This window comes from Chionomys nivalis, chromosome 6, assembly GCF_950005125.1.
Source record: "Chionomys nivalis chromosome 6, mChiNiv1.1, whole genome shotgun sequence".
In the NCBI taxonomy this organism is placed as follows: domain Eukaryota; kingdom Metazoa; phylum Chordata; class Mammalia; order Rodentia; family Cricetidae; genus Chionomys; species Chionomys nivalis.
This window is the reverse complement of record NC_080091.1, coordinates 57,552,472-57,624,560: the sequence shown is the minus strand read 5'-3', so window position 1 is coordinate 57,624,560 and position 72,089 is coordinate 57,552,472. Positions and strand designations below refer to the sequence as shown.

The following is a 72,089-nucleotide window of genomic DNA, read 5'->3' as shown; positions in this document are numbered from 1 at the left end:
TCAGGCCAGTGAGATGAATCACAGATATGTGTAACCACCATATTTTTTTTAGCATTGTCCAGCCCACCTTGCCCTGCCTGAGAAACCTAAGAGCTGGGTACCATCTCAGAAGGTATGAGATGCCAGTCTTGGATCACTGCTCTGGATGCATGAAAGAGAGCTGGGTACCATTATATCATCTTAGAAGATATGAGTTGCCAGTCTTGGGTCACTGCTCTGGGCTTGGATGCATGAAAGAGAAGTGAATTCCACTCTGCACTTTACTTCTATACTTTAGGGACACTTTGTTACAGTCATCTGACTGATAGCATATTATATCCTTCCCTGAGACAGTCACAGCACTCTGTAAACACATTAAAGTTTCTGAGGTATCATTTAAAAAAAACAAAACAAAACAAAAAAAAACAACGGTTCAAATTTACCCACTAAGGGAACCCACCGTGTGTGTGACACTTTGTGTTTGTGACATTCCTTACAGATGCACCTCTAACATACCTTTTCCCTTTAGGAGGTTCTAGAATAGGCATCCTGATACCTGGAGAAGCTGTGGAGTCACTTATTAAGGGGTGTGACACTATTCATCCACGCCCCAACTCAGCTCCTACTGTTTTCTTCTTGAAAAAAACTTCTGGAAAGTAGAAAAAAACGGGAGCTTGGAAACAAGACTTGTAGACTTGAATCAAGATTCCTGTGACCTCTGACCTCACCCTTAGTCCCACCGGTCCCCTGTATCCCCATTTGTAAAGTGAGAACAAACATTGATTTCTTTTGTTTGTATTTTGTATAAGAAAGTTACTAAAAGGATAAGAACGTACCTGTAGACTACAACCTGAAGAATGGACCAGATAGCTACAACCTGAAGAATGGACCAGATAACTACAACCAGAAGAATGGGCCAGATAACTACAGCCTGAAGAATGGACCAGATAGCTACAGCCTGAAGAATGGACCAGATGACTACAACCTGAAGAATGAACCAGATAGCTACAACCTGAAGAATGGATCAGATAGCTACAACCTGAAGAATGGACCAGATAACTACAACCCGAAGAATGGGCCAGATAACTACAGCCTGAAGAATGGACCAGATAGCTACAGCCTGAAGAATGGACCAGATGACTACAACCTGAAGAATGAACCAGATAGCTACAACCTGAAGAATGGATCAGATAGCTACAACCTGAAGAATGGATCAGATAGCTACAACCCGAAGAATGGACCAGATAACTACAACCTTAAGAATGGACCAGATGACTACAGCCTGAAGAATGGACCAGATAGCTACAACCTGAAGAATGGACCAGATAGCTACAACCTGAAGAACGGACCAGATAGCTACAACCCGAAGAATGGACCAGAAAACTGCAACCTGAAGAATGGACCAGATGACTACAACCTGAAGAATGGACCAGATGACTACAACCTGAAGAATGAGCCCAAGAGAAACAGGCAGATGAGCCACTCAACTGTGCCCAGCTCAAACGGTTGGCTCACAGAATCACAGGCCAGCACAATGGTTGTTTCAAACCAGTTTGGGGTTGCAGAGACGGCTATGTGGTTAAGAACACTTGGTTCATTGTCCTCTTCTTCCTGCTCCCCTCTTTTTTCTTTGCATTGTTTCTCCTGAGGGCTCCTCTAAACTGGTTCTTCCTTAGCAGAAGCAAAAACAGTTTGGAAAATGCTTTTCCTTCCATCACCTGTCTTCCAAAAGTGATTAAACTTTAAAAGAGACAGAGACACCAAGTCCTAATCGTCATCAGGAAGAGCTTGGGGAGGGTTCAGTGAGTGAGGCACTTGCCACACATGTGTGAAGACCTGAGCTTGAGTCTCAAGAATGCATGTGAAGCCTGGCATAGTAGCACACCTCTGTAATCCCAGAATTCCTATGGCGAGGTGGAAGATGGAGTCAGGAGAATCCCTGGAAGCTTGTGAACCCGGCAGAAGAAGCAGCAATCACAAAAAAGACAGACTCGGGCTAGTGAGACAACTCAGCCGATAAAAGAGCTTACTTCACAAGTCCCATTCCTGGAACTCATGTATGAGTAGAAAGAAAAAACCAACTCTACAGAGTTGTCCTCTGACTTCCATACATGTACCATGACATGAGCACATCTGCATCCAAATACACTCATACAGGCACACATCACACACACAGACACACACACACATGCATGCATGCACACACGCATGCATATACTCTCATTACATATGCACATACACAAAACAGTCACAAAGAAAACCACTTATTCACCCTTCTTTGTGCTCTGGGATATCGGGGAAAGTGACTTTCACTTCCTCATTCTTTTAAGCATCTGGATAGCTTTAGGCCAGTGGTGAAGAATGGGACCTGCTTACTGGTTTTTCCTAGCAGATGACACACGGCTTTAGAATGCAAGCTAACAAGGAATAATTCAAAGTCTACTGTGTTGGCAGAACTCTCTCTAGTTGCTGAGTCTGTGGATCAAGGGGAAAATTGAGTGGAAAGTTGAGCTGGTAGGATTCCTGCTCGGGACATCCCATGACGGTAAGGCTTCCTCCTCCCTTCCTCCTCTGCAAAACAATCATGGTGCTCTGGACACGGAAAGTTAAACCACTTACTGACCCTTTTCACCTCATCTAGAGCATTCAAAGCTCTTTGAAGGTGATGTTTGCTAACCAAGAATGGGGGATGGGGTTCAAGTGACAGATACCAACTCCAGCTAGCACAAGGATGAATCGAATTTGCCTAAAGGATACCAGGGAAGCTCCTGGATCAGAGGGCTAGTAGAAAAGCCAGGCCTTGAGAAGACCTTGGAGAGTACTGAGACCGGGGTCCACAGGCTATCCACTTGGAGCATTGAGTGGCTTTGGTCCAGGCTTATATTCACTTTTATTAGCCCAGGAGTCCTTATAAAACCACCTGATCTTATGTATCATTCATCTTTTGTGCAGAACAAACCACCTCAACACTTGTTTTAAACAACCACTATGCTTACTCATGACTCTGGCTCCAAAATGCGGGCCGGGCTTAACTGAATGGTTTGTTTTCTAGTTTCTCTTGGGATCATTGTTCAGCCACTAGCTCTCTGGTCTGTTCTTATTCCACGTTGCTTCTTCAAGTAAGCTTTCTTACGTGATGATCTCAAGGAAGCAAGAAAAGGAAGGCTTAGGGGTCCTTCTCTTTCTTTACATTTGCTATTGTCCTGTTGAAAGTGAATTGTGCTATCAAGTCTAAGTCAGGAGCTGAGAAACGGGTTCAATGGGAGGAGAGGCAAACAACATGCACAAATTCAAGGCCACGTTTTTAAAATAGGCTGCCTTATATTGGCGTCTATTTTCCTAAGGTATAATCTTATTTTAAAGTATTCTCGTTATTCTTGAATAACAATATATTACTAATAAGTTATTACTGATAAATTATCTAAATAAATAACAATAAATGCCACCCATGTGAAAACCTAGGTTTAATTAGAAATTCTAGTTCTATTTTTCTGAAGAAATCTGGGACACAGGAATGATGGAAAAAACTGGACAGGTTCTTAAACTCATGACCAAGACTCTAATTAACTCTAATTAAAAAATTTAGATTTATGTTATATACATGAAGTCATACCACATGAGTGCCTGGGAGTTACAGATGATTGTGAACCACCGTGTGTGTGTTGACAGTTGAATTAAGGTCCTCTACATAAGCAACAAGTACTTTTAGCTGCTGGGTCATCTCTCCAGTGCTTTATCCAGTTGTTGTTGATATTTTTTCCTCTTTCTTTCTTCTTTATTCAACATAGCCTTTGAACTGATAATCCTCCTGCCTCAGCGTCTAAGGTGAGGCTATAGATCACACATAGATCACACACTACCACACCCCGCAAAACATGACTCTTGCCCAGCTGATATTCACAGTGTCTGATGCCAGACTGACCTTAGTTCAGTTTAAATCAGCTATCCATCATGTTAACAGATGTCTGAGATAAGTGACTTCCACAGAGAAGTTGATCAGGGTTCAGAGTTTTATATGCATCTGTCCCGGAAGATAGGACCCATCGCGTCAGTCTGTGATAAGGCCCTTTGATATGGCAGCAATACTGAATAGAATAAACTGCTCACCTTGTGACTGAGAAGTGAATCAGCAGCAGAAGGAATCATGGTCCCAGCAGTCCCAGTCAAGGGCACATTCATCTATTCTTGTGCAGTAAAAGTTCTCCGCCTACAGGAGCATCTCCACCTTCCAGTTGCATCATGCTGGAGAGCGTATGGACTTCAGTGGCAGGTCAGAGGGGCACTTGGCATTCAGACTGTAGCAGATTCCATTAGAGGCAGCAATTGTCATTGGATGACTACTTTCTCCATAGAAGAATGTTTTTGAGCTGCATTCCTAATTCTTGCAGGACTGTCAAGCAGGTCTGATTCCTCCCATTTTGTAGGTCAGGAACTGCAGCCCACAGTTTAAGCTTCCTACCTCTATTGTTATAGAATGGATATGGTCCCCAAAGGTCCATTAAATGTTAAGTGGATTGGAGTGCTAGAGATTTGATTTAGATGATGATGCTTCTCATGCAAGAGTGAGAGCCTGATTTGAAAATAAACAAACAAGCTAGGCATAGTGGCACATGACTTTAATCCCAGTACTCAGGAGGCAAAGTTGTATGGATCTCTGTGAGTTCAAGGCCAGCCTGGTCTACACGGTGAGTTCCAGGACACCCAAGCTATTGTGAGATCCTGTCTCGGAAACAAACTAACAAACAAGAAGGAAAGAAGGAAAAAAGAAAGAGAGAAAAAGAGAGAGAGGGAAAGAGAGAGAAAGAAAGAAAGGAAGGAATGAAGGAAGGAAGAAAGGAAGGAAGGAAGGAAAAAATGAAGGAAGAAGGAAGGAAGAAGAAGAAAGGAAGAGAGGAAGAAAGAAAGAAGAAAGAGGAGACAAACAGAAGAGAAGCAGGGCATGATGTATACATTTATAAACTCAGGACTGGGAAGACAGAGACAGACAGATCTTGGGGCTCATATACACCCTTGCCTACCTGGTAGAACACCTGAGGTTGACGTGGGCATCCACACTTAGGTACACACACGTACACACACACAAAGAGAGAGAGAGAGAGAGAGAGAGAGAGAGAGAGAGAGAGAGAGAGAGAGACTGGATTGGGATGTGGTTCTGCTGACAGGTTAGGTAGAGCTTCAGGAAGAAAGACATAGGGGATTTTTAGACTATTGGCCATGAGCCCTAGAGAGGAATTAGGGGATCTTGGACCTGTCTTCTTTTCCTCCTGGCCATGAGTTGTGTAAGCATCCTAGAAGATGGTCACTCACATGCACACTAGAGTAGTGTTTGGGGCGGTTTGCATTTTCTTCTGCAAAGATATTACATCAGTTTTCCAAAGCTGAACTGTAATGCAGCTTTCTAAACTCTTAACATTCTTCAAATGTAGCCCCGTTCTCCAACGTCACAATCTATTTCCAAGTTGTATCCCAGGGAGAAGACCTGTTTTCAGGTTGAAGTCATCAGAAAACAATCTGTTCAGGAGGTCAACAGTTCCTTTGGATCAGGAGTGGAAGGATATGGTGGGTAGGCACCAAGGGCAGGACAGGTGTGACAGACGCGCACACGACAGTTCCTGGTAGGTTCTGAGATCACTAACACTCATCAGGTGCCTGTAGAGTGTTAGACCATACACACAACTTGGGTGATCACATTTCCCCTCCATAAAGAATTGAACGAGTCATCAAAATTATCTCTTACCAATATGGAGAGAGAAGCAACTTGCCCAAGGCGCCAAATCTAGTCAATACCAAGCACGACCCTGAGCTCAGATCTAATGCATTCCAGAGAACCTTTTTCTTTCTTTCTTTCTTTCTTTCTTTCTTTCTTTCTTTCTTTCTTTCTTTCTTTCTTTCTTTCTCTCTCTCTCTCTCTCTCTCTCTCTCTCTCTCTCTCTCTCTTTCTTCTTTCTTTCTCCCTTTATTCCTTCCTTCTTCTTCCTTCCTTCCCTCTTTCCTCTCTCTCTCTCTCTCTCTCTCTCTCTCTTTCTTCTTTCTTTCTCCCTTTATTCCTTCCTTCCCTCTTTCCTCTTTCTTTCTTTCTTTCTTTCTTTCTTTCTTTCTTTCTTTCTTTCTTTCTGTCTTTCTCTTTTACTCATTTATATTTTTGTGCATGTCTATGTAGAGATGTGTATGTGTGTGTATGTGAGAGAGAGAGGGTCTTTCATTTTCACTTAGAACTTGCTTATTAGGCTAGTCTGACTGGCAAGAGAGCCCCAGGGATCATCTGCCTTTCTCCTGTCTCTCCCTGCCCCCAACACAAATGCATGCTACCATGGTCGTTTCCTCCCTCCCTGTTTATCTGAGTTCACTCTCTCTCGAAAGGTTTTTATTCTAAAGATTCTATCCTCTCTTGTCCCTGTGTTCCTGTAGGTACCACCCACATTGTATCTCCCTATGTCCTGTAGGTACTGCCCACATTGTATCTCCCTGTGCTCCTGTAGGCACCAAGCACATTATATCTCCCTATGTCCTGTAGACACTACCCACATTATGACTCCCTATGTTCCTGTAGGTACCACCCACATTGTATCTGCCTATGCTCCTGTAGGTACTGCCCACATTGTATCTCCCTGTGCTCCTGTTGGTACCGCCCACATTGTGTCTCCAGCTGTGCAGTGACATGAGAGACTGGAACTATGTGTCAACAGCTTTGCAGAGCTCCCTGTTGAGGAAGGAGGTAAGCAGGGCTAAGAGAGCAATGGAAAAGTTCTGTCCCTTCCCACCTCTTTGGTCCACACACAAAGGGTCTGATATATGATTGGTCATCACTTGGGACAGATGACATCTTTCTTGTGACTTTCTAAGTATGAGCGTACCATCTGATGGGCTCCTCCTGGTTAGCAAACTCACTTTACCCCTTCAATTTCTCATCTCCATTAACTGAAGAAGGACACAGAATAGACTTAGTCATTAAGAGCTTAAACTAGTGGTAACAAGCCATCTGGTTAGGTTCATCTGCATCTTCCTTACCAGTTGTGTGAGCTGAAATGTTCTTCTTATGGTTTGACTATACCATCTAAAAGTTAATCTTCAAAATCATGTGTTAATGGGGGTTGGAGGTGAGGCATTTGGGAGGTAATTAGGATTAGAAGAGGATGTGAAGGTGGGGCCCCAACATGGCATTAGTGGGTTATAGGGAGAGGACTATAACATGCTTGCCCTGTTTGTACACGTGACACCCCGTACTAGGTTATGATGCAGGAAGAAGCCCTTACCCGGTACTAGGCACAGGGCAGTATGGTGCTCACAGACTTCCCTGTCTCTGGAACCCTAAGCCAAATAAACCTCTACTCTTTCCAGATGATCTGATTTCAGGTATTTTGTCCAAGCAACAGAAGACAGGCTATGGCGTCCCTTCATTCAAAATTTGGGTAAGAACTTTATATAAAAGTTACAGGCTCTCTGTGACAATGGAGATGATTCGTGCACAGCACTTGCGTAACCCGTGGCCTTGCGAGGTGTGTGTTAATGTTAGTGGGGAGCCATTCTGGCTCTACCAAAGACCAGCTCCACGATGTCCTCAGGCTTCCCTGTGAGACAAGGCTTGGTCGGATAGCTATAACAGCGATCTGAAAACAGTAGCTCGCACATCACACTCTCAGTCAGCTTGACTTTAGATCTCTGGGCTCCGGGCAGCCTGTCTTGGGAATGCTGCCAGTCTACAGTGGCAGACCACGAACTGGAGGGTATGTGTCAGCTCTGTCTACATTGCATCAGCCAACACCGTAGAACAGCCACTCTTGAGTTCAATAGTGCGGGATTCAACCGTGTTCCCGCAGGGTAGGGCAGTGGAAGCCAGTAAACGGTCATGTTTAATCACACGGTGGGTAGGCTCTTTATCCTGACTCCTGCCCTCTGTGAGGCTTGTGGCACATGGGCAGGGACTCTTGCGTGTTTATCCTCCTGAGTGTTCTGCTGTCCCCTCCGCTCCCAGTGTGGCTTTAAGAGTTGCTGGATCCAGGCGATCCTCTTGTGCCTTGTTTAGCTCAACATCTGGAGAGACTCAACCCTGCTACATATTTGTTCCTAAGTCACAGAACGGCTCACTGAGTTGGCTGCCAAGCCACCTTTTCCACACAGGCAAAGAGGAAAAACTGATTTACAAAGAAAAAGAGAGGGTTCTTCACGGCAGGGTCGAGGCCTCCTTTGGAGATGGGCCATTCCCCGAGAAGAGAGTGTTGGGCACCATGACATCAGGCAAGCAGGGCCTTAGATGATAAAAGATTGCCACTGGTTAGTGACATGATCTCAGATCATTCCTTCTCTCTGTGCCTCAACTTCTTCAACTGAAGAGGGCTTTGGGGACAGTGACTCTGCCCTACGTAACAGAAGTGAGAGTAAGATAGATCAATGCGTAGTTTTGTTTAACAGGACAGTCACATTCTCGTTGATAGCATTATGGAATATATCTGATCATAACATTAATATCAATTTAATCATATATATGAAAGGGATTGTTGAGTGTCCAAAATGGGGAACACTCATTGAGTCACTGGAGCTCCTCTGAGTCTCGTGAAGAAGAAAAGACTATGCTATTTTGCTGCTCAAATTGCTGGCGACCATTTGATATGATCATGTGCCATTAGTCATGGCTGAGTAAATTTTTTTTCTCTACTAGATGGAGTGAGTGTACACAGCAAGGTGTAGTGCAGCCCCAGGAAAAGGGAAAACCAAATATTGAGTCTTTGGTTAATTCTGGGAGATGAAAGCCAGGTGGGCTGCACTATTGACTGGCTTGGTGCTTCTTGGTATCATTTCCGTATTCTGTGTCGTATTGCTCAACTTGCACCGTCTCCATCATCAAAAAGTATTTTTAGTTGCTTTCATTTCAGGAAATGGTTGTCATTGTTCTTAGGGCTGATCAGAAGGGGGGAACACGAGTTGTCTGTCATTGGGATGCTGTAAGGAAGGGTTAGGAAACACATCTCGGCATCTCAAGGTTGCAGTGTGTACTTTCACCAAGCGTGGCAGGGCCCAGAGCAAAGGTGGGGTGAGTTTTTCTGACACTGTCAGCAAGACGTTACAGTCATCCACCAAGAGAATGGCCTTCTGAAACCTTTCATTCTCTAAGATGGGGCCATCATTGTCCCTGTCCTTGCCATTTCCTGTGCAAGCACTGATGTGTGTGGAGCTCGCTGTGTGCCTGGCATGGTTTTAGTGCTTTAATGTCTTAAGGCACATGGCATAATGTTAATCCTTGGAGAGATTTTGGTTTTGTTTTTCTTCAGCCTGGAAAACACAATGAGATTGAGTAGTTTCTCTAAGGTCATCCAATGTGGGCCTTGGCAAAAATAGGCTGTAAGAACAGTTATCGAGCTAAGTGAATGTTCACTAAGTAGAGAGAACCCTTTAGAACGAATGTAAAATGAGGTTAGTGACCCCTTAAGAACAAACTTAATAAAATGAAATGGCCTCCAATCTGGGTCTTTTCTCAGCTCTCCACGATTCACCGGATGTGAACTCTTCGACGTTGATAAATCCTTTCACTTCAACTCCATCCACTTCAAACCTTTCCCAACAGATCCTCTCACGGTGGGGTCAGTGAGGAGAGTGTGCCGTTCTCTTCATTTGTCTGTAGAGTTGGCCACATGGGATTCCCAGGAGAGAAAAAGAAAGGAAAATCACTTCTACGTCCTTTTATTTTCTGCCAGTGGGAGAAATAGCTTGCTTTTAGGGGAGGGTCTTCTGTGACAACACAGGTTGGCATTGCTTGGCTATAGAACAATTTCCTAACTGGAAGCAGAGAGCCTCCCTTCCCTGTATGCTCAGACTGTGACTCAGAACTCCAGCTCCTCTTGTGGGAGATGGGTTCTCTTGGGTCTCCAGGCAGGGGAAGGGATCCAGAAGGGCAGTGGGCCTTGGCACCTTCTACCATCCCCAGACTGTCAGGAGCAACACTGTCTTTATTTGCTTCTGAGCCCTCTGTTTGTTTCTTATTGGATCAGTGTGAACCTTTCCCTGGAAACACCTTTTCTTGTTTCTCTGACACCACAGACAAGCTGATAGCCACACTTGCTTGACCTCCCCAAGTTAGTCTTCTGGGCAGAGTTCAGCACACACTCTTAATGTCAAATCTCATTTTCATATTTTGCATAAGCCCTCCCCTACCAACATCACCAATTTTAAGTGCCATCTGAATACTGATGCCTCCTTATCTGTCTTCCCAGCACAAATCTCTCCTCCAAACCCCACACTCATCCTGCTGTACACTTGATTCTCACACTCCACCCTGTGCCTAACGAACTATGTATTTCCATAAAAGAATTCTCAAACCTTCGTTCCCCCAAATCAGCTCCTTTTAGTCTCTCCAACTTGGCAGAAGATACAAGAGTCTAATCAATAACTCAAGGAAAGATCTAGGTGTTCTCTTGATCCTGCTGTCTTCTTCAATTCCATGTCAAATCCATCAAGAAGGTCTGCAGAGAACGTCCAAGCGTCCTCACCTTCCCCTGCACTAGATGTTAGCATGCAACAAGACCTTGTAGGTGGCCTCTAGAGACAACTGCAAAGGCTGAGAAATGGCCCAGTCAGGAAAGTGCTTGTCACCCAAGCACAAGGTCCTGAGTGCCCATGTCAAATGTCTGGACCTGCGGTACATGCCTGGAATTCTAGTGCTCAAGAGACGGGAAGAAGAAACTTCCTGGTGCTTGCTGGCCAGTCAGCCTAGGAAAATCGGCGAGCTATAGGTTCAATGAGAAACCCTGTCTCACAAAATAAAGTGGAGAATGTCAACAGTAAGGGAACAGAGACAGGCCGCCATGCTGACTCCTTCAGCAGCCTGAGAAGTTTTTCTAGATTTTTAAGGGATCTGAACTTAGAGCTTCGTTGCTAAAAAGAATTTCAGGATTAGCCAGTTTATGAGAGAGAGATGGATGTTTTATTAAAGATATATAAGAAGATACATAAAATAGGCTTAAGCACAAGGGTTAAAAGAAGGAGAGGCACTCAGGAAGAAAGCAAGACAACTTAAGTGTGTGTTGGAGGTGGTATGTGGTTTTTAAGGGAGAACTGGAGAAAGCAAGATGTACTGCCTACGACAGGCACAGTAAGCAATTAATTGTCTAATCATTAACCACATAAACCGTTTTGGTTGCTCTCAAGTTACATCTAAGAGGTTGCTAAGAACCCACCCACCCCTTCCTTCAGTAAGTGAGATAAGTAAGGTGGCTCCGGAGATCCCTTGGGAAGAACCAGGATCTGATAAGGAAAAGCCAGGGTCCTTTGGCTAGCCCAAGGGGTTTAGTGAACCTGTCCTTATCATGTAAATGAGGTTTCTTGCGAGATTCCTAGAAAATTGCTGGTTTAAGGCTGGGAAGGGAGGAAGGCCTTAAGCAATGGTTGATTGTACTGGAATTCCTGGGGTTTCTGTGTTCAGAGGTTTCCATCCGGTGCCTGTGTGAGGATTCCTTTTCCTCCTCAGGTCCTCAAAGCTTTCCCTCTCTATCCTGCCTCAGAGAGCTATGGAAGACTACTAACATCCACCACTGGTCTACACACACAGACACAGACGGACAGGCAGACAGGCAGGCAGATACACAGACACACACATACACATGTGTGAACGCTTGTGCGTAAGTACACACACACACACACACACACACACACGTCACAATGACTGTGCCCCTCCTTCTTCAGGATTCAGAGACAAGTGAGTTCAGGCTGAGACCTGACATTTTTGCAGTTTTAGTATGGTTCCCAGAAGACCCACAAGCTGCTGGCCGCGGGCCCTGCCCTGAGAACTCTCCTATCTTGTAACATTGTCCAGGCCCATCAAGTCTTCTGTTGTGCCTCACTTGAATTACTGCCAGAGCCTAATTGAAATTTATATATCTTGAAAATATTTTTTGATATTTAAATGATATTTATAACGTATCATTTCCCCCTCCCTTTTCTCCCTCTGAGCCCTCCCAGTGCGCGGCCACTGGAACTTATATTTACGCTCACTCCATTCTGAGGGTTTTCCCCCTTCCCTTTCTGAATTTCTAGTTCTATATTGTAAAACTATCTTCCTTAAGTTTGGGAAATTCCACCTTTGATAGCCTTACTCCCGGAAGTTAAAAACCTAGAAAACCCAAGCTCCCAGTTTCCTTTGCAACTTGGGTTTCAGACGGTGGCCCAGGCTCTGCCACATGGGAGATGCCAGCGGGTGCTGAGAGAAACCTAAAGAGGGCTGCTTTGGCCAAAATCCTTTCTGAGGCAATTCAGGGAGGCTGGGGTAGATTCCACACACAAGTTTACCTCAGGGGCATTCAGATGCTTCTGTGGCTTAAGGAATTGGCTTAAGGAATTGGCTTTACCCTTGACCCTGAGTTGTGCTTTTGTTTTCTTTTCTTTTCTTTTTCTTCCCTTCCCTTTTCTTTTCTTTTCTTTTCCTTTCTTTCTTTCTTTCTTTCTTTCTTTCTTTCCTTTCTTTCTTTCTCTCCTTCCTTCCTTCCTTCCTTCCTTCCTTCCTTCCTTCCTTCCTTCCTTCCTTCCTTCCTTCCTTCCTTTCTTCAGAACCTTCAAAACATCTACAAGCTGTCCAACATTATTTGCTCATTCACTTGAACACACAAGCCTTTGCCTCTGCCTCTGTTTCTTCATGGTAAGTGTTCCCTTTGAATCCTCACATGACTGCTCTTCCTCTTGTTTCACGGAACTCAAGTTGTTCAATTTAAATGGCAACTTTATAGGAAACTTCTGACTATACAATCTAACAGGACTGACATCCCACAGAAGTCTAACTTTTTGCTGATCATTTACCATTATTTTATCTTACATATTTGCTTTCTGTATGCCTCTGGGCCATGATCCCTAAAGCAAGGAAGTGTCGTGAGAGCATGAGTTTGGTTCATAATTATTTCCTCCCAGGTTATTGCTTGTCTTTCCATTTCTCTTCGTGTTGTTTTGAGAATCACAATCACTTTTAGTGGGACAGGGAATGTGACAGTTGCAAACCCTTTGCACTTTAGATTCCTCCACCTGCTCTTCCCCAACCAGAAGCCTCCTTCTGGGCAGAAGTTTCTGGTGGGATTTCACACTGGGCAAAACCTTATCTTCAGGATCGTTTTTGAGACAATCCCTCCTTGGCCTTCACCAGCCGTTCCCAAGACCATCGCTCCCCACCAGCCTAAACTCTGGCTACGGGGCCACAGAGTGAGCTTCCTATGAATAGAGCCGCCTCTGGGCGCCTCCTCTGTCCTGGCACCACCATCCCAGGCTTTATTTGGTTCGTCTTTCCCTTTCTTCCCGCCGGGAGTCGGAGTGCTCCGCAGCTGTTCCAGAGTTGGCTGCCCCACGAGCAGAACAAAAGATACGATGTGTGACTCCCCACATCTGCACCGCTCCAGAGCCCAGAGAGCAGATGCCCTTAGCAACAGCGGGCGGGGGCTTTCAGACTCAGGACGGGGTAAATGTACCCTGAAGGGGAAAGTTTCCCTTCTAAGAGCTGACGGAGCCACTCAGCCACGGGGGCAAGGAACATCATGAAATGGGGCATTAAGCTTTGATGAACTGCAAAGCCTGGGAGGTTTAAAGTGTGAGTCAACAGAGACCTTCTAATCTATATAAACACCCTGCACGCAAGTTCCCACCCAGCTTGGGGCCTTATTTGGTTGGAGTTTCTGACTCTCTCACAGGAGACAGGGCTCTGAGGTGAGGCCGAATTGCAGTGTTTTTTTTGAGCTTTCTTCAGGCGTTCCCCATCGTCATGGGGGTGGGTCAGTTCCCAAACTCAGGTTTTGTGAACGGGGCGAGGGTCCTACTGAATCTTTTACTCCCAGCTTCTTCCCCCAGTCTTGAGGCACGGTCAGGGACTCCTGGAATAGCTCTGATGTGTCAGTTTGCTTCTTTCTTCTAAAGGCTTTCAGCCTGGAGGCCAGCGCTGGTTACACGGTTCTGGACACGAGAGACTGGTGCTGGAGTTTATTATTGCCAAGTGAAAGCTCGTGGTTTCTGCAGGCATTACACTTCCACTAAGTCTTGCCACACCCCGTGTGTGTGTGTGTGTGTGTGTTGTAGGAGAATATTGTTCTTATTTTATAGACAAGGCAACTGAAGCCTGGGGCAGCAAGCATGTCAACACTGCCTTGGGTCACCGGTGCTCATAACTGGAACAGAAAGAGGAGACATTAGCAGTGCCTAAATAGATACCTATTTAGAGGCATTAAGAATAAGGAAAATAGAACTTTCTATGTGCTAATCTTCCTTGAGTGTTTTCAGATATTACAAACTGGGGAGGTGGGGGCAGCGGTTAGCGCCTCAACTCCTGTTGAAGCATTCTCTTCACTGTGGCTCTGGCTCTCTTTTCTGATTTCAGGGGTAGCATTCAGTACACATTCAGCCAATCAGGATGCTGGTGACAATCATACAGCCCCGTCAGGCCAATCAGTAGAAATGGGACTGAGTCAGGCCCTTGAGAACTCCTGGAAAGGAAGCGATAGCTCCGGTGCTTGCTGGCATCTTGTGACCATGTGTGGTGTGCAAACCCTAGAATGGAATCGACGTATGAAAGAGAACCAAGTCCAGAGAGACAACACCAGATCCCGCGTTCACCCTGTGACCGTCAGAACCAGGCCACGCACGTTGAGTCATGTGTTCTTATTCAAAGTCACATTTTTGCTGGTGTCTGTTTGGGGCGAGCTTACTACTGCATGGAACTGAAAGGACATACTGTCCCTTTAGTAACCCTGTGGTCACTCTCAAATAGTAGATTAATGGGTGAGAATGTATAAAGCAGTGTCTGGCACAAAGGAACATAGTTCAAAAACAAAGTACAACAGTTGGCCTGGGGTAAGGCTTGGTGGTGGAGGGCAAGATGGGTTCCTGCACCACAGGAAAGAGAGAATGGGAGGGACTAACAAAAGAAGATTAAAGAGAAAAGAGTTGACAGGCTGTTGCTCATAATGAAGACAATGATCATGATGTGTCCAAGGGTCAGTTAGGACAATTTTCTAATGAAATCATCTAAATTTTACAGGCTTGGTCCCCGCTCGGATGGTGGCCATCAGGGAGGGCATAGCCTGCCTTGGGAGATCCAGCTGTGTCCTTCCATACACATTGGAATGTCACCATAGTCACCATTTCTGGGTCACCCAATGAGGATTTGTGCTCTGATTTCGTCACCATGGCCAGAGGCCTAGAGGCCAGGATGAGGGAGTCACAGGCAAGGGCTTACTAGGCAGGTGTGGACTGCATGCCAAGCCTGGAGGCGAAGATGGGTGTGGGTGGAGGTAAGAGGGATGCAGGGAGTCAGGCAATAGGAGGGAAGAGCATCCTTTGGTTCCCTGGCTTATGATGTGGGGCCCGAGTCTGAGCTTCTTCCCCAAGAAGGGTTGCAAAGAATGGCTCTGAATGGCTTTGATTTAACACATTTGGGCTTTACACCTCAGGTCCTGTGCTGGGCAGAGCCATCCCTATAAACAGCCTTCTTCTGGGAACTATGAAGGTCAGCATATAAGGACCCAACACTCAACAAGCAATGGGGGTTCCCTCCTAACACTTATATTCAGTTCCTGGTTCAAGGGCAGAGGGTGGAGCCTCAACAGGTCTGCAGAAGAATCCTGGGAAGGTATTTCTGGTGAGGAACAGCCATGGGAGACCAGGCTTCATCTGTCTACTGGCAGCATTTATGACTATGAATAGGTACTTGCCTAGTCCATTGGAACGTCACCTTCCTCAGCTGTATAGTATTTCTGTCTGTTTGGTGGGATGATCGTATTTGAGTCATGTGTCTACCATTTCCACTGAGAATAGGTCACAGGCAATGAAGCCACAGGTCAGCTTCACGTCTCTGAATGAGGACAAGAGTTGTGGTGAAGGTCTCGTGACACGATGATGCAGACAGCTCTCCACAAGGTTGGAAGGATTTGCCGACTCCATGACATGTGTATACCCATCCTTGTGAGACAAAGCTCATTTTTCTTCAGTAATTGGGGGAGATTTGAACATGAGTCTGAGTCTACCCAAAGGGCTCACTGAAGGCACAAGAGAAAAAGGAGGTAGAACCTCTGTACCTATCAATACCCTTTTAATGTTCTACTTTGGCCATCTTGATATTCTCCAAAGCTTTTAAACAAGGGATCCCTGAGAATGGGGCCCCGGGTTCTTGTCCTCTAACTAGGTGAAGATGTACAGAAAGAATAGATGCAGCCAGTTGTGAAATGAGTTTGTTGTCTTGGTGTGGCTGACTCCAGATCTCATGACTTTGAGATCCATAGGACTGAATTCAAAATAGTGAGGCTTAAGAATTCAGCCATCAATCTCTCCAGGACTGAAGAAGTCACAAAGTAGCAGGGAGATAGCCTCAGGGACTCACATTCTAGTCTGGGTTTGTAGGTTTTCACCTATGCTGTCTACCCATAGGAGGAAGTCTGCTGTATAGACTCATTCAATTTCAGGGGAGGAAGATTGTAAGCACTCAGGCTAACAGCCCTGTTGGAAAGGCAGACAATAGTATCTCTTTTCTCTGTCTTTTGTTTTAGCTTTACTGTGCAGAAAGCACAGGGCAAAGAGGTGCCCTGTGAGAGGGTGAATAGGGTATGGAGTCAGGAAATGGTCCAAAGGCTAGCTCTGCTAGTAGTGTGATGAGTCCTTTGAACTCCTGAGTGTTTTTTTTTAACCTATAAAATGAGATTATGCAAATACAAACAATTCCCAAGAAGGTGTCAGGGTCAGGTAAGCGGAGGGATATGACAGCGTGCAAAGGCCTAGAAACTTGGGTAATGTTCGCCGCTGTTATGGTTGGCTGCGAATGTGTAGGACATGGGTCTTTCCACAGAGGACAGCTGGGGAACGCAGAGACTTCGGCTCAGGGAAGCCACTGCAGTCAGACTCGAGGCAGAGTTGGCTCAGGTGTGACCTAAGCTGAGAAATATGTGGGAAGGATTGGGAGGCAACCAGGGGCTTGTTGCTCAAGCTGTGTCTGCTGTGAGAGAGGCATAACTACCACCAATAGCAACCCACCTAGGATGGCGCAGGGCAGAAAGGGCCCAATGCCGACAGGGATTTCAGGGAAGACAAGTGTGCTTTAGGTAAGAGCGCAAGTCCCAGAGGAAGGCATTGCTTCTATCTCAGAGGCAGTGTTCTTGCTTGGTTTGTTTTAAAAACTAGAAGCTTAAGAATAAAACAAAAACGAACAAACAAACAAATAAACCCAAGCAACCAGCATTGTTTCTAAGACCCCAGGATCAGAGTAACTCAGTGTTTTGAGTCTCTGGCCCACAGCAGGCTGGAAACTTGGAACTCACCGGAGCAGAAGTCTGCGAAGCAGAACGGAGAGCACAGGGTGAGGACAGGTGGCCAGGGTGGGTCCCAGCCTGCACAGCAGAGGGTGGGTTCCTCTGAAACCTTGTGTGGGTGGCAATACGGTGGTGAGAAGGTGCCAAGAACAACTGGGGGAGGGAGGACAGGTGGGTACAGCCCTTGAGAAGTGAGCCCACACAGTGGAGGCTTAAGGTGTAAGAGACAGGTTCCTTGGCATGCCCTAGAAGGAAAAGCTTTTAGCTGAGTGTCTCAAACCCGGGTTCTTCTGTGTCTATAAAGGGATCTGAGCAGTCCATAGATTCTCCATGAGAATATTAAACCTTAGGCTTGACAAGGTGGCGATGACCTAAAAAAGAGTTTGTCAAAGCATCTTCTAGGTTATCTGAGTCAGTGACCTTCTTTTGAGCAGTCACCCACAGCAGGAATCCACCCTACACCATGACCTTGTTTCCAGACACTGTTGCGCACGTTCAAACAGCACTGAAGGCTTGCCAGCCTAGACCAGGGCAGCTGAGCAGGTGGGAAAATACAGAAACAGTCCAAGGGAATTGTTGAATGACTGAGCAAGCTATCTGCCACCCCATTAGCTCTCTTCCGACAAAGTCCTAGTGCTTCCTCTGGGATGTCCCCCAACTACTCAAAAAAAAAAAAAAAAAAAACAACCAGTAAGGGGTGGGGGAGGTATTTGTTTCCTGTGGTACTATAACAAATTCCTGCAAACTTGGTGGTTTGAAGCAGCAGAAATACATTCTTTCAGTCCTGGAGGCCTTAAGCCTGAAATCGGTTTCACTTGGTCCAACCTAACTATTAACAGGCCACACTTCTGCCTGGCTCAGATTTCACTCACCTTTCTTTGACAAGAATGCAGCAGGACTGGGGAGAAGAGTCAGTTGGCAAAGCTCTTGCCCCATGACTGTGAGGACCTGGATCAGATCCTGCATACAACCCAGTCCCAGCACACAAGAGGCGGTGACAGGGAACACTAGGGCACTCTGGCTCGCAAGGCTAGTGAAACACTGAACAAATGACTGTGCCTCAGTGGTGTTCAGTGGGAAACAACTACAAAAGACATCTGATGTCAGCCTTAGGGCTTCACACCAGTGCACATGTGTACTGCACATACATACACATGTGCAAAAATAAAGAACACCTGAGATTGCATACCCCACCCCTGTAACCCAATATAACCAATCTCCATCTCATATAGTCCATTAACTACATGGGCAAAGGCCTTTTTCTTTTTCTTTATACAATAGCATTGACATGGCCTAATAACCAAAACCTGATGTCTTTAGAGGCCATTATTCCGCCTACCAGACTAGCTGTCTCCAGTCTTGCCCCAAAGCTGATACCAGCTTCTATCTGGATCAGTCATGCCTGTATATTTTGGAATACTCACACATGTGCACACACATGTCAACTCCACTGGGTTTAGAGTCACCTAGGAGATTGGCGAGACCCACTTCTAAATGTTTCTATTAGGATGATTTCAGGGAGAATTTAGCTGAGGCGGATAACTTTCCTTGAATGTGGTGTCACCATCCTAGGTAGCAAGAGTAAGAAGATAAAAGGTGGGGGGCAGCAGAGTGCCAGCCTCCTTCTGGCTCAGTTTTCAAGCCACCAAGAAGCAAAGCTTCCACCATACACCTCTGCAACCGTGATGCCCTGCCCCAGTGCATGGGGTCAGATGACCATGGATTCAACTCTCTGAAACCATGAGCCAAAGCCAACTTTCCCTTCCGTAAAGTTTGTCAGGTATTGGCCCCAGAGATGTAAAGTAATTACCGTACTATGGCACATTCCTGAATCAGTACTTACTCTGACACCATGGGATTCTTAACCTTGTCCTCTGTAACATTCTTTTATAAAGTGCTTAGTAGAGACCACTAAGTTGAGTTCCTAGTCCACCCCTGAGATGCTATCCAGTTTGAAAAACTCTGCGATATCTCATCATCCGGTGACCGGAGAGAGTCATAAGCTCCAACTGTCTGGGCTTCTTTATCATGTTGACGCTAAATCTAAATTGCTCGAGACAAACAGGAGGTCTTCACAGGCAAGCGAATGTTACAATCAGTTAGTGTTGACTGAATGACCTCTCCTCAGCTTCTATGTGGGTGGCACAAAGGGACAGGGGAATTGAGAGTCCACACAAAATACAAGGCAGTGACATCAACACTGATGGACTCTGCTCTGTGTGTCTCTCACCACAGTTGTATCCCGTGCAGACCCAGTGTTTGCAATACAAGTGGCCTTGTCTGCCACATCAAATGAAGAGGGTTTTGTCACGCTGGTTACAGTTCCATCACGAGTTTGCTAGGGCTGTGTCCTCATTCCTCACAGAAGACTTAACCCCCAGGATAAATGAAGGCTGAAAGTCACGCAACCTCGGGCCTCACAGGAAAACACAAGAAAGTAAAGGTGAATATATTTAGGTCGATGCAAAATGTAGGCCTTCTCTCGTTCTCTTTTTTTTTTTATTTTTATTTTTATTCTTTTTTAATTAAAATTTCCACCCCTTCTCTCGTTCTTTAGACAAATCCCTCTGCTTCGATGTGAAAGAAATCTAAAAGCCTACAAAGGTTCCCATTCCGGTTTCATTTTTGTCGCTGTGATGAAATATTCAGACCAAAAGCAACTTAGGTGAAGAAGAGAGAGAGTCACCTAGGAAGAGGGACCATCAGCTGAGGAAAGGCAAACACTGCATTGGTTTGGGGGAATGTCTTCACTGATTGACATACACGGAGCGCCCAGCCCACTGTAGGCAGTTCCATTCCCAGGCAAGTGGGCCTGAACTGTGTAAAGTGAGCAAGTCAGGGGTAGCAAGATGGTGAGCAGTGTTAGTCTATGGTCTCCACTTCAGTTCCCACCTAGAGCTCCTGCCCTGGTTTCCATCAGTGATGGGTTGATCTAGACGCGTAAGATAAAATAAACCCTTTAGACCCTTAGACCCCTTTCTTCCCTGAGTTGCTTTTGTCAACCTTTTTTTGAATCACAGTGACAGGCAAACTCGAGCAAGCCCCCTGGGAAGATCTTTAGTGTGCTTTCAGGAAACATATTCCAATTCACTACAGAGTAAAGTAGAAAGATGAACAGAGTAGGAATCGGGATGCCTACTTGAGTTGCCAAACTCAGCACTCACTCGGTCTTTAATTCCCTTACGTTCTCTGAGCCAGCATCTGTGCCCTTGTCTGTCAGGGAGGAATACATATCTGCATTGACTCTCTTCTATGACATGAAACTGAACTGAGACAACCTTGATGAAAGAACACTGTGTCAATTGTTGTAATACGAGCGGCGGGGCTGCGTCCCCGGCACCCGGCCGCCCGCATGGCTAGCTTATGCCCCGAAATAATTACACCGGAATTGTATTCTTTTAATCACTGCCTGACCCATTAGTTTCAGCCTCTTATTGGCTAGCTCTTACATATTGATCTAACCCATTTCTAATATTCTGTGTAGCACCATGAGCTGGCTTACCAGGGAAGATCTTAACCTGCGTCTGTCTGGAGTGGGAGAATCATGGCGACTCCCTGACTTGGCTTCTTTCTCCTAGCATTCTGTTCTGTTTACTCCACCCACCTAAGGGTTGGCCTATCAAATGGGCCTAGGCAGTTTCTTTATTAATTAACCAATGAAAGCAACAGATTAATACAAGACCCACCTCCATCAGTCAATAACTTGTAGGAGATAGAGTGTTTTAAATATCACCACATGCCGGCTTAAAACAGAGCCTGAGGAGAGGAGACTGCCTGAGCTACTTAACCTTTTCAGCAGGGCCTGTATTTTAGGGTCTTTGTAACGATGCCATGGTTTAATTCCTGAAAAGCCATTGCTTGGCACACTCTCAGTGCTCAATAAATGCCCCCCAGTTGTTAGCTTGCAAATCTGCTGATTTGTTTTTGTTGTTGTTGTATTATTTTGCTAGATGTTTTCTTTATTGTATTCACGCCATGGTTTAGAAGTCAGCGAACTTCCCCTCTGGGTTGTCAATGGAAACCTCGCATCCTTCTGGGAGTCCTTCCATGTTTGGTGCTGAGAGAGGACAAGCAGAACTCTGTTCAGGAGCCAAACTGTAACACACACCTGCAGCCTGCTTCCGAAGCCTGGCCTGACATCAGCAGGAGCCTCACCTGCACAAGAAGAGACCAGCCTTTTGTACCGACCTGGACGTTGCTGTCATCTGGAAGGCACTGGGGGGCCCCGGGCCGTGCCACCCCTGGTGGAGATCCTGGCAGAGCACAGGAGTCAAACAGGATCAGGCGGGGCCTGGCTTGGCCCAGAGGAATTGTGGGCACGGGCTCAAGGAAAGTGGGGACAGGGAGTGCCTCCGCTGACTAACCATGGCAGGGTTCCCTCTGGACAGCTGCCAAAGACGCCTCCCAGGCACCTGGGTAAGAGGCGAAGAGTCCACAGGGTGGCAGAAGGGCCGGGTACTTTGGGTTATCCCAGCTTCTTTCTCACCTCAGCCTCTGCACACATGGTTCCCGCAGCTCAATCACTGACTGTCTCACTGGTGGGTGCAGCCTTTCCCCGAGCTCATGCTTCAAGGCCTAATTTAAATCTATGAGAAACCTTCCCAGGTACTTCCAGGTAGACAAAGTTGCTTTCCAGAACACACATGCTGAAATATATATAATCTATATGTATAGTCTATCAAACATAGACATTTATACTCCACCTTACATACCTCTTCCCAGTGTATGCAATTTCTACCTGAATCATAAACCAGACATGCCATTTCAGATGTCCAGCGACAGGACGTAACCCTGTGACCCCTTGAGCACTGACCCTGTGAAGAAGCAGGTTTAAGAATCCGGCCCTTCCTTTATGATCTTGTTTTCTAAACACAGCCGAGTGGGTCTGGGGGACCAACCTCTGCATGGCTGCTGACCTATGAATTTGAGATTCCCCACATCATTCCAAAAAACAGATTTCTTTCCCTCATGGTGGCCAGAGTTGACTTCTGTGGTCAGCAACCAAACTCCTCAAATGCAGGACTGATAATTAGGTGTTTTTAAGTGTGAAGCCAAGAAACTTTCCTAGGCCATCTCAGATAGAGCGATAGAGGCCAAATCACACCAGCCTCCTCTCATCAATGATTTGGCCTCAGCAGTAAGGACTGAAATGAAAGGGTGGGTACCACAGAGAGACCTGACGGAGCAGGTGCTGCACTGTGCTGTCCACGCCTGCACCTTCTAGGAATGATGAATTCATTCTGCCACAAGCTAGGAGTGGGCCCTCAGTCTTCATCTTTGGGAGCTACCTTCATTCAGGAAACTTAGCTCAGGGAACATTGTAGGCCTTTCCCAGGAAGCCAGTGGCTGATGACTGGCTGGCAGAGTAGGGCCTGACTTGCACAATTGGCTGAAGCACTCATCAAGACTAGAGGAACTTTAGGGGACCACTGTCCCAGTTATCTTCAGATACATCCTTTAAGTCAGACCTACAGTTAAGTTCAGTCTGGGAAGACAGTGAAGACTCCCCTGTAATCCGGATGCTTACCTCTTTAGGCATCTGTCTCTACTTCCCATGTGGCTCTCTGTGTCTTTACCCTAAATCCTCTCTTTAGGAGGTAGCTTGAGAAGGCTTGTTGACTTTGTACTCAGAAGCAGCTGGTCTGTATTCAAGGAGTTTGGTTGTTGACCACAGAAGCCAGTTCTGGCCATCTTAAGGTAAAGAAATAAACTAATTGGAAGATCATGAGAGGCTCCCCAAATCAAAGCAAGACTGTAGAGCAGTGTTGGAAAATGAGCCTGGCATCAGCTTGACCTGCCAGTAACATTGTGACTACACCCATGGTTAAGTCTCTTATATCCCCATCAAGAGAAAAGAGACCATCTGATCAGCTGACCCAGTCATGTGACTACCCCAACACTGTGAGGAATGGAAGAGAAAGGGAGAGGAGTTTCTGGTTTCTTTGATAAAGAGAAGGCTGCATCTCAAACATGTGAGGATTTTTCCACAGAGGGCAGTGGAAGTAAGGTTTAGGAGCTAGAGGCAAAAAACAATCTATACTTGCTGCTGTGTGTCTCCTTCCAACCCTTGAAGACAGGAACTATCAATTTTCTTCTTTGTATTTCAAATGCTTAGGCCTGACATTCACAGAGGCCCCATTGGTGTCTTAAGAAGGGGAGGGTTAGATGATGTCTTCTCAGAGGATCGAGCACATCTAGAAAGGTTGGTGTTTGCGCCAACCTTTTATGGGCTTTAAAGTCTAGAAGTGGGACCAGGACACACAATCGAACTCTGCCTATGCTGATGCAAACCATGTGATAGACACATCTCACGATACAGGCTGTCCACGAGAGAGCTCCTGCTACCCTACCGCTAGAAGTTGGGTGAGGCTCCCCAGTGCCCTCTCACCCACCTGCGGGCACCTGCTCCTAAGTAAGGGTGCTCTCTCCTGTTTTAGATACCACCTTGACTGTTGTCTCCAATGCATGCCACCCACGTCCTCCTAGGAAAGGCTAAGCTGCCTTTCGCCCAGAGCTAGCAGCAGCATCTAAAGCCTTTCCTGAGTCAGGGTGGAAGAAAGCCAATCATTGCACTCCGCGGCTGTTCCCATTCTCCTCTTAGGAGTGTCAGCTGTTGGAATGCACCACCTAGACTTCAGCGTTGCAGTGTGGGGTCCACCATCAACTCGGAGCAGCCACATACTGCTCAGAATATATTTTCCATTCCCCGTATCCTTCTGCAGGTATTAAGGATGGTCCTATTACTGAGGTTGGACCAATAGGGTGGGAGTGCTGTGTGCTGTTCCTGATTGTCCTCTTTTAAAAAAAGAAAGGAACGTGTTTCTCCCTTGCTTCTCCTTCTCAACCCTCACCCTTCCGGTGTCTGAACTATGGCCGTGGTAATAACTCTGACTACATATATGAACACATGATCCTATGGATGGTAAAGCAGGGAGACAGAGTCTGGGACTCTGACATATTACAGATACCAGAGTTGGCCTGATCTATTTATGCACAAATGGTTTGTGGCCCAGAGAACTACTTAGAGTTTATTGGTATTTTAAAAATTATTATATTAATATCAGTGCTTGTTTGATGTAGCCCAAGACTGGCCTTGAATTCCTTATGTAGTAGAGGATGACCTTGAACTCCTGATCCTCTGATTCACCTTCTAAGTGCTGTGATTATGGGCACGTGACGCTGAGAATAGAGCCCAGGCTTTCAAGGCAAGCAGTCAGTCAGCTGGACCATCCCTAGTCACTCATCATTTTGAACTGCTTTGAGAGCAACTGGTTCTATAACTCAAGGGTCAGCAAACTACGGCCAACTCTGGCTCATCCTTTGTTTTCATAAATAGAGCTTTAGTGAACACACCCACATTCTGAACTGTCTATGGCTGCTTGTAAATCTATAGATGTGTCTGCAGATTAAAATTCGAAGATAATTCTGATTGGGCAAAGTTCATGCTGGGTCAATTATTGATCCTAAGAAAAGGGAATGATTTTATTCTCCAGGTGAGAAGGCTCAAAGTTAATAAGGGAATGTGTATTTTTTCAAGAAAAAAAATGGTTTTATTTTTTATTAAATAAGAAGGGCAAGGGGCACAGAAGATTAAAAATGGTCAAACAGCACCAAGGAGATGGCTCATGGGTTAAAATCACTTGCCTGCCAACCTGGGGTCAGACCCCAGAATCCCCCTGAAAGCTGGAAACAGTAGTACAAGAGTATGTAACCCCAGCGCAGCTCCAGCTGAAGATGAGGAAGAGAGACAGGAGCACCAACTCATGGCCAGACAGTCTGGCTTACACAGGACAGAGACACTGTCTCAAACGAGACAGAAAGATGAGGACTCACACCTAGCCAATGCTTGGCCTTTGGCCTTCATTTATCGAGAAAGAGAGAGAGAGAGAGAGAGAGAGAGAGAGAGAGAGAGAGAGAGAGAGAGAGAGAGAGAGAGAGAGAACAGACAGAGAGAAATAGAAGGAGACTCAGAGAGAACAGTGATTGATCATTCCATGGCAAGCTGAGTTCTTGCATGTAGTTTTAATGCTTCTGGGCATGAGAAGTAACACTCACTTGAATGCTAAATATGCACCACCTCTGTTTCCTGATTTGGGTGCAACTCAGTTATCACTTCAATTACAATACCCAGCTCAGAACATCACAGTGCCCAGGTGAACACCGAGTTCTTATGGATTAGGGAATTTAAAAGTCTGTTGAAAAACTGGAGCATAGTCGTCAGTCGTCAGCTTGATCCGAAGGACAGATTGTGAAAGAACCATGGAGCTGCAAAGTACAGTGGAGGAAGGGCCATCGCTGGATTTGAGGGCTGTCATCCTTAGCTCCTGGGTGGTCTTGAGCAAACGCCTTTGTGCCTTTGGATTCCTTTACTCTTTCTAAGAGGAGCAGGAGGCTGGTGTGGGGGTGCACGGCTACAATACCAGCACGTGGGGTGGGTTCACTGTAAGTTTGAGGTCAGCCTGCTCTGCATCAGCAAATTTCAGGGCAGACAGAGCTACAGGGTGAGACTGAATCTCAAGTAAAAGAAAATAATTAAAAGTGCAATACAGTTGATAAAATGAGGGTGGCAAGATTTGGATTCTCTTCAGGACTCAGTCTCTCTGTCTCTCTCTTTCTGTGTCTCTGCTCTGTCTCTGTCTCTCTCTGTCTCTCCCTCCCCCTCTCTCTCCCTCCAGATGATTTTCACCCCGGGCTTGCAGCATGTTGGGTGTACACTTGTCTCTGCCCACTTGGCTCTCAAGTTACTGATAAGCAGCAGAACAAGATTTGGAAGGAGAACCACTTTGATGGAATACAACTCAGAGGTGAAAAGGCAGGGTAGCCAGCTGGCTGCAGATCCAGCACCCTATCAGATGAAGTCCAAGGGGCCCAGGGAGCTCATTGCTTTCTGGAGGCTTTTAAAGGTCATGTAGGAGGCAGGTGATCACCTTGTTAAGTTGCTGCATCAATTGTATGTATTTGAGCTTTTCCTTCTCTCTTTTTTCTCTCCCTTTCCATCCATCCATCCACACATCCATCCATTTCTCTCTTTCTCTACCTCTGTCTCTTCTTTATTCATTCTTCTCAGTCTTAATCCCATGGGGACTAGAGAAGACAGCTAGGACACCCCAGGAATCTTAATTTTAATCTTCCTTCTAAACCACGGCATACCTGCCAGCTTTAACTGTCCGTGTCTCTGCTGAAAAATTGAAAGCATTTCTGTGTCCTGGTCCATTCTGTGTCTGTTGACTAGTCTCTCTTGCCGCTTAGCTTCTCACAAATTCTTCAGCTTCCACAGTGCTGCCACTGCACAAGGCTACTCTTACCCAATGCAAAAAGGCAGACTAAAGACAGTCTGTGAAACATGCCTTCGTCTCAGGTGCAAAGCCCGTCTCAGTCAGTTGCAGCCAGGATAGCTGGGCCCTCCATTCCAAACAGGGCAAAGTTCCCTGTGAATTGTGAAGAAAGGAAACCAAATCCTCTCTGGCATGTTAAGGTCTTTGCAGTATCTAGTAGCTGGGTGTCCCTTTTATGTCTTTAGTCTGTGTATCACAAAACTGAAGTTATTCACCAGTAGCCTAAAAGTGATGTGTACTCTGGAATGTGAGAATGTTTGTGTGTATAGCATACATGACAGGGCACACGTGTGGAAAACAAAGAACAGCTTGTAGGAGGTGGTTCTTTCCTTTCACTATGTGGGCCCCCAGGAATTGAACTCAGGTCATCAGGGTTGGTGGCAAGCACCTTTGCACAGTAAGCCATCTTGCCAGCCCCAAGTGTTAGGGTTAAAGTGGCAAGTCAGAAGCTCTGAAGAAGGTAGATAAAATGGCTTGCGGCTGGGTGTGAGATGGCTAAGCTGAACAGTTAAGAGGAGACATAGGACTGGTTAACATACAATTATAATTCAAGTTACCCAGACTGGACTGTAGGGAGATGGGCTTGCACCTCCTGGCAGCTGCAGGGATGGGGCAGCCAGGTTTCCTTACAGAGCTCACTATTTTAAACCTACAGCTCCCTAAATATCCATAAAACTTCTTTAGAATCCACAGTGCAGAATCTTGTAGGCTGAGCCCCACAGTGTTATCTGTACGCTGTGAAGAAAGGCTGCCTTGGGCAGCCCACACCTAATGCTCACTGGAGAGCTCTCCTTAACTTTAAATAAACTACTTCTTTGTTAACTAGAATTCTGCTTTTTGTCCCCCAATGAAATCAATTCCTTCAAGAAGAAAAGAAACAAGGGAACCCCCTCAAAAAAAAAAAACCATCTGGCACAGTGCCAAGTGAGAGAAGAGGCTACAGTGTTCTATGGAGATTCAGAAAATTTATGCTAACTAGAGATTCAGAAAAGCATCATGGGTAAAAAAACAGGCATGAAAGGATAGAGGGATGGATGAAATGCTAACAGAAAAGAAGGTGGAGGCTAGCATTGTAGGCAGGGAGAAGCCCAAACATAATGGCAGGCTTAGGAGGATAAGGCGGGAGTCAGTCACTCATCTGGTTTGGGAAGGTCGGAGACCCAAGACTGAGATGTCAAAGGCTGAGACGTTAAAACACAGCTAGAGTGAGAACTTTTCTTAGGTTGGCATTGGAGAGGCCATCAAAATGTACTGATCTGGGCTGCGAAGGGCCACCCAGTGTTCTTGAGAGAGTACCTGTGACAGCTAGTCATGACATGAGCTGGGGAAGGAAACCTCACAAGACTGGGAGATTGGCGTTCTAGGGAGTGTCAGAGAAAACACACAAGACAGTGGAGCAAAATACCTGTCAGGTAGAAAGCAACGAATGGAGGTTCGTGAATATCCACTCAGCGCATCCAGCCTCCTGCTGGGGGCTTTCCTTGTGGCATCCTACTTAATCCACAGTGAGCGTATGAGGTAGAGGTTGGGCCATCTCAGACTGTGAAACTGAGACGTCCGGAGCTGTTGCTTGTTTACTGACTGACACAGAGGTAGTGCTCAAGTCTAGGGAGCACCAAAGCCACACTCACTGGACTTAACTCATGAAAGGCCAAGAGAAAGCAGTAGTGTCAAAGAGTTTCCAGTTTTTCCGAGTGGGCGAGGCAGAGTCACGGGAGTGGCAGACAGAGGTGGGGAGGCCCAGTAAAGGAGTTCCTTTCTCTTGAAAGCTGAGGAGGAAATCTGGAAGGATAAATTAGTTCGTGAGCCTGATTTGGTTTTTCCTCAACGCAAGATGCATGACCAAACTTAGTGGAAACTAGAGGTCGTTCAAGGTCAGAAGAGGCAGTGCTGCCGAGAGTGGACCAGTCAGCTATTCCATCTGGTCCCTTGTGTTTAGACTGGCACAGGTGGCTGCTCTGTCCCCTGGGCCTCTTCTTTGACCCCTCTCTGTCTTTCACACCTGCTCACTCAAGTCAGACCACGTCAACATGTGGGCCCAGTCTATCCACCGTGTGAGAGGCCAGCCTGCCTGCGTCAGAGGACACCGCCATGTTTTCCACCAGGTGATCCCACCCACAGGGCCACAGCTGACTGAACATCAACAGATCACAGGCTGGGCAGGCACCTATACCCACCTGGCAGATGAATAATACTGAGCAAGGAACTAAGAGGCTCCTCCATCCACACAAATAAACATCTGGTAGACCTGTGTCTCTCATTCTGTAGACAACTGCTGGTTACCATGTTTTGAGCTCTGGGCTGAGTTTCTTCCCTCTTTGGATTATTTTTTTTCCTAAGAGTCTCTGACATTGTAGCTCAGGCTGGTCCAGAATTCACTATGTAGCCCAGGCTAATTGCAAACTCAAGACAAATATCCTGTTTCTCCTCCTGAATGTTGGGATTACAAGTGTGAGTCATTATACCGGTTTAAGGTTGAGATTCTATGAGCTCTTCTTTCTACTCTGTCTTCCAGCTCCATCACAGTGTCTGGTATATTATAGACAGCCAATAACATGAATGGATGAGTGTTTGAATCTCAGCAGCAGACAGAGCTTTGGATCAAACAAGGATATATTTGTAAGTGGTTGTAATTTAGACTTTTATGGTATTTTGTTTTAGTTATAGTTTCTATTGCTGCTACGAAACACCATGATCAAAAAGCAAGTTGGGTAGAAATAGGTTTATTTGGCTTATACTTCTATATCACTGGTCATCATCAGAGGTAATCAGTACAGGAACTCAAGCAGGGCAGGAACCTGGAGGCAGAAGCTGATGCAGAGGCCATGGAAGCATGCAGAAGCATGGTTACTGACTTTCTTCTCATGGATGCTCAACCTGCTTTCTCATAGAACCCAGGACCACCAGGGATAGCACCACCCACAGTGGGCTAGGCTCACCCTTGTTGATTAAGAAAATGTCTTACAGCTGGATCTTACGGAGGCACTTCTCAACTGAGGCTCCTTCCTCTCTTGACACTCTAGCTTATGTCAAGTTGACGTAAAACCAGCCAGTCTATGTTTCTAATTTTTATCATATCAGAGGCCAACATCTGTCTCCATTGTTAGTAATTATTGCCATAAACACTAAAGTTGTTGGGCACACCTCTTCACAAGATCATGTCTCAAATCTGCTTTAAGGAAAAGTCAAGAGATGTGAAGGTTATTTATCTGTCTGCAGGGACTAAGGAGAGAATCCAGTCTGGACTCCTAACTCTCTGGCCATGCTGCCCTTTCCCAATAAATGGGCAGCTCTATCATTATTGTTGTGTATGCACATGATGTGAGGTCGGGAGGGATGCATGTGCCACAGTGAACATGCGGAGGTCAGAGGACAGCTTGGTGTCATCTGTGATCTCTATTTTTTCCTTTTACTGTAGGAAAAGAGAGCCACTTGTTGGATCTCGTTGTCTAGATCCGAAATAATCACACAGAAACCTGTATTAATTAAGTTTCTGCTTGGCCCATTAGCTCTAACTTCTTATTGGCTAACTCTTCTGTCTTAATTTAACCCATTTCTAGTCATCTGTGTATTGCCACGAGGTAGTGGCTTACTAGGTAAAGTTCCAGCATTGGTATCCAGCAGGGCTAGCTACATGGCTTCTCTCTGACTCCACCTCCTTTCTCCCAGCATTCAGTTTAGTTTCCCCCACCTATCTAAGTTCTGCCCTATCAACAGGCCAAGGCAGTTTTCTTTATTCATTAATGGTAATCACAGTATGTAAAGGGGACTCCCACATCATTTTACCTCTGTGTGGGTTTTGAGGATGAGCAAGGTTATCAGGGTTGGTGTGGCAAGTACCTTATTTGGGAAACCATATCACAGGCTCCAGCAAGATTTTTTTAATGTATGCATGCATGGGGGGCCACAACTGTTAGAGTACAACTTTTGGGAATCTGTTTTCTCTTTCCATCTGGGGATTGGACCTAGGTTGTCAGTCTTTCAGAACAAATGATTTTATCTGTTGGTCCTTCAGCTTACGATTCTAATGCCTGCTGTCTAGTAGATTGCCAGCGCACACGTGCAATGTTGAACTGCATTTTCTTTTAAATTTGACTAACACAAACTATATCATATTGTATATAATGTGTATTGTGGCAGGTCTTGATTTGTCAAGAATGGTACAGGTCACGTGAAATGGGGAAGGGACGGTAAAATTCGGGGTTCAAAAAAGTAAGGTGAGCTATCCGGGGTCAGAGTTGGGATCTAGGGATCTGTGTGTCCTCAAGTTTGTGTCCAAGAAAGACTGTGAAGGGATGTGTGTGGCAGTCACATGGAACCAGAGTACTGACAAACGACAGAATGTCTCCTGCTGTTTCCATTTTGGAAGAAAGTTGCGTTGTATAGAACAGAGTGGAAAGTCTTTTATACAAAGAAATCAATGCACTGTCACAATTGACTGGTGGGTCTCATAAGGGTAGGCTGGGATTCAACAACAGAGGAGCGTGTGACCCTCCCCACCTCAAGTCCATGCTCTCCTCACAGACAGTAGGAGTTTGGTAAGGTTTGCTTCAACTGGTTTCTCTCAGCATCCTTGCCATCCATATGATGAAGACCAGCTGTGGGCGAAAGTACGCGTAAGCCTTGTCAGCATCATCCCTGCCCAGCCGTTGCTGTGACATCTGTCTGCTCAGTGTAGACTGTCAGTGTGTCTGCCCCAGCCAACCTAGTGGAACCTGTCAACATGGATTTGTATATCTTTTTCAGGGTGGACGGCACAGACAGGAAATTTTGAATCAGTTCATTTTATTGAATGAGAATATGGTGAAAAATTTTAAACTGAATGGCATACTAACTTTGCTATGGTATTCTTTCTTTCTTTTAAAAACATTGCTAGAGTTTTATACCTTCTTATTTATTAAAGCTGTAGATCTATTTAATTTTTACATGTACGAGTGTTCTGTTTGCCTGCATGTGTAGATGTGCGGCACGAGTGTGCCCTGCACTCTCAGGGTTCAGAAGAGGGCATCACATCCCCTGGAGCTGAAGTTACTGTTGGTTGTGTGTTGGGAGCCATTTTCCAGGGATGATGGCGGGGACCATTGCCCTGGGGATGTTTGTGGAAAGCCCCACACCCCAATTGTATTGAGAACTGTTTGCTGGCAGAGCCCACCCCACACCCAACTATCTTGAGAGCTATCTGTTAGCGGAACCTGCCCCACATCCCAACTATCTAGAGAATTGTTTGTGGTTGGAATCAGAAAAGGAATGATTCCGCTTGCATAGAGAACACTAGGTGTGTTGACTCATGACCGACTTGTGACCAAGTGTCGACTTGTGACCATTGCTGCCCCAGCAAGATCCCTTCCTGCCCTTGCCATGCCCCTGCCCCTATCCCAAGCCAAATTCCTCATTCAAGGGCTATATAAGCCACAACCATTTCGCCAAAAAAGTGAGACCTTGACAAATCGAGAACAGAACCTTGTCTGACTCTTGCTTGGTCTCCGTTTCTCCCTCCCGCCCATGTCTTTTTAGTGCCTCTTCGGGACCCTGGAATAACTGACCCGCTGGGCGGGTTACAGTTGTGAGCCACTCTACAGGTTCTGGGAACTGCACCTGGGTCCTCTGAAAGAGTAATAAGTGCTCTTAACTGCCGACTCATCTTTCAAACCCTTGGTATGGTTTTCTTTGGAAATTTTCAGTTCACAATGCTACTTTATTTTAGACAGGATGTTAAAAGGGGGATGTCTCTATCTTATAGATTTTCCCAGAAACCCTCAAGGCTAAGAATAGCACAGCAGGGACTGTAGCAGCCACATCTAAAGCAAAGGGCTAAAACACCTTGCAGAATAAGCCAAGACATTGTGAAGTCTGTTTGATCAGCTTTAGCCCATCAGTTGTTTCTTGGCTGCATAAGAAAAAGAAAAGAGATAGGAGGAGGGACCAGTGGAGAGCGAACTTCCTGGGGGTGTGGCGGTCAGCTTTCCACTGTTGAGATAGACACCTAAGAAAATCAACTTCAAAGAAGGAATGTCTAATTTTTACTCAAGGTTTCAGAGTTTTCAGCTCAAAATCCCTTGGCCCTGTTGCCCTTGGGCCCATAGTGAGATCCCACATCCTGGAAGAAGCACATGGCGGAGGAAAGATGTTCATTACTCAGTGGTCACGTCACCCACGGTCCCTGTATCATCTTGAAGAGTATGTGTTCAACGACCTAGTTCCTTCCACTCAGCCCAACCTCCTAACATTTGTACCACCTCCCAGCAATACTACCATGTGAGGACTAAACCTTTGACACGAGAGCCTTTGGGAAACATTGGATGGAGAGCACAGAAATGCATTGTGGGAGGGCCAAGAGTTTCTGTTCCTGGAACATGGAGGTTCAGAAGCTAGTTAGGAGAAGCTGCGTGCACAGATAGTTTCCCTAGAGCTTAGGGTTCAGGCCTGTGTATGACTCTCACAATAATAGTTTGAAAGTCCAAAACTATGCCAAGTGCAATTTATCCACCAACACCGAAGGTGGATGGTTGGATCTACCCAAGTTTTGTTGGTGGCAATCATGGTGGCCCATGCGAGGAAATTAACTGGAAGTTCTTTTGGAAGAGAGCTTCCCAACAGCCTTCTAGGAGGGATAGGGATTCCTGTCTTGGTAAGCGTTATTAGTTGTAGCACAATTAATAAAAACCCAGAGACAGATATTGGGGTTCAATCTGAAGGTCAGAAAAGCAAAACAACCCGCCACCTCTACCTCAATCCAAAATGGTGATCCTACCTTCTGGAATCATCAGATTGAGACTGAGAGTGAGAGCCGTCTCCTCCTGTCTTATATTTCTCTCCAGTGCACCACTGGAGATTAAAGGCATGCACCACTACTGCCTGATTTCTATGGCAAACTAGTGTGGCTACTGGGATTAAAGGTGTGTGTCACCACTGACTGGTCTGTAAGGCTGATCAGGGTGGCTGTGTTACTCTCTGATCTTCAGGCAAGCTTTGTTTATTAATATATAAATGCATTATCACTGTGATTAGTCACTGTCTTAGGGTTCTTATTGCCGTGAAGAAATACCATGACCAGCTCTTATAAAGGAGTGCATTTAATTGGGGCTGGCTTACAGTTCAGAGATTTAGTCCATTATCACCATGGTGGGAAGCATGGCAGCATGCAGGCAGACATGGTGCTGGAGAAGTAGCTTAGAGTTCTCCATCCAGATCGCCAGGCAGCAGGAAGAGATTAAAGTATGATTAATAAAAACCTAGACACAGATATTGGGCTTCAAGCTGAAAATCAAAGCAGCCAAGCCATTAGAGAGTTCTTACCTCTATCAAGGTTCAGACAAACAAAGGAACAACACTGTCCTCAATGTGGCTGCAGATTACAGTGCTCTCCACCAGACCTCAAACTGCACACCAAGAGCCTGAAATCCTATCTCCTCCCATCTTATATTCCTCTCTAGTGCTGAAATTAAAGGTGTGCACCACCACTGCCCGGCCTCTATGGCTAACTAGTATGGCTGTTGGGATCAAAGGTGTGTGCCACTGCCTGGTCTGTATGGCTGACCAGTGTGGCTAGCTTTGCACTCTGATCTTTAGGCAAGCTTTATTTATTAAAACACAAATAGAATATCACTATAAGAGAGAGAGACATGGGCCTAGGTTGAGCATTTGAAACCTCAAAGCCCACCCCCCAGTGACACACTTCCTCCAACATGGTCACACCTACTCAACAAGGTGACACCTCCTAAGAGAGTCACTCCCTATGAGCCTATGGGAACCTGTACTCACCGACAATAGCCTCATGGTAGCCAGGCCCACCTGCCCTTTTTTTCTATTACTCTCTGACTTCAGCATGAAGGCTCCCATAGCACCTCAGGAGCAGAATGTTTTTCTCTGCCTATGTTGCATTGTGAATTGTCCTTGGAGCTGCAGCAGTGCCAGAAGGTCCCTAAATGACAGTTGTTCCCTTACCCCAAGGGAAAGGTTTTGGCTGATGGAAGTCAGGGCTAAGGGAAAGATGCGTCATTCATCCATCTAAGGACAGGAATTGAATAGACAGGAAGAGCTTGTCCTGGGGCTCCTTAGAAGATGGCTTTCCAAAGACATGGGAGGCTAAGAGTCAGCTATGTGTGCCCACTATGCCGGGGGTGCCAATGCCTATGGCAACTTCATAAATGAGTCTCTTATTCTGCCTTCTGCTGCCCTCTGTGCTAGACTGCCAAGATCCATAATCACCAAATAGTAACTGGGGGAGGAGATGGAGGGAGACGGATGGAGAAATCTAGGCCCGTTTGCCCAGTGCAGGTATTTGCCTAGTACAGGCTTGTGGAAGGGCAGGCAAGGGTTAAGCAGGTGAGAGCCTGCAGTTTTGAGGGTGTGGTCCCCGCATTGGGAAGTCCTCTTTAGTGTCTGGTAAGGTCCTAGAGGCTTTTGATGATCTAAACATGACGGTGAGAGCTGTGTCATCCCTGCTCAGATTTTGTTCTGGAGTGGAAAAGAACAGACCAGATAAACACTTCGGATGGATCCTCTGCCCTCAAGCAAGCCTGGTTTATTAAACCAGTGGGTTATAAGCATTTCTGTTATGAGAGCGCACACATTAGCATTAATTTTTTCAGGATTATTTTGTTCGTAAAAATCAGTTGGAAAGCTTGGAAGAAAGTGTAGAAAAAGAGGAGAGCAGAGAAGCATTAAAGAGGAGGAATCTGAGGCTGAGACAGTGGGGTCATAGGGCTTGTAAATATGGAATCTGGGACCTCTCCACTAGCCTCACTCCTCTGACCGGCTGAATTATGTCGTTAGGTGTCATCATGCTAGCTGGTTCCTTTAAAACGGCGCTTCTGTCACCTTAACTGTGGTGACTCTTATGAAGCATAGTCAGGCGAACTCCCCTCCAGGCCCTGCAGCAGGTGAGTAGTTGAGTCAGGATCCTTACTTAGGGGGCCCAACTCTGGCAAAGACTCTTTTTTTTTATTTGTTTTGTTTTGTTTTATTGATTTTATTGAACTCTACATTTTTCTCTCTACATGTTTCGCTCGTTCCCTGCCTCTCCCCTCCCCTTCAACCCTCTCCCAAGGTCCCCATGCTCCCAATTTACTCAGAAGATCTTGTCTTTTACTATTTCCCATATAGATTAGATCCATGTATGTCTTTCTTGGGGTCCTCATTGTTGTCTAGTTTCTCTGGGATTGTGATTTGTAGGATGGTTTCCTTTATGTTTAAAAACCACTTATGAGTGAGTACATATGATAATTGTCTTTCTGGGTCCGGGTTACCTCATTCAATATGATGTTTTCTGGATTCATCCATTTGCCTGCAAATTACAAGATATCATTATTTTTCTCTGCTGTGTAGTACTCCATTGTGTAAATGTACCACATTTTCTTTATCCACTCTTTGGTAGAGGAGCACTTAGGTTGTTTCCAGGTTCTGGCTATGATAAACAAAGCTGCTATGAACATAGTTGAGCACATGTCCTTGCAGCACGATTGAGCATCCTTTGGATATATACCCAAAAGTGGTATTACTGAGTCTTGAGGAAGGTTGTTTCCTAATTTTCTGAGAAATCGCCACACTGACATCCAAAGGGGCTATACCGGCTTTACTTCTAGCAATGCAGAAGTGTTCCCTTTACCCCACAACCTCTCCAGTATAAGTTGTCATCAGTGTTTTTGATCTTGGCCATTCTTGTAGGTATAAGATGAAATCTCAGAGTTGTTTTGATTTGCATTTCTCTAATAACTAAGGATGTTGAACATTTCCTTAAGTGTCGTTCACCATTTTAGATTCCTCTGTTGAGAGTTCTCTGTTTAGGTCTGTACTCTGTTTTTTGGGGGGCGGGGGCTTCTTTGTCCTTTTGATGACCAATTTCTTGAGTTCTTTGTATATTTTGGAGATCAACCCTCTGTTTGATGTGGAGTTAGTGAAGATATTTTCCCATTCTGTAGGCTGTTGTTTTGTCTTGTTGACCATGTCCTTTGCTTTACAGAAGCTTTTCTGTTTCAGGAGGTCCCATTTATTAATCGTTTCTCTCAGTGTCTGTGTTTTGGGGGTTATATTTAGGAAGTGGTCTCCTGTGCCAATGAGTACAAGTGAATTTCCCACTTTCTCTTCTATGAGGTTCATTGTGGCTGGCTTTATGTTGAGTGAGATCTTTGATCCATTTGGACTTGAGTTCTGTGCATGGTGATAGTGGAGCTACTTAGGGTATGCTCTCAAGTGGGGCATTAGGAGTCCAGGCTTGCCTTTCTTTCTCTCTTTCCTTCCTGGTCACCATAAGGTCAACCATGGCATTCTGCCCCTCCAGAGGCCTAAAGTGAGTAAGCCAGCCAACCATGAACTGAAACCATGAGCTAAATAAATCTTTCCAGCTTGGGTATTTTATTACAATGATGGAAAGCTGACACACAGTCTCCCTCCATCTGAGCTCTGGGTGTCCTCTCTCATGCTTCTGGACGAACGAAAACCTATCTTCTACACTGATTGATGAGATAATGGCCAAGAGTTGCTTAGGGGACAAACCGATTTAATGAACCATCTTGCTTAAGGAAGGCGCCAGCTGGGCAGATTATGCTGCGTGAAGAGGAAGGAAAAAAATGTAAACTCAAAAAAATAAAAAACCAAAACCAAAAGAATTCATTGAGATGAACCTGGCAGGGGAGACCAAGGAGGGGCTTGATGACATGGCTGAATAAAGGCGGAGCACAAATGGTATGGACATCTGGGACACCTGTAGGGAGAATCCCAAGTCCTGAGTCAATGTGCACTGTTTGACACAGCATGGCCATTTAAGGATCAAAGCCTCAGATCCGTGGGAGCAATAATTCTTCCCTCCCCAAAGGGTGAGGCTCAGAGAGATGGTAAAGCCTTCCTTGGGTCTGGGTGCAAATGTTGACGGAGTATCCAGAAAGTGTCCCCCATCATTTTCCCCCTCAGATGTTTATGACCTGGAGATTGCTCCCCTGCAGAGACTGACCCTTCTAAGATCAGTCACGCCTCTGTCCTTGGTCAGCTGTGTGTAATACCTCTCCCTACTTAAGTAGATGTAATAACTTCTCCTCCTTGTTCGGCCATATACAATACCCATGCTTCCCTGTTTAATTGTAAATAATAAGCCTGCTGAGCCTTCAGGGTGCTCTGGCTTCTCCATCCAATAGCCTAAGCCACCCGATGCCAGCTTTCTGTGTCCGTGTGTTGGCATGTTTGCCCTTTCTTCATCCCTCACCACTCTGGTTAGGTCATTCCCTGGAGACATGCAGACCACAGCGGAGACCAAAGAGAATTCTTTGAGGGCTACAATAGCCAAGAAAGTTTTGAGAAAAGAACTCCCTATCAACTGTATGGCTTTATTTTATAAACCGTTGTGCTGTCTCTGTTCCCTGTCAGTTATACGGTGTCTTGAATGGTCCCTTTGAGCAGAGAAAGGGGGAGAGGGCAAAACACTGGGGTGGTGGGGCAGACAAGGAAGCTGAGATCGGTATAGAGTGACACTGGGACCCAAGAGGACCCCAGGGGACACGAGCTACCTGGCTTTTCCCAGGGGGACTGACATATTGGAAGGAATGCTGAATTTACTGAACACATATATAGACGGCTGTTTAAATTGTTTGAGCCTAATACTTAAGCAGCAGCTGACTACAGCAACCTAAAGAACCTATCTAGAGCTGATCTGATCATTCCTCTGCTCTCTGGGTTTCCTTAGCTCTGGACTGTTCAATCCAGCTCCTTTCCCGCAGACCTCAGTCTGCCTGCATCTAGGCTTCTCCATTTAACACCAAGTTGAACTCTTCCTTCGCTAGAACCTTGGCTTCACCTCCTGTCTCCCATTCTGTCTCCCCTCACGGTCCTGAGTTCAGAAATAGGCTGCAGGGTAAAACTTTCCCCTAGGTCAGTTTCTTACTCCTCCCTCACTCCTCGTTCCCTTTACCCACGCCCAAGCTAGAAGAAGTGGGCATTTCTGTGGAGAGGTATGTTGCTGGGGACTGTGAACCCCCAGACCCTGAATTTCCTGTGACCCCCTGCCTGCCCGGGTGGGCAACTTGTTTTCCTATGCTTGCAGCTACTCTGAGCAAACACCTTGTTTTGCAGCTGCTCTGAGCACGAGACCCTCAGGAGTTCCTGATGGCAGGGGAATGGTTTCTGGTGGGCTTGCAGCTGAGAGTTAGGGCATGGCCATTAGTCAAGGAGACCCTCTATAAGCTGCCCTGGAACACAATAAAGGGGCATTCTTGGGACATTCTTGGCATTACCCATGTCTCTGTGTATGTGTGTTTCAATCTCCAGCCCCTTGCCCGACTCGTGAACCGTACTGTAGCTCAGGGCGCATAGAGCAGACTTTGAGATATGGTCTGTGGCTCAGCGTCAAGAGCAGAAACCAAAGCAAGTGCCATAGCCAGTTCAAAGCAGACACAGGACGTTCAAGGCCAGCCCAATCTACAGAGCAAGCTCTATACCAACCATAGTGGCACAATGAAACAATGTCAACACACACACACACACACACACACACACACAAAGCAGCTGTATTAGGAAATATTTCATGGCTTATAGGATTATTAAGAAATGACAAATAATTACGAGGAAAGCTGAGTTTAATAGTGATTAATTAACTGTTAATGCTATAATGCAACACAGGGATATTGGGCAGCAAGTAAATCTTGCATAATTATGAAGCTACTTGACAAATTTGCAAGTTCCTTCCACAGCTGCCATTTCTAAAAACACTTTATTATCACACCTTTAATCCCAGGAGGATTAGACTTAGGAGGCGGGGCAGGCGGGTCTCTGTGAGTTCAAGGCCTGCCTGGTCTACATAGAAAGAATTTGTCTTAAACAACAGCAAATAGATAGAATAAGGATTGGAGAGTTGGCTAAGAGTTGGTTAAGAGCACTATCTGCATTTCCAAAGGACCTAGGTTTGGTTCCCAGAAACCACATGGCTCACAGCCATCTGTAATTCTAGTCCCAGAGGATCCAATACCCCTTTCTGGCTTATTTTATTTTTTTAAAAGAGAAAAAAAAAACTATCATTTTTTTCATTTCCCAGTTCCCACTCCCTCCCCTCTTCCCATTTCCCCCAAATTTCCCCCAATCCCACCCCGAATCCACTCCTCAGGGAGGTTAAGGCACAATGCTTTGGGGAAGGTCCAAGGTCCTCCCTACTATATCTATGCTGCGCAAGGTATCCATTCAAAGAGAATAGGATTCCAAAAGACCAGTACAAGCAGTAAGGATAGATCCTGGTGCCACTGCCAGTGGCCCCACAGTCTGCCCCAGCCATACAACTGCTACCCACATGCAAAGGGTCTGTTTTGGTCCCATGCTGGTTTCTTTCCTGTCCGGCTGGAGTTGGTGAGCTCCCATTAGCTCAGGTAAACTGTTTCAGTGGGTGTATCCATCATGGTCTTGACCTCTTTGCTCATATTCTCACTCTTTCCACTCTTCAACTGGACCTTGGGAGCTCAGCCCCTTTCTGGCTTCTAAGGGCACAGGCATGAACATGGTACATAGACACACAAGGAGGTAGAACATTCACACACATAAGAATAAATGAATATAATTTCAAAAAGAAGAAGAAAATAGGGTAAATAGGACATAAAAGACACCAATAGGGTCAGGAGTGTGCCATGATCTGGAAGCCCACCACTTGCCTACAACAGTTCATACTTGTAAGATGGATGGTTTGAACCTTGCCACAAACCTCCCAAGAAACCAGTGAGTGCAATCTGGGTTCATGCTAATAACAGAAGCGATAAACAACATTAATCTCACCATCCACCTCAAATCCTTTAGCCGTGATTTTACTGAGCAAAATCCAAATGATTGCCAAGACTCTAGCTGCAAGGGAGCCTAGAAAATACTGTTTCAGTCTTTGCCATGTGTCACATAAGCATACACAAAAGAAGGAGGTTGGAAGAGATGGACTTTGATCAACTATGTTTACCACAGAGTTAGATTAATGTTCTTCCGTGGCTCTTCAGAATCCTTTTCTCCAAATTGCTTTGTTGCCCACCTCTTTGAAATGGCTGAGGGTAACCTATGTGGCTCAGGGGAAGAAGATTCATAATCAGACGATTCTTTACCGTGGGCTGCTTCATGGTTTCCTCCAGCTTGTTGAAACACAGTCATTTAGCAATGGCTGAGGTAGATACATAGCACACTGTGGCCCTAACCTACTGCATAGGAGCCAATGATAGCATGAGGGAGGGCAGCCTTGCGGGTCTCTTCTCCAGAGCCCTACCAAAAGCAGGAAGGATAAACCTCTTTGGATTTGTTTCCAGAAAATGAAAGGGAGGAACAAGTCAACTTGGTTTTCAGAAGACGATGTGACCTCCATCTCTCTTGCAGCTCTGAACAGCGCACACTCTTCCTCTTGTTTGCTTGTCTTCCACTTTCCCAGCATTCTCCAGTTAGATCCAGCTGGCCCCAGTCATGAATACACTCTTCCAGTGATAGTCCAATCCTATGAAGACAGCAAATGCTGGCAGCCTCTCTAGAAGAGTCGTTTCTGGCCTGGCTTCGCCGGAGTTTTGATAAACACCCAAGCTTAGATGTTATTCAGTTGTGCTTCAGCGTCTCTAGAGAATTTTCTCTTTGCAGCAAGTGAGCCAATAGCCTGCAGGGGGAAAAAATCACACATTTTCTGACCCATCCTTGGAAAAATGCATGCCTTTTCTCTGCCGGGTTTACTGATTTACTTAGGCTCCAAAGATGAGGCCAACTGGTTCACACTGGAAAGATTATTTTTTTTTGAGACTGAACAATTCAACAATAAGAATTATTTAGACCATTCCAACACTGAATTAACTTAAATTTCATGTATTTTTGTTTGTTCTTGAGAAGGATATGTGGATTAAGCTTCAAAAATAAAGTTTTAACTTTGTCACGAAAGTGAAGGATTGGATTGTTAGAGTCGGGGAATTCATATTTAGAAGGAAACTTCCGGGCACCAACATTCCTAACAGGTTATCTTGGGTTAGCGGGTGTTGCTGTAAATATAGCCTAATTTCTCATCCACTGCTAGAAAAATTCTTGGCAAAAAGCAAGGATGTGTTTGTTTAGAGGAAGGCAGGAACATTCATTAAGAAAACATCATGACGCTGAAATATCCTTTTATTGGGATTTGGTGTTGATTCAAATTGTGAAACTTGTTATGTGAACTGGTGCACATTGTGCATCCTTTCTGAGCGTATTTCCTCACTGGTGTGGAATTCAGCCTTAATCTCATCAACTGCTTCTTGAAAACAATTGAATCTTATGGTGACAAAGCATATTCCATTAATTCTTACCCCATCTAGACAATGGAATACATTCCTTGAACATTTTAGGAGACTCAGGGGTACCTGACATTAACTCCCACATAATCCCTTTAGTGGCCACAATGATTACTATGTGGTTTGTACTTTGTTTTTTTGGGTGGTGGTGGTTTGGGGAGGCTTGGGGTGTTTGCTTTGGTTTTGTTGTTATTATTTTGTTGCTGGGGGTGTTGCATCTAGGGCCTTGAACACGCTAGGCAAGTGCTCTACCTTTAATTACATACCAAACCCCCCTTCCTTAGTTTTTGATCAAGACATCTGCTAACTGCCACTGGGTAATGTTGTCTTCTATTGGTACCTTCACTCATATCGTATCTATCCTGGTGTGTCCATCTTTGATGTATCAAACTATTGCGTGATTTCAAACCTCAGTGGAAGATTCTGTGCTTCATTCCATGTATTAGTTTTATGATTTTGGCTTCTGATGAATAGAAAATTCAATCAAATATGGCTCAGAAAGAACGAGATGTATTATTTGGCAGGTGATAGAGTAGAAGATAAGGAAACATACGATCGGAACAGGATGCAAGAAACACGCCCAAACAACTCACATACATCTCTTTTGTATGTCTGAAACATCCTCCCCTGACTCATGCATTTGAGCTCTTAGCCCCTAGCTCTTGGTACTGTTCTGGAAGGTTGTGAAACCTTTGGGATACGGGGCTTAGATGGTAGAGGTAGTCCACCAGGACAGGCCTTTGAAGTTTATAGCCACGCTTCCGTCACACACTCCTTCAAGCCTTCCCCATGGGAATGGACTGTCTCCTCAGAAGGCATGAGGGAAAGTAAACCTCTCCTTTATTAAGCTGGTCCTGTCAGGCATTTAGTCACAGGAATGATGAAAGTAGCAAATAGGTTACTTAGTTGTGCTTTGTTTCTCTTCCACACATGCAAGACTAGAGACAAGAGTTTGGGGTTTCTGTCATAACAGGTCTCAGTAAAATATGAAGACACATTCATCTTCCAGGCTCCTTCCAGCTCCTATTCCGCTCTTTCCTAAAGCAGCATGACCCCTATGGGCTATGACAGTGGCCAGAGACCCAGTCTGCGCCTTTATGCGTTAGGAAGAAGAGAGGGCACAGATGACATCCTTGAGCTGCCTTATAAAGAAGGTGCCTAGGGGTTGTCACGTGATAGTTTTGCTTGTATTTCACCAACCAGAGCTTAGTTCCATAGACCACCAAACTTCAAAGATATCTCTTCACTCTAGATGGCCAGGTGCCCAGCTATAAAAAGGCTCAAATATATGGCAGATGGAGAGACTAGCTTGGAAGAGGGACAGTGTCTGCCAGAGCTCTTTCCAGGTGGATGGGTTCCAGGGCTCCCCTGCTCTCCTCTCACTCTCTTGGCTTCCTCCACTCAGCAATTTTACTCTAATTTGGTAACTGTGTGAGCAAATCCAGAACAGGCCACAGTGATGGGATCCAGAGAGTGGAGGCTGCTTCCGGATAGAGAGGATGGGGTAGTCCCCATATCCCCCTTATTCAGCTTGAACCCACCAATGGCGAAGGATGTGAGGTCACTTTGTAGCCAGGAAATCTACCACGAGGTTGGGATGGGGTGGACATCAAGGGTAAGCTTCCTGTCTCACTGGAAGAAGGGTAATTGTTCAAGTTGGGGCTAGTTAGAAAAAGAGAAAGGAGTGGGCGGAGGACCTTCTTATCTGCCCTAAAGGGAGGTGGGAGCGACATCTGTCGCTTGTGACCCATGAGCACACATGAGCTTTAGGATGCCCCCCTCCCCCACAGTGGCTTGTCTGTCTTTGCTGCTGTTAGTTTTACACCCCTTACCACTGAAGATACAAACAGGAATCCCCATGAGTGAACTCAGGGGTGTGACTAGCAAACACCACCTTCTGCTGATCCCAGCAACAACAGATTTGCAGCTGAGCCCAGTCCTCCTATCCCTCAGCGTGAGTTCCTTCTCCAGGTTCCTTGGATGTAAGGACAGCTCTTGAGCTTGTACCGCTGGGTTTGCAAGACAGATTGAGTCAAGGTTCAAGTCAGATTCCACCCTGTGCAAGACAGGGCGATAGTAGTTATCTACCCCAGAAGGGTGTAATGAAAATTTCATGTGTGCCTTTAGGTTCCCGGGTTCACGTTTCAGATCGTCATATCTCCAGTGTGTGACCCATGGTAAGAAGTCATATGTTTGAGTTAGAGGAGCAGTATGTAACCCTACGATAACAACCAATCCCTAAAAGTCAGCTGCTCGGGACATGAGGTTTATAGCAAGACAGCATGTGTGGATGCTTCGTATGTGATAAACATTTGTACTTGTGGCTTTTCCCCATTATGAAGGGCAAATTCATTTCAGGCTATTCTTACACCCTATGCCCCATTCTGAAATACATAAAAGGCCTCTCTGTCTCTGCCTGTCTTCCTCTGTCTGTCCCCTCTCTCAGTATCTCTAACAAAATGGCTCCAATAGTAAAAGAAAAGTTGTCATCTCTGTGTCATTCAGGGAGGAAAAGGGTTAAAGAAGCCCAAAACATGAATAACTGAGTCCACTTGGCAACACTTAGCAGTATGGAAATCCGGAAGTCTGGGGTGAATGGATTCGCTGCTTGCCGTGGTTATCGAATGAAACAACATTTTAGTGAGGAAAGAACCCTTTATTTTTAAGTGTAGTTTCAATATAATGGGGTTGGAAAAGCTTGTGTTTTGTTGTTGATCTTACAAGGACTGTAAGTAAGAAAAGAAATAGGATTTCGGGTTATTATCTTTTTATTAGACACTTCATTTCGGTCTTTGCAGAGGAGGTGTGGCCATTTCCTGGGTTGTTTAAACATTGCTTAATCATGTACAAATCACGTGGCATATTTGCCATATTTTCGTTGGTGTTTCCATCTTGAGTAGGCATGTCCCCCTAGCACCTTAGGGAAGCCTCGTCCGCAGTGGGCGACATGCTCCCCATCACTGGGGTTGATCCATAGGGATCGGAGTGCACTAAATAACTCCAGGAGCAAGGCAAGGGGCTGCCACTCACAACTGATTTTATTTCCTTATTCCTGGAGAAGCTGCCATCAGCCCCAGGGTGCATCGGGGGCTGTCTCCCTCTCTGGACTGCTTAGAAGCCTGGCCGCCTCTCCTCCAGCCACATTCAGCAGTGTGTCCATCCCAGGCTCCAGGCTCTATGCCTCATTCATCACACCTTGGGAAGGTACATTTCTTCCCCCGTTAAGTTCTTCAGAAATGACATAAAACGGACAGGCCAGAATTTTCCTACAGTGAAATTGTCTGACATTTTACCAGATGCTTCTACACACAAAAGCCAGACTCTTGCCTCCATGTGCCTTCAGCTTCTAACACTGAATCTGATTTGCTCTGTCACCAGCGTCCGAGGAGCCGGCCTGATGGTGAATGTGTCAGTGAGGCCCTGACCTCGGCATGTCCACACAGACTGAGCTCTTATAGTAAGTCAGAAAAGAAACACCTGTAGTTGCGTCTGAGATGGAACTGCTGTAAGAAACAAAACAGAGAAACTGGTGACTAGGGGACAATCTCAGCTCGGTTGGAAGAGTTTTGTGCCGCTGCTCTTCCGCACACAGCGTGACTGTGGTCAATCATAAGGAATCGTGTGTTCTAAGGCAGAAGAGTATTTCACCACCAAATAAGGATAAATGTTAGTGGCAATAGGCTAATTGCCCCCAGTTTGATCATTAGACAACATATATATATAAATCAAAACATTACGTTGCACCTGACTAGTCCAACAATTATGATGTGACAAATGAAAGTAAAGGTGTGCGTGTGTATGTTATGTGTGTGTGTATTGTGTGTGCACGTGTGTGTGTGTGTGGTGTGTGTGTGTATGCATGCATGCGTGCGTGTATGTGGGGCGTGTGTGTGTGTGTGTGTGTGTGTCTTTTCAAGACAGGGTTTCTCCGTGTAGCCCTAGCTGTCCTGGAACTCACTTTATAGACCAGGCTGACCTCGAACTCAGAGAGCTGGGATTAAAAGTGTGCCACCACTGTACCATCTCTTGATGGTGTGTACTCCACTCTAGCCCTGTCCCCTGGACCCTGATCCTTTAATCATCCAAACACCAGGCTGGAGCTGCTGTTGGCGTCCCTGCACTTTGCTCCTCCATCCTGGGAAGATGCAGCTCAACACCAGGGTGTGGTATGGTCTCTTCTCAGCAGCTTATCCCCATCTAAGTACATTTGGAAACATTGATATTGTTTGGTGACCACCACTGATTCTTAATTGCGCCTAGGAACAAAAGTGCCCCCTAGGGAGTTCACAGGATGCCTCTGTGGGTAGAGGTGCTTGCTGCCAAACCTAACAACCTGAGTTTGATCCCTGGGTCCCATGTGGTGGAGGGAGAGAGCAAATTCTCCTCTGACCTCAACGTGTGTGCCATGGCAAGTGTGTGCCCGTGCATACACACGCATATAAAAATAAATGTAACAAAACTTTGAAGTGTCCCATAGAACAAAGAAATGAAAGCATAAATCAGAAATATCAAAGACGCTGAGACAGATAATATCCTCCAATGACAATGACTAGGAAAAACTAAAGCTGGAACATGCTGGCCCTTGGGAAGAGGGATACTGAAGGTCTTGGCATGTACATTTTGTCTTTGCGATACCTTAAGTGACAGCTATCCTTAGCCCATGTGAGTGAAGGACCTCTCATCTTCTGAGGACACATCCATGCTTACTAACCTCCACTTCCAACTGCCTTGTTTGTTTGCTAGGCCTGGTTGATGTTGGGAATGTCTCAGGGTCTCTGTTCTGAAATGGACTCAAGTCTTGTTGTATCTTGTTGGGCCCTGTGTGGTGGGTATCCCTGGAAGGCCTTCTCTTTTCTTTCCTTTCTTTTCTTTTCTTTTCTTTGCTTCTCTTTTCTTTTTCCTTCCTTCTTTCTTTCCTTCCTCCTTTCTTTCTTGCTTTCTTTTTCGAAGGAAAGCAGAGGAGGGGTTGATCTGGGGAGAGGGGAGCTTGGGATATGGGCTGGGAGGAAGAGGGAGGGAAACTGCAGCTGAGATGTAATGTAGGAGAGAAGAATAAAAGTTACAAAAATCTGCAGTGACTGATGTTGTGTAGTTTGCTCCCTTGGGGTCAGCACTCTACTGAGTACTCTCTACCGAAGGTCTACACCACAGGTTCTGGTCTGGGAATGAGAATGTTATGTGTAGTTTCGGTGGTGGCTATGAACCATTTGTTTGAGAAAATGGAGTATTCAGCTCATATCCATACACTAGATTTTTGTTTTAACTTTGAGGGGAAAATACAACCATAACATATACAAAAATTTGAACTTGAAGGCTGTTCAATGTCTTCTAGAGTGTCTCCTCTAGAGAGCAGAAGAAGCAAGATCCTGAAGAAATACAGTGCTGGAGTGACCAATGACACATCCGAACCCCAAGCACCATGTTCCTTGCTCCATACACCACCACCATCACATCCATATCCCTCAGTCGCAGCCACACATCAGTCTGAAGGTGGCCGTTTACCAAAAGTCAAACCTGAAGGTGGAGTGGAAAGTATTGAGGCGCTAGTGGGAAGCTCCCCTTGACCCCATGGCCCCGTTTATCAAACGCCCTACTACCCTCATTTCCTCTAGAGAACCTCGGTGACAAGAGGCGTCTGCACCTGAGGTTTCCTGTCTGTGTCAAGTCACCTTTCCTGCTAGGAACCTCCTTAACCCCTGCCTTCAACTTCTGTCTTCAGCCTTCTGCTGCCATGGCCCTGCCGACACCGAGTGGCAATGATCATCCATGACGTCACTTTACCAAAGATGAGGGCTGGCTGCCACACCATTCCTCGTCTTTATGGAGCTCCCAGAGATGGCTGATGCTGGAAGTCTCTCCTTATTTTGAGGCAATCTTCCCGTTTCATGTATGCTTGCCCCTGCCAGCTCTCTTCCCCTCTCTCTGAGCAGTTTTGCCGTCTCGGCTGCCCTCATAGCTACCTGAGATTCTCAGTCTCCCCAAAGTTTTTCTTATCTGTGTATTTCACATGCTTTCTCGGGGACCTCTGTCCCAGTCCCCGTGTTTTCATCTTTATCTGTTTTAGTCCCCTGTTGCCACAACAAACCAACCAAAACTTTGTGGTTTCAAACTGCAACAATTTCTTGTCCTCAAGATCCTGTGGCTCAACCGGGTGCTCTTCTGTCTGTGGTATTGGCTAGGAAACTGGAGGAATGGTTGTTCAGAAATAGCCTTACTAACATACAGCTGGAAGTTTGCTCTGGCCGCTGGCTGGGAGCTCAAGTCGAACTGACAGTTGACAGCCTGTTAATTAAAGCGCTCTATGTGGTCTCCTCGTCCTGCTTCCTGAAGCTCTAAACGGAGCTCGTCAAACAGAGAGTTTCGAAACTCCTGGATGTCCACTCTCCTGCTTCACATTGGTGGAGACAGTTGCCCAGGGAAGAGAGGTACATCTTTATGAGATGTGGCATTTCATGCAGAGAGAAAGAGAGAGAACGGATGGCAGACATATTTGATAATCTGCCACAGTTAACCTTCTGGCTGAGACAGGGGCTAACACTCCCATGTGCAAAACGAACTCACACCTGTCCCAATTCTCTCTCTGTGATGGCGCCTGCGCCAAGCCTAGGATAGCATCCCTATGATGTGACACACCCTCCGCTCTGCTCCTCGATGCTGACTTTCAGTTGTTGCTCCTGTATCGTTGCTTTGGGAGGAGGCACCGAGACCTGGATCAATGCAGCAAGTTGTATTACAAACTAAGAAGTAGTTCTGGGAAAGGATACAGACTAAAGCAATAAAGTCTAGCACACGGCGGGCAAACACCACTGTTCTTAGCAATTCTGAACTCTGGCTGGGCACATGTTTCCGTTCGCTCTGACTCCTGGGCCAGAGAATGTCCCCGGATTGGCTGCCTGTTTCTGCTTCGTGTGAGTAGTTTTCCGTGGCTCTTGGCTCTTCCCCAGGGATTCCTGGCTTTCCTTTCTGAATCGCCCTTCCTTTCCTGTAAGAAATACCATGTGACCTGGGTGTGGCAGTGCACGCCTGCCCTCTCGGAACTCAGAAGGCAGAGACAGGAGGATCACTTGAGTTCCAGCCAGAGCTGCGCGGTAAGACCCTACCTCAAAAAGCCCCAAACCAGACCAAGCAGACAAAAACAAATGTCCCGTGTGATTAGCTGAGGAGCTCTCTCGGCCTGTACCCTGCTTGGAGGAAGTTTGAGGTCTTGGCATCTCTTAATTTTCCATTATCTGTCCCTTCAAGTTTAAGCTGGTATAAGTCTTTTAAAAACCATTGCAAGGTCTCTTTGTTCAGAACCACCACCATGTCCTGATGCTGTCACCGTCTTTACCAGAACAGCTGTGATAGCCATGGGCAGTCCTCCACGATCTCCTGCCTCTTTGAGCTGGGGTAGATAGAGTCGTTGAGTAGCATGTGGAAAGCCCTGGGTTTGGCCCAACACGACACAAAACTGGGCATGACGGCGCTTGCTACTCTGAAGGCAGAGGTAAGGGGATCAGTTCACCCCTGTAAGAAACATCTCATTCCTCTTTGCCCCATCTACTGCGAGAATGAAGACTATTCTCAGCAATCAGATGGTCAACATTCCAGAAAATGTGGACATCACTCTGAAGGGGCACACAGCCATTGTGAAGGGCCCCAGAGGAACCCTCCGGAGGGACTTCAATCATATCAATGTAGGCTGAGCCTTCTTGGGAAGAAGAAAAAGAGGATCCGGGTTGACAAATGGTGGGGCAATAGGAAGGAACTGGCCACCGTCAGAACTATCTGCAGCCACATTCAAAACATGATCAAGGGTGTTACGCTGGGCTTCCGCTACAAGATGAGGTCCGTGTATGCTCACTTCCCCATCAACGTCGTTATTCAGGAGAATGGGTCTTTGGTTGAAATCCGAAATTTCTTGGGTGAAAAATACATCCGCAGGGTTCGGATGAGGACAGGTGTTGCTTGTTCTGTCTCTCAAGCCCAGAAGGATGAATTAATCCTTGAAGGAAATGATATTGAACTTGTTTCAAACTCGGCGGCTCTGATACAGCAGGCCACAACAGTTAAGAACAAGGATACCAGGAAGTTTTTGGATGGCATCTATGTGTCTGAAAAGGGAACAGTGCAGCAGGCTGATGAGTAGACCTATGTTACCAGTTCCAGAAACAAGATCCTGAATTTTAATATGATTTGGGGAGTCTTTTGGGACAATAAAAGACTTGTATTGGTTAAAAAAAAGAAAAGAAAAGAAAAAAACATCTCATTCCCATTCCTACAGGTATAATAAATCCATTGGTTGCCAAACTAGATTCAAGAGGAATCATTTCTTTAGTCTATCACTGGTGTCTTACCTGAGAGGAATAGACATTTGTTCATATTTACCTGGAACTTCATCTCACACTATGCCCAAACAGATCTTTTGAGGCAGGTAAGACTAAGCTGCATGATCTAGTCTTTAAAATCAATGGGAGTTGGGGCTGGAGTCAAGTCAAGCGCACTTGCTGCTCTTGCAGAGAACCTGCGTCCTGTTCCCGGCACTCATACCGAGTGGCTCACAGCTGCCTTAACTCCAGTTCCAGGGTACCCAATGCTCTCTTCTGGCCTCTGTGGGCAGCTGCACAGATGCACTGCACATCCACATACTCAGACAAATCCTTATAAAAGGTACAAAATAAATAAATCTTTAAAATTTTTCCAGAGTGCTACTACTGTATACCTTGAAGTCTGGAAAGTTCCCAGACTTATTTATTTATTTATTTTGTTCTAACACAGAGATCAGTGGGTACCACTTAAACTTTTGGAATTTCAACTGTCTGACAGCCATACGTTTGATCTGTTCTACACCGGGAGGCTGTGTTTTCTAGGTAGCCTTTGAAATGGATCGTTAACCCTGTGGTCATTTCTTCTTACTTTGAGAATATCTTGTTACCTGGAGGGTCAGCCGATATGAAATCACTTGAAAATCTCCCCGCCAACCGTCTCATCTTGAAACTATCACCTTTCAATTCTACCTGAAAATGGAGCAGATCCTTGCTCAGCTGCTCGCAGCCTCCCTGTGCTCCCTCACCAGCCTGAAGGTCCTCTTAAACAGCTGCATGGGTGCTCTTTCTCCTGTCCAAGCACTGACCATATCCAAACCTGCTTGGCTTCAGATCAGAAGGGAGATGTGTCCAGGGTGATATGGCCATAGAGTTGTGTCCACCGCTAATCTGTGTCATCGGGAAATTACACTGAATCTAGCCTGAAGCTGTCTCCATACTTAGGGTCACTATATGATAAACTAGAACATGACTTAGTACGTAAACAGATTGCACCCTAACATATGAGAACACTTTTGTAACAGATAACTAAGTCTCAGCCAATGACAGCTGCTGAGTTGCCGCCAATCACAGGATGCCTGGTGATGGGAATATGTCCATATAAGGCAAACATTTTATTATACCACACTCAGATGTTGAGTAGCTAGCCAGGCTATTTCTGAGCATCATCTCCTTCTTCCATCTCCTCTGTACTGGCCTTTAATCGATGATTCTCCGCTCACAGATTCAGCCACTCTCAGATGGTACGCTAGGACCAAGATGGTTGCATCTACACTAAACACGTGTAGGCTTTATCCTGTCATTGTTTCCTAGGCAACTCAGTAACTTACATAGCACTTTTATTGTGTTAGGTATCATAGTAACTTAGAGATGATTTTTTTTTTTTTTTTTTTTTTTTGGTTTTTCGAGACAGGGTTTCTCTGTGGTTTTGGAGCCTGTCCTGGAACTAGCTCTTGTAGACCAGGCTAGTCTCGAACTCACAGAGATCTGCCTGCCTCTGCCTCCCAAGTGCTGGGATTAAAGGCGTGCACCACCACCGCCCGGCGAGATGATTTAAAGTATGTAGGTGTATGGGTGCAGGTGATACGTGTAGGACCCAGACAGGACAAGCTCAATAGAGGCCTGAGTCTCAGTAGTTTGCCCTGAGGCAATACCTGGTTCTGATAAAGACCACAAATTGAGACTACTCAAGCACCACCCAGGAACAGACCATCCAGAGGAAATTCCTAACGTTCCATTTGTCGTAGATAGGATCACCTGACAGCACACACCTTTCGTTTTTTACCAGGATACTCCGAGACAAATGTCAACCAATCAGGGGTCCTGAACCTTAGAAATCCCTCACCCCCACCTTTGCTACTACAAAAACCCAACCCCAACTGAGCTCAGGGCTCTCCAATCATTCCAATACATTGGGCACACAGACAGTCTGAGTTTGCAAATTATAAGAATAAAGGCTGTTTATAATAGTTGTCTTTGGGGGGAATTCTGTGATCTAGGCATAACAATATGCAGAAAGCCACAGGTTAGCTAGCCTGGTATATGCAACAATACACAATAAGAGCCCCTGTCCAAAACAAGGAAGAAGGTAGGACAGACACCCAGGTTTTCCTGCTACACATGGGCCATAGCACCTGTGTGGACACACACACACACACTTTAAAAACTGACTTCCCCCTCATAAAAACATATTATGCATTTAGAATGAGATATCTCTATGAAGATATCCGTACATACACTGTGTGGTTATCATAAGAAACGGGGGATGGTTGTTGGGAAGGCTTCTGCATAGTCTGCATTAGACCTCATCTACAGAGAAACGCCGCTGCAGGACTGGGGAGGGCAGAGACCTCAATCTCAGGCTGATGAACATGTCTACAGGCTGTGGCTGTGAAGGAGAGGGGGACAATGTGTGGGGAACTGAAATGCCACAGGAGATGACCGAGAGACCATGAAAGGCATATGCTGTTTGCCGCCATGACATTTTCCTTGTGTGGTTTCTGGTTGCGCTGTTGCAGCTGATTAACCAAACTCACCCACAGCGGGCATTTAAAACAACAAATGGAAGCCACCCCGAGACGCTTCTGAATTAAATGTGTAACGATGTGGTGAAGATTTGTGTTTAAAAAAAGAATAAAACTATTTTTTTTTTGTCAGAAATATTGCTTGGAGAATTTCTTCCTCACTTGTAGCCATCTTGAGCCAAAATATCTCTTGAAATGTGAACTTGCATGTTCTCAATCTTACAAAAATTAATATAATTGATGACAGCTCAATAAGAATGGTATCAATTTTCCTGTTTAATTTTGGTGACATGGTACAATAGCTTTTCCTCATCTGTTCTGAAGAGGGACGAGCATGGAGACACGCATTTCTTAGTCCTGGAGTCCTGTCGCATCATAAAGTCCCCACGTACGTGAACCTTGCCCAGACGACCTTTATCAGTGGGGAAGTTATGATTGCTCTGTGACCTTTAAACATATTTGCCAACACATTAAAAGCTCTTCTTCTTGCCAGGAGATGGTAGTGCATGCCTTTAATCCCAGCACTTGAGAGGCAGAGCAAGGCAGCTGGGTCCCTTTGAGGTCGAGGCCAGTCTGGTCTACAGAGAGTTCCAGGATAACCAGGGCTACCCAGAGAAAGCCCGTATTGAAAACAAACAAACAAACAAACAAACAAAACCCTCTTCCCCTTAGTCACAAATTGGACATTTTTTATAAGTTAGTAAAACTATATTTATTTAGCATATTATAACTTAAACATAATTAGAAATAGAAAATAAAGTGTGGTTCTTTAAAAAAAAATTTCAGAATCAACCAGTCAAGATCAAGGAGTACACAGGTACTCACTAGTCTCTGCTTCCGGGGTGGTATCTTGGTGCCATGACCTTGCATAGTAGGAGGCAGAAGGCAGAAGATGAATGCTGTGCTGTGATATGCTGTGATAGGCTGAAGGAGTATCAGAGCGTGCTGTATCCCCATTCCTTTCACAGACTGCTAATTCCGCTTATTAGGATCCTGTCCTTGTAACTTAATTGCCTTCTAGAGCCCCTGACACTTGACATCATCTCCCTGGTAATTGAGTTTCAGCATGGAACTCCTGAAGGAAACATTCAGACCACACCAGGTACTAATTTCCATTTCTCTCTTACTGCATATTGAACTATTTAAAACCAGTGACTTAAGACAACGCTTTTGCTTATCGGGATTCTAGCCTGGGTTTCCTTGTAGTATGGCGCTGTATCCCACACTGTGGTCAAGGAGGAAACGATGAAAAACTGATTGTTCTCTTCAGGTTCGAGTTAGGAAGTCCCAGTATTTTCTTCCACGGCCTCTTGCTCATCAAAATAGCTGCTATTTGAGATGGAATTCGAGTCGGAAAAAGTAAACACCGGCCCTAGATGGGTAGTGTTGTGTATTCACAAAGGGAAAAAACTGGTCCCATCTTTTAAGCTAGGGCTCACACCTCTGTCCAATAGAGACCACCCCAATGTCTCTAGCCCTGCTGTCACTCCCTCGGATGCAGGAGATGTTTCTGCAGACTCTTGAAGTCTTGCCTGAGCATAAATTACTGCGTCCTTCCTTGACCTATATCTTACCCTATATTCTGCATTTCAATAGATGGCAAACATCCAGGCTCAGAAGATTAAAATACACATATTTAAAACAGTGCCTGGCATCTGAATGGAGAAAATACACATGAGTGATTATTGTTCGTTATAATGATGATTCACACCGGGCAGTACCTAGTACTTAAGAATATTAGCTGACTTGAAATATTTTTTTCTGTATTTATAAGGCAATGTTCTATTCATTCACCGATACCCAGAATTTTCTACTTAAGTCACCAGTTGTTAACCTTTGAAAGTGGGATTTCCCCCTATAGGCATCACCTCTGACCTGGGACAGTTGCAGAAGTGGATGGCCTCTGAAGATACACTCATCTGGCTGCCAGCTCTGCACAGGGGATTATTGCCTTGGCCAGCAGCTCAGGTTTTTTCCCCAACACCAGCCAGAGACATAATATCCATGAGTCTTTACCACTTCCTTATCTGCCTACATCCTGAGCAAAAAAGATGGGGAATTCTCTCCATACCCAGAAAAGTTCCAAGTAAAGAGTCACATTTAAACGCCTGCCTGCCCACCACAGGACAAAGGAAAGGCATCAGTGAGAAAACGTGTGGCCCCTTCGCCTTGGAAACAGTTCTTCCACTAAGGAACCAGTGCCCCCTGGAAGAAAGTCCTAGAAACAATGTATTGGGTTCTTATCTGTGACTCTGGTTTCCTAACTAAAAGGAGGTTAATTAGGTTGGTACACACTTTCCAACATCATGGCTGCCTTAGCTGTGAGAAGCTATCTTTCTACCACCATGTAATGAGACCCTCCTTGTAACACTGATGAGAGCCTATAGGGCAGCATGTGCTAAAACATCCCAAGTAAACAAAGCTACTGAGATAAAATGGCTTGCAGCGCACCACGCCGCCGTGTCCGCGCTCTGTGCGCTGGCACTCAGTTACTGAGCTTCGGGCAAGGGGGCTGGAGGTTAAAATGCAATGACACACACAGACAGAGCGACATCGACACGGGTCATCCTTGAATTCCCCAAGAATGCCCCCTTTATTGTGTTCAGGGGCAGATTATATAGAAATAGCCACGCCCCAGCCAAACCCACCAGAAACCACTCTCCTGCCATCAGGAACTCCTGAAGGTCCCGTGCTCAGAGCAGCTATAGGCACTCAGATTAGGGGAATACAAGAAATTCAGGATCTGGGGTCTCACTACTCCCAACAATGGCTTCCACTTAAGGCTGTTCTGAACCTCTTTCTTGGCTCTTTAGATGTTAAGTTGATGCACCAAACAAGAGATTTGGCTCTGCACATTGTACAACCTTCCAGGAAAGATGTGCTCATTTCTGTAAGGGTAGCACTACTGTTGGAGGGGACACCAACCACTGTCGGCTTGGATGTGAAACCTGCTTCACAGGACAGAATCCATGCCTGGTGCACGTTTTCACCTGGGAAAAACAAGCAAAAACCACATGGCCGTGGTAATCATAAGCCCTGGGGGGTTAACCGAACACTGCTGTTTAGCAAATTCACACAGGCGCCTTCGGCATGTTTAGGTTTCTACTGTAGACAGAGGCTACCATCAGCCTTCATCAGGCGTCTCTTTCTAACTGATGGTGGGAAAGGCAGAGACTCAGGGCCACATGGCACACACTGAGAATAATTGGCAAATGAAAGTTCAGGGAGAACTGAAGAAAAAGGGGAGGGAAGAATGTAAGAGCCAGAGGACAGAGCTAGGGAATCCGGAGTGCAAATCTCCCAGGAAAAGCACAGTCATTGCAAGTATGAAATAACACGCTGCAGAGGCCTGCGCTGGGCCTGCACTAGAATAGGCTCATCAGCGCCCAGGCACAGACGGAAGGGGCTCGGCTCCCACCCCCGCAGCCGAACTGTGTCCTACTGTTAACATTCAGGGAGAGTGAAACTTTCAGTTTGTGCTCACCGGTGACTCAGTCAGGTTCCGATGGAACAGTTCCCATGCAGCGGTTACAACGGGTCACAAAACAGAACCAAGTTAGGACTCTGGGTAAGGGACTGGTAAGGATGAGGAGGTGCCGATGGTGTTGGGAGGGAGGGGAACAAAAATGAGCAGAAAGCGTTATAAACATGAGCGAATCTTTCAAATAGAACGAATCTACACAAAACGCAGTGTGCAGATGGAAGATGGAGCTCTTCTGTCTTGGTCTTGGCAGAGTGCAGAAAGCCCCGGGTTCAACGCCCAACAACACACAGCTGGGGTGTGGTGATGCACGTCTGTAATCCTAGCCTTGGGAGGAAGAGGATCAGATGTCCAAGGTCATCCTCAGTGATGTGGAAGCCAGTTTGGGTCTGGTGCTATCCTGTCTCCTCCCTCCCACCCTCCAACAATATAAAACACCCTTTAGCCAGGGGTTGTGTAACACACCTTTAATATCGGTACTCAGGAGGTAGAGGCAGACAAATCTCTGAATTCAAGGCCAGCTTGGTCTACAAAGTGAGTTATAGGACAGGCAGGGCTACATGGAGAAAACCTGTCTTGAAAAATCATACACATGTACAATATATACATACATATACACACACACACATATATATATATATATATATATATATATATATATATATATTTGAGCAAAGCCATCTATATAAAAGCAAAAGCAAAGTAAATAGAACCAGGGGTCTAATACAGGGACAACTGACTGGGGTGGCTTTAACTTGGGGTTTCTCAGTGAATTAATTTCAGGAAGCTGAGCCATTTGGATCCCTGACATCTGAGGGCCAGAGTGCTCCCCTCTTCTCCTCAGGTGCTGAGGCAATCTAACAGAATTCCATTTGTTTCCAAATGCCAACTCCCATCCCTATCCCAGGAGACACCCCCACAAATGTTCCCCGCCCTGGGTTAACATCGGTCCTTAAAGAACTAAAGCAAATAAAACCATATTAAACTCCTGTGTGTCCCACAATCCCATGTGTTCTCTGGGCAGGCATTTAAGGTAGACCTCAATCTTAGTGGCTGCAGCTTGGTACTTGCTGTCCCACAGGGATTGCCCTGCTCTTAGCCCAGAAAGCCAGGGAGTCACGAGCCACTCAATTTCTTCCCTCCGAGGACTGACCACAAGAACTTGAAGCTGTCCAATGAACAGCGGATCCCGCCACTGGGGACAACAAACTGTGCAAACCCTGCCTTTCCCGGGGATTAAGACACCAGCCTCACTTTACTGGGCTCATTTCTCCAGTGTCTGACCCTGCACATACCTCTTTTCTCTCATTCCAGCCAGAACTGACTTTCGATAGTAGTTCCAAATCTTAGCCCATTCATCACTGACATGTCTATTTTCCAGTGAGGAACCAGGGCCAGGGAAGCTGAGCAGCTTTGTCACAGCTCAAACCACCAAGGGGTGGATCAGGATTTCAAAGTCATTCTTTTCCCTGTCATTCCAGTATCCCTCATAAAGCCAGGGGGTGTTGGGAGAAGCATCAGAGCGACTGCTGTGCGTGCATGTGTGTGTGTGTGTGTGTTCAATTCAGAGAGATGCTGTGCAGCCTGAGGCATCACCTTGATATGCTTCTGTGGATGAGTGACGGTTCCTGGGGAACACTCATTGCTGAGGCTGACAAGGATGTCACTGAGGGGTTGAGACAGTCACATGGGAAACTGTCAGGTGTTGACTCATTTTTCTGTGGCGCCCATGGTCACCCTTTTCTATCAGGGGTGGGAGTAGAGAGGTCATAGCCTTTCTTTGTCTCTGGAAAAGTCCACCCTGACTTTTAGCCAGATAAAAAAAAGTCTGTGCTCATAAATTGGCGAAATATTCCACTGGCTACAGTAGACAGGATTGCTTCTAGCGGCTGGGGGCAGGGGAGCTTTGGTTAAGCTCTCCTAAGCTCTCTGACTTTTTGTATTTCTAGCATCCCCATGGCCTGACAAACATTATCCAGACCTCAAAGATACACTGATTAGCTGGGTCTTTTTTAAGTTCATTAGCCCTCCTGATATATTAGTAGATTATCAAAAGCAGCTCCAGCCCGTCATAAAATCTGTTTGGTATTAAGTTGATACACGATGTGTTTTTCTCCATCCAGCTAGTTTCTCTTCAATCTGGACCAGATGAGCACCCTGGGACTTGCATGAGCTCATGTGTATGTCTGTGTGGAATGCAGTTTGTTGCATCCCATTGGACATGTGGAACGTGTGTCTGGACCAAACAGAAACATCCTTAGGCACAGATGCCTCAATTAGGAGAGAGATAAAGACAGGGGCTCAGATAGGGTGTCTGTAAGACATTAATATCCCTGTGATGTGCTCCGTTTTGGTCCCTCTTCAGTTCGTCTGATGGCTGGTTGAAGAAGGATTATGACAGGCATGAAATTGCCTTTATTCGGTGCTCCTTGGACACTGCATGCCACCCTGACAGCGCCTTCCCTCTGCCTCTGGCAAAGCCAGTTGCTCACACCTGCACATCCATTCCCTGGGTCTCCTTCAAGCACCTGTTTTCTGGTAGGGAATGAGAACATGAATGAACAATCACTGTTTCCAAGATGAGGAGGGGCAGAGATGTGAGAGACAGCCATCCTACAGAAGAATGAATGTATCTGTCAGAGCAGAAGGAACCAAAGTCCCTGGTGGCCAGTGAGTAGGGGAAGGCTGCTCGGAGGGATGGTCCAGCAGCTGGACCCTGAAAACACCCACCACCATCTTTTCCTTTCTGCATTCTTATTTTCCCCACCTCGCTCTTTTCCAGGGGATTCTGGAAATCACACAATCTCTCCATCACATTCTCCACACTGGACACGCAGTTTGCCCGCAGGCTTTCCTGAAGTAGAGATTGTGGTGCTGGAGCCGTTGTCCCCTAAGCCTTTGAGTTGCAGGGGTCAACCACATCCTCTGTAGCAGAATGAAAATGTGATGTAGGTCCAGGACTGGCTGTCTAGGAACTGACAGTGAAAATTCCTGCTTCTTTTCATTTTCTCAGTTCAAAAAGAGAAAACTTTAAAAAAGTAAATTAAAACTAAAGGCACACCCAAGAATGAGGCATGCTTCTGTATCACCAGGTGCCTCTCTATGGATAAGGGAAAGGCGCCCCCTCTGGCCAGGGGCCTCTGGTGCACCTCTTCTGGTTGGGTAGTCCAGTGGGAGCTGGAACTTTAATACGCTCACTCTCCTGTGCACTTGGTAGATAGTCACTGAAGCCCTGGGTTCCAGAAATGATCTACGGGGAGTGAGTTTTTTAGGGCTGTTTAACAAATGGTCATTCACCAAGTAGCTTAAAAGAATAAAAATCTATTCTTTCACAATATTGGAGGTAGAAACCCAAAGTCAAGCTGTTAGCAAGGCCAGCTCCTTCTCTCTGGAGAATCCTTCCTCTCCTCTTCCAGTCTCCCTTAGTTCCATCTGAGTATGCATCTCCCTAAGTCCTGGTCCACCTTCATTTGGCCTTCCATTCTACACATTTCTGGGTCAAATATGTGTCTTTCCCTTGTGAGAACATCTGCATATAGGGCCTACCCAGGTCGCAGAGGGTGACGCCATTATGATATCCTAAATTTACTTTCATGTAAAGACCGACTCTCCAAATAAGGTCACATTCTGGAGATCTGGAAGTTGGGGCTCAAACATATGCAACAAAGCATGGGAGGGCAGATCCCTTAGTCCCCAAAAGCAAGGCAGTGGACTTGGGTTCTGTCCCACAGAGGACGAGGACAGCTGGAGTGTAAGGCACTACAGTCATGAGGGCAGCTGTGTCCTAGACGGTGTCCTCGGGACAGTGAGCAGAGTTTGAGAAATCTTAATACTCACCCAGGAAGAATGCTTAGCTTGGAGGTTCAGGGGTGCATTGGAGGAGGGAAAGACCAGAGGTGAAGATCTGCAGGATGTTGCTGCTATGACTTGAGTGAGGAATTTGGTGGCCTGGCATCTAAAGAAGAGGACAGTATCGTGCAATGATGGGGTGGGAGATGGGACCTATCTCAGTTAGGGTGTCTGTTGCTGTGAAGAGACACCATGACCATGGCAACTCTTATAAAGGAAAAGATTTAACAGAGGGGGCTCACTTATAATTTCAGAGGTTTAGTCCATTATGATCATGGCAGGGAGCAGGGCAGCATGCAGGCAGACTTGGTGCTGGAGCTGAGAGGGCTACATCTTGCAGGCAACTGGAAGTTGACTGACTGTCACACTTAGGGAAGCTTGCACAAAAGAGACCTCAAAACCCACCCCCACAAGGATACACTTCTTATAGCAAGGTTCCACTTCCTAATAGTACCACTTTGGGGGTCATTTTCTTTCAAACCCCCACACTTGGTCTGTTTTGTTGCTATAACAAAATATCTGAGACCAACCAAGTAATTTTTAAAGAATAGAATCTTTTTTCTATTTTATTGATTTTTATTAAGCTCTACACTTTTCTCTGCTCCCCTCCCTGCTTCTCCCCTAAAGAATAGAATCTTAATTGGCTTGCAGTTTGGGGAGTTAGGAAGCCCAAGATCATATCATGGTGTTGGCATTTGCTCAGCATTTGACCACGAGTGTGTGTGTGTGTGTGTGTGTGTGTGTATTTAAGAGAAAGAGATGATAGATAGATAGATAGATAGATAGATAGATAGACAGACAGACAGACAGACAGACAGACAGACAGATAGGCAGGCACTGTATTTGAGATTCAGAGATAAAAATCAAGTATCTTCCCATATTGCCCTTCTACCTTATTTTTTTGAGACAATCTCATTGAACCTAGAGCTCAGAGATGAGCTAGGTTGGTTGGCCAGTACCCCAGGAGTCTATCTGTCTCTGCCCCCCGCCCCGAGCTCAAGTCACAGGCACACCCTGCTGTGTTTGACTTTTTCCATGTGTGTTGGGGGTTTAAACATAGGTCTTCATGTTTGCACAACAAATACTTTACAGCCTGAGCCATTTCCCCAACCCCTCGATTTTTCATATAAAGTCACAAATGACATCATGGGGACTAAAATTCTGACACACGAACTCTTGAGGGACATAGTCAAACCATAGCAGATTCCCCACCCAGCACTTTGAGACTGACTGATGTGGGCTGAGTGGGAAGGCAGTGGAGTCTGGGCTGATGCAAAGGTTTCTGGCCATGTTCCAACCACAGTGAAGTTCTGGTCACACTGAGGTGGCTTTGGGTGTATTGCCACCATGTGCCCTTTAGAACAGAATCTGAATTTGCAAAGAAATCTTCAAGCACTTTAGTTCAAAGAAAGACTCTCTTAGGTCGGTGAGATTGCTCTGTGGGTAAGGGAGTTTGCTGCCAGGGATGGTGTTCTGACTTTGATCTTTACAGCCCACATGGCAAAGGAGGGAAGACTCCCGCAAGTGGTCCTCTGATCTCCACATGTGTGGTATGGCATGTCTGCATGTGTTCACACACACAAACACACACAATAAATCAATGTAAAAATATTTTGTTCCCCCGCCCCAACTTAAGTCTAAACATAACCCACCAACATGGTTTTATTCAGAAAAGGATCTTTTCAGAGGTAATTACATAAAGGATTCTGAGATGAGGTCATCATGGTTTATCCAGATGGGCCCTCAGTCCACAACTGAGAAGGGTAAAGGAGACACACACACAGAGAAGATAAGGGTGTGGGAAGGTGGAGGCAGAGCCTGGAGGATGTCAACACAGAAAAGGGACACTGGGAACTGCTGAGATTGGCTAGAATTTGGAGAAGTCAGAGTGAGTCTTCCTCTTCAGCCTCCAGACGGATCCTGGATTCAGACTTCTGCCCTCTAGAACATGGGAGAAATGTTTCTGTTCTTTTAAGCTGTCGAGTGTTTGGTATTTGTCATGGCTGTTTTAGGACTCTATTACTGCCTGATAACAAGCATGGACTACGGTTGACACGAAAAGAAGGAAAAGAAAAATACAAAGTGTCTGCAGATGGTTCAGTGTTAATAGTCTTTCCCACCAGAGTTGTTCCCCTTGCCCACTATGACTGGGCCACCCAGGAAGGAGCTGTCTTGACCTAGGAACCATAATCACTAGTCCCCTGCCTGGTCTTTTTGCTAATATGGCTGTTCTTTCTGTCGTGCTCACACCCAAGGAGTGAACACAGCTCCGAATCACTCTCTCTCGATACTGATCATGCAATAAAAATGGCAAGTCAGTTAGTCAGCGGGAGAGGGGAAGCCTTTTTCCCATTAGGGCAAGATGTAATGTTGTAATCCCCTAGCCCGCTGACATCAGCCAAGAGCTTGTGGTTTGAGAGTCCTCAGAGCAGGTGAGCCCTGTTAGGAAGCATTCTGCTGCAGTGCTTTAGCTGTCTTGCAGGCTAGAGTGAGTCTTAGTCATTGAAATGTGATCACCACACAGAACCCATGCCCCTGTGTAGCACGAATAATAAAAACCCAGAGTCAGATATTGGGGTTCCACCTGAAGATCAGAAAAGCCTCTATCCCTGACTTCATAACAATCTTCTGAGGTCATGTTTTCTTCTAAAAGATGCTAAAAACATGACGCCCACTTACAAACCACCAGATTTCATGGAGCCCAGTGCTCTTCCAAGGAGTGTGGACATAGCGGTCCTATTTATTCATTTGTGAATGTTTCCCAACTGAATGGTATCTTTGATGTCTAACATGGACTTAGTGCTTCCCTTCACCCTAAGGCTTCTGGCTTACCTCATATGTGAACCTTTGTCCTCAAGGGGCAATTGATGCTCACCATCATGACCAAACACATCCCAGTCTTTGCTCATGACCCCATCCCCCATCACTGGGCCCTCTGTGCCCCTCAGGCTCCCATGTCTTACACAAAGCTGTCCTTCCTCACCTCCACACTGGGTTCTCCTTGGCTGTCACTCTCCTCCCCAAATGCCAACCAGCCAACAGCTTCTTCCCTCTGTCCACCAGAGGAAGGCCCAAATCCATGAATGTGAGAGCCCTGCCCACCGTCTAAGCCCCTCCCATCGTCTACTATGGTAGACCCAGAGCTTGAGGGTTTCCTTGCGGAGACCTTCCTCTACCAGAGTGGAATTTCCTTCGCACAGACAAAAGCCCAGCTAACTGCCTTTTCCTAGCAGAAAGCCTCAGTCTCCACAGACCAATTTGGGTTTCCATTTTTAGCAGCACAAAGGATTGGCAAAACCATGGGAAGGGCAACAGTTTTTTTGCCAGATCCAAAGGGTTCCACTCTGAGCCCTGGGCAGAGTCAGTTACCACGGGTGTTTTCTTCCCTCCGCCTCTATTACAGGCTCTCTGAAGGCCTTGGTCTTTGTAACGTGGAGGACACCATTCCTCTCCCATTGTTCAGCACTGGGTGGCTGGACAAGAAGCTTGCTCGTCAAAACCTTGAACTCCCTATCTATCTGAGAGATGACTAGCAGATTTTGCTTTTGCTTTTAGACACAGTCTCACTATATAGTTCTGACTGAGCTGGAACTCATTAAATAGCCTAGACTGACCTCAAACTCACAGAGGCCTGCCCGTCTCTGTCTGGAGTGCTGGCATTAGAGGCATATGGGAGATTTCCCCATAGAATTATTGTTCATGTTTTTAAAGAGAAGTGTCTAGGTTGGGTCTCAGCACATAAAAGTATCCGGTGTACCCTAGTCTCCGCTGCTTCCTCTCACCGCCCACTTCCATGATGCTTTGCTTTTCAAAAGAAATAATTTTATTTATTTCTTTTTGTGGGTGTCTTGCCTTCTTGCATGTCTGTGCACCACATGGTGGCACTGGATCCTCTGAGACCAGAGTTACAACAGTTGTGAGCTGTCGTGTGGGTGCTGGGAATTGAACTCAGGTCCTCTGGAAGGGAAGGCAGTGCTCTTAACATCTGAGCCATCTCTCCATCCAGCCCCTGTTTTGTTTTCTTATACAAAGACTGTATATATTTCTAAAGACTACAAGAACGTTTAAAATCAGCTGAACAAAGATACGCCAGACCTCCAAAGGATCGAACACTCCGTTCTGTTGAATGTCTTCTTAGCTATATACATCTGTAATTATTTCTTCATGTTTAATTCCCAATCATGAAATTGGTGGCCAAGCAGTAAATACACTTTTAGGACTGTTGCCACACACGGCCAAATGACCCTTCCGCTGTCTGTGCTGGGTTACACTCCTCACAGCCTCACGTCAAAGATCCCATTTGTTGAATTCTTGTTTTTCTTGGAATGCATTAAGTTGCTTGGTGAGAAGTGGTGTCTCCTAGTGGTTGTAGAATTTTCTTTTAAAAAAAAAAAAACCTGGAAAACAAAAATCCAACAAGTCCAATTCGTTTATTTTTAAAGACAAAGATCCCGAGACTCGGAAGATTAAGTGACTTGGCCAACACATCCAATTAGTAGGAGAGCCAAAATCCATGTCCCAGGATTCCTCTGGAATTCTTTCCATGATACCACTCTGGGGAAAGAGAGTTGGCCTGGAGATAAAGCCACTCAGGACCTACTTAATAACAGTTCAATTAGACCAGAGGGTAGAAATAATGAAGGGGCTTTAATTAGGGCCTAGCTCGTTCATCATAAGATGAGAATTTGCGATGTCTGTCTTAGCGCCACCTATTGGGTAAAGGTGGACCTGCACAGGACGCCTTCTGAATTAAGGTAAGAGGAGGCCGATGGTTTAAGTTGTTTTATTGAATAGGAAGGAAGAAAGAGTGGAGTCGTAGACTCATCAGCCATTGTGTCTTAAACTGCTGAGGTCTCCAGAGTTTCTGCAAACCAACTTCCAATTTCTCGCTGTTAGCCGCGTCAGTAACCTTTTCCGAGCTGGTGGAAAGAATATAAAAGTCCCCAGTTTTCTGTAACCTAACTTGTAACTACAGCCGACATTCAGCCCATGTCAGGAAGGAACCTTGCTACACAGTGACATCCAGGTTAAGATGGCTTTCATTGATGTTTCGGGCTCTCAACCTGACACGTCGTTTTCCTGGGGTTGCTACTAGGATCCTAGAAGTTTAGGATGCTTCAGGTGTAGAAACGCGGTATCCGGTCCACGCATATCCTCAGTCTTTCGCCCCTGGCCTCTATTCGTCTTAGCACCTGACAGCCATACGTAGCATTCTGCCAAGGCCACAGCTGTTAGAGCCCTCATCTCAAAGCCATCTCTTCCCCTCGACTTCAGGTCGGCTGACGCTCTATGGCAGAGGTTCTCGCTCTCCCTAATGCTGCAATCCTGTAATACCACAGTTCCTCGTGTGGAGGTGACCCCCAATCAGAAAATTATTTTCATTGCTACTTCATAACTGTCATTTTGTTGCTGTGAGGAATCCTGATGTGGTTATCTGATAAGCAGGATGTCTAATAAGAGACCCCAGTGAAAGGGATGTTGGACCCCAAAACAGACTGTGACCCATAGGTTAAGAACTGCTGCTCTCCGGGCGGTGGTGGAGCACGCCTTTAATCCCAGTACTCGGGAGGCAGAGACAGGTGGATCTCTGTGAGTTAGAGGCCAGCCTGGTCTACAGAGGGAGTTCCAGGACAGGCTCCAAAGCTACAGAGAAACCCTGTCTCGAAAAACCAAAAAAAAAAAAAAAAAAAAAAGAACTGCTGCTCTATGGCCATGTGATGCCTATTTTAGGAGCAAGGGACCTTTCTGAATGTCTTACTATGTTTTTTGTTTTGTTTTGTTTTTGTGGTAGGAGATCTTGGACTATCTCAGAAGTTCTCTGCCAGTTTTTTTTTGCTCTGTTCCTTGCTTCTCTACTCTAACTGCATCAAGGGCAATGGTTAGCAAACCGTGTCCTAAAAAGGGGGTGGGGGTTATAGATAACTCAGTCATTATAGCACAGAAGCAGCCATAGACAACAGGCATGGCTCCATTCTAAGAAATCTTTATTTAAAAACAAAGATAACATGACGGATTTGGCCATTGAGTCTGATGGCCTTGATGCATGTCCGAGAGGCTTCCACTGTAACTCCAGGGAGAGGACTGTCCCAAGTGTTCTTAAGCCTCTAGACTCCTAAATTGTTCTGGGGGTGGGGGTTGTCACCAGTACTTCACCCAACAAAAGGTTACAAGGGAATAAGCAAGGTAAAAGTCATCTTCACCCAACCCAGGGCATCTATGAGCTTCTAGGCCTTATCCCCACTCCTTCCATCGCCCCCTATCTCCGCACCACAGCCACCTTTTAACCTCCATTTCACCCTCTTCCCATCCTCTTAACTTCTTATCCCTTTATGCCCTTCTTGAGCTTTGGGTTCTGCCGCATGCCTCCACCACAAACCATGGCCCTGCAGGCTCTCCTGTCTGGAGTCGAAGCAGCACCCTGTGACAGACTCAGCATCTGTCTCTCCTCTGTGCTCTTCCTCCCACTTCCCTGAGAGGAAGGATTCCCAAAGTAACAGGGCAGCAGCCAAAGGCAGGCCTTTCATTCTTGCTTATCGCCAGGAGCCCTCCGAGGCAGCTGCAGGGAAGTACAGTCACTGGATGTTCCATCGCCTTCACCTTATGAGGAAATGAGACTTGTGAGGCTCCACAGAGATTCTTAGAAAAGTCTACTCAGCCTCACGAACAGAAGTGGGTCCTTCCTGGGCAACACTGTCTACAGCAAAGCTTTGGAAACTACTGGGTGTGGCCCACAAGGACAAGAGCAGACAGTTTCCTCAACAAAGGCACGGACCACGGGCTTTGCGGGTCATAACAACACACGCCTCTACTTGCAGCCACTCGCTTCGGCCCTTGGGGGAGAGTGACCACAGACACGGGGCAACTGAGCCAGGTGCCTGTGTCCAAGAAAACTTGTGACACTGAAATAAAAATTCCATATAATTTTCATGCTATGAAATATCATTTCCTTTGGGTTTTTTTCCCCTCGCTCATTTAAAAGGGAAAAACCATCCTTAGCTTGCAGGCCATATCAAAAAAAGAAAAGAAATAATCCAGTAGCTGGAGCTGGATGAATCTGGACGGCCGTCTGCTGGTCTTTGCATTAAGAGAGAAAGGAAATGATTTTGAACTAAGACTTTATTTTTTTTTTTTTATCATTCTGAGGATTGAAACTGGGGTTTTGCACAAGCTGGGACAGTGGTGTACCCCTGGGCTGGATCCCCAGGCCTTTCTTGTGAGGTTTTTTTTAATGTAACTATTTATTTTTTGGTTTTGTCGAGACAGGATTTCTTTTTCTGTGTAGCCCTGGCTGTTTTAGAACTTTCTCTGTAGACCAGACAGGCCTGGAACTTGGAAATCTGAATGCATCTTCCTTCCGAGTGCTGGGATGAAAGGTGTGTGCCACTGTGGCCTAACAGGCTGTTTTTAAAGTGAAACAGCTCCTCCCTGCTGCCTCCTGACCTCACGCTGTACTTCAAGCAGGTCTCTGGTTTGTGGCAGTTCTTCTCAGGCTGGTGAACAGCTGTGATTATAAACTATACCATGAGGCTCAACTGGGCTGGGACCATATATATGTGTGCGTGTAAATATATATACATATACAAATATGTCATATATATATATCTATATATATTCTGAGCCCAAAGAAAAACCATACTACATTTATTTCTTTTTTATTTATTGTTTTTTGTTTTTTTTTTGTTACAGGGTCCTGCTGTACAGTTCTGGCTGTCCTGGAACCCAATGTGTAGATCAGGCTGGCCTTAAAATCATACAGATCTGCCTGCCTCTTTTTCCAAGTGGTGGAATTAAAGGCGTGTGCCACCATACCTTGGTGGATTTATCATTAAAAAGATATTTTATTGACTCTTTGGGAATTTAAAAGTGTGTTTTGCTTACATTCATGGCAACTTCTCCCACACCGGCCCATCACTTCCTTTCCTACCTAACAGTCCTTATCGATATTGATTTGTGCACCCATAGACTCCTGGGTCTGGGACTATCCACTGGAGTGTGGCCCACCCACCAAGGACTCAACCCTGAAAGATAACTGAGTCTTCCTCTCCCAGAAGCTCTTCAGCCAGGGCTAGGACTTCGTTGCCACATCCCCCTCCCCTCTAGGATTAGCCTCAAGTACATAATTTTTGTCTCCGTTGTCTCTGGAGAGTCAGATAAAATGTTTGATTTGGATGAAACAGAGTATTCGTTTAAGCACTTACTTATATTTTGGGAGACAAGCTCTTACTATGTAGCCCCAGACTGGCCTGGAACACACTGTGAAGATCAGGCTAACATTAGACTCAGAACAATCCTCCTGCTTCAGCTTCCTGAAAGATAGGATTCTAATGGTCTGTCCTGTCCCTTTAAGAGACAAGTCCTGTCTACTCTCCTCCCCCCACACACAAGGCAAGGGGATCTTCCAGCCTGAGTTCCTTCCTTTCTGTCTTCCAAAGAAGCAGCTTCTGCCTCTCTCCCTTCTCCCCACTTCCCTCCCCAATTTCTCTTTCTCTCTCTGCCTCTCTCTCTCTGCTCCTCTCCCTTCTCCCCTGTTCCCCTTTTCCCTTTCCCATTCCCCTCCATAACCCACTAAATAAATACCACTTTCTCTGCATGGTGTGCCTAATAGGTCTCTGTCTCTCACCTGCCACATGACTCCCTGCCTGGGACTGGCTGTCTTTGTGGCCTGCCGTGGTCGGTCTTGTGGTCACTCAGAAATGGCACTGTTTTATTTTTACCATAACAGGGATGGCAGCAAGTATGTGCCACCATCCCTGGCTAAAAGCGTAATTTTTTTTTCAGGGAAAGTGCATGTACAGTAAAAGTACTATTCAGGAAGGCTGATGGTACTAATCTTCCTTTAAAGATGAATATCAATATTATTAATTAATATTAAAAGTATTTAATATTAATTTTTTACTTCGAGTATTCTGTGTGTTTCTTTTAGTTTTCCTTCAGTTTTATTTAAAACAGAGTCTCACTCTGTAGACCAAGCCCAGACTAACTTTGTACTTAAGGCTATCCTCCTGTCTCGGCTCCCCAAGCACTGGAATTGCAGGCATATGCCATCAGGTCACCTTAGAGGAGAGGTCTCTGCCATTAGAAGGACGATGTCTGACTCCAGGTTCTTGCTGCATCGCTATAGCTATGAAAAGCCAGCCCTGTGAAAGGACACAATCTTGGCAGTTCGTGATGTAGGCAGTTTGTGAATGGGGTGGGGAGCCAAGGGAGAGTTCCATACAGGAAGATAGAGGACATCACAGGACCCCTTGAGTACAATGCCCAGGTGACAGGAGTCTGCTTTATATGACTACTGTCAACACAAGCAAACAAAACGCTCTCCCTGTCAGGACAGCCTTCCCCACATCCCCTTGAGAAATCACAGTATACAGCAAGCACTTAACAAGCAGTGTTTTCCTTCTGTGTGTCTCTCCACCATGATAAGCAAGCCTGGGACCACTTGCCACTTCACACTGGTGAGGATGTCCTGGACTGTCAGGTTAAGGAGATTTCCGAGGCTGGAGCCGAGCTGTTGTTGAAAGTCACTGAGTGTGTTCCACTTGATCCAGATGACTGTCACAGGGAGACAGATGGCCCTGAGAAGACAGCAAGCAGGAGGCAGGGGCTGGGGAAGCTGCTCAGTGGGTAAAATGCACACCGCCCAAGTACTCGGACCTGAATTTGATCTCCGGCACCATTACAAGCTGAGTTCAATAGTGAGTTCAAAACTGAGTTCAACACTTGGAAACCTGGTGTTGGGGAGGCAGAGACAGGAGGAGCCCTGGGGTTTCCTGGCCAGAAAGTAGAATCGAATCTGGGAGCTACAGGCTCAATGAGAGACCTAATTTTAAAAAAAAGGTGGAGAATGAACTTAGAAAACACCAATTCAATCTCTGGCTTCCATAAATAATTGTGCACATGCGCAAATGAGTGCACTCACACACATGACAGCGCGCGCACACACACATGACAGCAAACAACTATACTGAGTGGCTGTTAACACGGACGCAGTTTGCCTTCTTGCTGAAGACAAGAGAAGGGGAGAAGGAGGCAGCTTCCACCCCCTGCACCACCTCTGTTAACCCACCCCCAATACCCAACTCCTGAGGAACTGGGAGCAGGACACCTTCAGATTGAAAATGGACAGAGGCAGAAAGAGGGTATGGCTGCTGGTGGCCAAAGCCCCGAGGCGAATTGGCACTCCCCATCGGAGCCCCCAGATGTCGGACTTGGCTCCTGGAAAGCAAGAGATCTCTGCTTGCATGGGCACTAGTGGGGCGGTGGTGGAGGAGACCACCCTCCACTCAGATGCGTTCTAGACCAGAGACGCCTCCACAAACAGCTGGAAGTGAGGCGGTCCATCTCTCCCGCTCTCCAAAGCAGGCTTTTCCTAGACACAAACCTTCACCTTCTTTAAATCCCCAAAGTGAGTAACAGGTTGGAAGGCTGTCGTGGTTCCTTTAGTTTAAAATGCTTTTTCCAGCTGCAGTTTTTCCTTAGTCTGGAATTTTGCTCTTTCTGCTTCAAACTTAATCATGAATCCAAGTTTAAAATCTATGAAAATGCTATTGGAAATAGCATTTGTGTAGATCAGGCATTTGGGCAGGCCATTTTTAACCAGGAAATAGTTTCCTACCAAGATGACTCCGTCCTCTCTTGGCACCTCAGTATACCTCACTGCGTCCCTCCCCATCTGAAATTTGAGGGAATAATAAAAAGTCACCAGCAGGGCTCCAAATGGAAGGACTAGCTAAGTTTATGGATTTATTTAAGTGTTAAGGGATAGTTCAGTTGGTGAAGTATAAAACCAAACACCCAAGTTCCTTGTCCAAAATCCATGAGCCAAGTGTGGTGGTACATGTTGTGGGTATGATGCAAGAAGAGACAGGAGGATCCCTGGCTGTCACTAGCCAGCCAGCTTAGCCAAACCAGCAAGCTTCAGCCCAATGAGAAGCTAGGTGGGGCCAGGCAGTGGTGGCGCACGCCTTTAATCCCAGCACTTGGGAGGCAGAGGCAGGCAGATCTCTGTGAGTTCGAGACCAGCCTGGTCTACAAGAGCTAGTTCCAGGACGGGCTACAAAGCTACAGAGAAACCCTGTCTTGGAAAAACAAAACCAACAAACAAACAAACAAAAAGCTAGGTGAATGACACCTGAGGAACAGCAGCCAGAGTTGACAGGTAGGGAGGGACCCAGCAGAGAGGGCGGGAGGATGGCTGGTGTAAAGGTTGAAAGAGAAGGGATTTCCAAAACTTCATGGCTGTTTAGGAGCTTTCTCATTGACTTGGGGACTGTGGTCTAGGAAGTTTAGACAGTTTCCTATTTGGGAGTGGTGGTATAAAAAATTACCTGTGGTTAAGAGTACTGCTCTTCCAGAGGTCCTGAGTTCGATTCCCAGCACCTACATGGTGGCTTACAACCATCTGTAGTGGGATCTGATTCCCTCTTCTGGCATGCAGGGATACATGCAGATAGAGCACTCATACCTAAAAAAATACACAAATAAATTTAAAAAAATTTAAAAAATGAATTAGCTATTACTTGAGTGCTCAAATTAGCCAATATCTGGCCTAGAGGCTGAGGTCCATCGCCACATGACGGTGAACCCACGACACCTGGATGATTCTGGCTAGTGTCCGTCATTTTTCTTAATGTCCCAGAGAGGGGGATTTCTTGTGTCAATGCAGTCATTGTATCCCCTGCAGGTCCAGTGTTGTCCTCCAACCCTATTTCCAGGGAACCTTCTCCTTACCAGACTCCTCGGGGCCATACTAATTTCTACACCAGAAATTCCATTCCTCTTTAGACATTTCCAGCACATCTCTCCTGCACCCCTTGTGCCAATCCAGCTTTAAGGTACCTATGCGATCTCAGCTGAGCCAAGCTGCCCTTGATTCTTTCAACACCCTATGATTTCACCCATCTCTTTTGGGCAGCACAGCCAAGAACCAATCTTTGCACTTGGGTGTGTGCATGCATGTGTCTTCATGTATGTGTTTTATATGAGCCTTGCGTATCAAATTGGGTGCTCACGCTTGCAAGGCAATTGCCTGGAGGCCTGAGCTACCTTCTCAGCCCTGCACTTGACCTTCGATGATCTCTTAAAGTTGTTTCAACTGTCCCTGAAGGAAAAAGTTGTATC

The 72,089-nt window shown here is 45.9% G+C and overlaps 1 pseudogene; it reads left to right on the top strand.

Moving 5' to 3' along the window:
• The first annotated feature begins 49,364 nt into the window (after positions 1-49,364).
• LOC130876137 (60S ribosomal protein L9-like) lies at positions 49,365-49,942 on the top strand (annotated as a pseudogene).
• Positions 49,943-72,089: the final 22,147 nt, after the last annotated feature.